Source organism: Perna viridis, chromosome 4, assembly GCF_037379345.1.
Source record: "Perna viridis isolate PV_CMFRI_1.1 ecotype Kerala chromosome 4, ASM3737934v1, whole genome shotgun sequence".
NCBI classification, from domain to species: Eukaryota; Metazoa; Mollusca; class Bivalvia; order Mytilida; family Mytilidae; genus Perna; species Perna viridis.
Window position 1 is genome coordinate 2,174,080 of NC_142448.1, and position 72,089 is coordinate 2,246,168.

The 72,089-nt window shown below is 32.8% G+C and overlaps 3 protein-coding genes across 4 annotated transcripts; 2 read left to right on the plus strand and 1 right to left on the minus strand.

Moving 5' to 3' along the window:
* Positions 1-318: 318 nt before the first annotated feature.
* Positions 319-10,395, plus strand: LOC148618426 (uncharacterized). The gene is made up of 5 exons (XM_088577338.1): positions 319-485; positions 3,231-3,378; positions 5,113-5,209; positions 6,435-6,556; positions 7,147-10,395. The coding sequence occupies exons 2-5, from the start codon at positions 3,259-3,261 to the stop codon at positions 7,222-7,224; spliced, it is 417 nt and encodes a 138-aa protein (XP_088433464.1). The 5' UTR covers positions 319-485; positions 3,231-3,258; the 3' UTR covers positions 7,225-10,395.
* Positions 10,396-11,015: 620 nt separating this feature from the next.
* LOC148618427 (DNA topoisomerase 3-alpha-like) lies at positions 11,016-43,845 on the minus strand. 2 transcript variants are annotated; one of them, XM_088577331.1, is made up of 31 exons: positions 43,629-43,845; positions 37,410-37,546; positions 36,969-37,044; positions 36,710-36,818; positions 35,845-35,896; positions 35,217-35,308; positions 34,789-34,959; positions 34,282-34,327; positions 33,054-33,108; positions 32,476-32,550; positions 31,554-31,734; positions 30,298-30,404; positions 29,723-29,833; positions 26,257-26,331; positions 24,004-24,054; positions 21,978-22,056; positions 21,496-21,609; positions 21,076-21,145; positions 18,689-18,717; positions 18,374-18,432; positions 17,573-17,639; positions 16,594-16,681; positions 16,077-16,176; positions 15,745-15,818; positions 15,171-15,229; positions 14,557-14,934; positions 12,974-13,079; positions 12,599-12,697; positions 12,010-12,116; positions 11,286-11,405; positions 11,016-11,106 (listed from the first exon to the last, which is right to left on the minus strand). In XM_088577331.1, the coding sequence occupies exons 1-31, from the start codon at positions 43,767-43,769 to the stop codon at positions 11,075-11,077; spliced, it is 3,060 nt and encodes a 1,019-aa protein (XP_088433457.1). In that variant the 5' UTR covers positions 43,770-43,845; the 3' UTR covers positions 11,016-11,074. The 2 variants fall into 2 exon arrangements, with proteins under 2 accessions (XP_088433457.1, XP_088433456.1); XM_088577330.1 differs by having other exon boundaries at positions 14,557-14,994.
* A 4,642-nt stretch (positions 43,846-48,487) lies between these two features.
* On the plus strand, positions 48,488-57,485 carry LOC148618428 (uncharacterized). The gene is made up of 2 exons (XM_088577340.1): positions 48,488-48,641; positions 56,456-57,485. The coding sequence occupies exons 1-2, from the start codon at positions 48,583-48,585 to the stop codon at positions 56,862-56,864; spliced, it is 468 nt and encodes a 155-aa protein (XP_088433466.1). The 5' UTR covers positions 48,488-48,582; the 3' UTR covers positions 56,865-57,485.
* The last annotated feature ends 14,604 nt before the right edge of the window (positions 57,486-72,089 follow it).

Consider the following 72,089-nt stretch of genomic DNA (forward strand, 5'->3'; position numbering starts at 1 on the left):
AAGCCCCCGTGCCAAGCCTGAAGGGCCATGTGATGTTTTGCCATCACTTTGCACTCGTCCGCGTCGTCGTTAACATTTTCTTTTTCAAAAAAAAATCTCCTCATCTGACACTATAACGGGTCTATGTTAATCCGTGTTAATTATTTCCATCTTTATAATTTGATAAGTGGTAAATTTACATTTTATAAAATCATTAACAAATAGAGGGTGTACATTGAATTTAAATGGAACTTAAAATTATCATCATATTTTTTCCGTGTTTTTTAATTCCGACACAGACTTTGGCTGTTACTCAAACATTTCTCCTGAAGTCACTTCACTCCGGGAACCAGCTCACAATCAGCTGGTAGGGACCTCCAGCCGAACCCGGCGAAAGAGCTGAAAGTGGGTCAGTTTGAGAGCTAATATTTAAAGAAATGTGTTAAAGTGAAGACACATAGGCTTTTTTGAATCAAGCCTTGTGCGAAGAAGAGTACATCAAGGAGGTAAGGCATCGATTTTGACTCGAAAATTTCTTCTGCGCCGCGAATAAAATTTACCCACAAGAACACTAAATATGTCCACCGTGCAATGCTTTCTATGACGCCTTCTGTTTATCATAAATGTTTGTCATATATATTATTATATATAACTGTTTCTGAATGCTTTCTATAACGCCTTCTGTTTATCATAAATGTTTGTCACTTATATTATTATATATAACTGCATCTGTAAGTTGCATACCGATGTTTTGCCAAGTGGTTTTCTTGTCCATATACAAATTTATGAGTGTTCAATTTTTGCACGGGAGAAAGAACTAAAAACTGTAGTGATGTAGTTGTAATTATATACAGTAATACTTTTCATTCTTTAACACAATGGTGAACATATATTTACTTTAATGTGTGTTTTTTTTCTTTACATGTTTTAAAGTCTTTTAATAACCTAAAACATGGTTAAGAATTGACCTTAAAGTAAAACATGTTAAAACACTTTCATGAAACAGATAAACAAAATACTACGTAAACAAATATTGTGTCAAAACAAGGGGGGATTTTGAAATCTCTAAAACGTGCTACATAATTTGCTGGGCTCAAGCAACTTAAGAAAAACGGAGAAGTGATTTCTATTTCAGAGAGACACCAGGGAGAAGTGAATATGTAGGGGCATCATTCACTAAGGTTTTCTTTTAGTTATGCATTATGTGATGTTATATAGGAGAGTTCACCACTCTCTTTAGTGATGTCATTTTCACTAATTTGCATATCATTAAGTGTCAAATTGGTTGGCAAATAAACAGCTAAATAAACAATTGACAATTTCTTGAATAGAATCCCAATTTTCAAAACTTCATAACTTTTATTTTATATCCAACTTTGGTTCAGTAAAATGTTTCATTTAAGTAAAATAATTCATTATTTATATGGGAATTTATAACTCTTTTACTTGAAAAATAAATTTTAAATGATATTTATATGTAAACTTCTATTTTCATATAAAATAATTTCTAAAATTTTATGCTCGTAAAGTGTAATTACTGAATATTTATTCAAAAATTACATGGATATGAAGAATTCTGTTGGCAGTATAAGGAACCAAAAGAATTTTTTAATTATCTTAAAAAAAAAAAAGTTATGATGATTTAAAGTTGATGCCCCATGCCACTCAATGGATTTTTTGCCAACCAAAACCAAATCACAGGTTAATGATGACATCATGAAGAACTCTCCTATACAAATGTACATGCACACAATCAGTACACATTTTTAAGTTGTAAATATTGTTTGCGACTTCTTGCACTCGTAATTTCAGTACTTTACATTTGCATATGATTTGCATAATTTATACATTTGTATTGCTACTGGCCAGTAACTGCAGATCGTAGCTTCATATGAGATCAAAATGTACGACCCGGTGAAATTATGCAATTTTCTATTGACAGTCTTTAACGACATTTATATTCAAAGTGACGAAATACTTTTTGTATGGAATTTTTTTTGTACACTTTTCAAATTTTAAGTGACGAAAACGATCCAAAAAATTTTCGACATTTTTGAAATCCTTTCGTAAATGATGAAAATGACAAGTGCTAGCTAAATCACTGATGTACCTCTTAAATATCATACACGTGTTCTTCCTTTTGTTTTTTGTTTTGTTTTTTGCTTGGGTGAAAACGGGAAATTTACATTGAGATGAAATGATTGGTTAGCATTGAGCAGTTTCTGATTCCAGCAGAAGTCACCTCTACCCCTTTCCAAATTTATTATAGCAAAATAAATATATGAATAAGCAAAGCAAGGCTTCTCACAAAGCATTTCTGATTCCAGCAGAAGTCACCTCTACCCCTTTCCAAATTTATTATAGCAAAATAAATATATGAATAAGCAAAGCAAGGCTTCTCACAAAGCATTTTGTATGACCTATTGATGTTGCATTTTTAGCAACACTGTGCTAGAAAATTTCAGGCAGAGACAAAATTATTCTGTTGGAATTTTCATTTTGTTCTGTTTTTTTTTTTTAGCTCACCAGGCCAAGCGAAAAACATGGCCACTGTTACTTAAAATAGACCATAGGCTGATGATATAGGTCAAATTGCAGAATTATGCAAATAACTCAAAAACAGTTGGGTCCTAAAATGGATTTTTGTTCAGAATTTTTGTATTTCCAACTTTGAAAATCTTCTCCTAAACTACTGAATGGATTGTAACCAAACTTGGCATGAATGTACCTTATGATATCCTTAACAATCTTTGTGGGGATTTTTGATCTGGCAAAATCATGGCCAATGTTACTAAAAATAGACCATAGGGGTCTAATTCAAGATTTTTGGAAATAACCGGTTAAGCTAAATTCTGACTGGTATAATTGATCTGCATGGTGAGACCAACCTATGCCAAAATTATCATAAAGATCTGTTGATAAATGTCAGAGTTATTGCCCTTGAAAAGTCAAAAATGACTATGAGAGATTTATTTTATAGTATGAAAATGATAATTAAGATGCTCTCTATTGATTAAATGTTTATTGTGACATAGTAAAGTAAGGTCAAGAGTCCAGCTTTAGAAAGTTAAAAAGACTATTTTTGACCAGGTGAGCGATTCAGGCTCTCTAGAGCCTCTAGGTTAACAGGGAATAGTTGACATTACTGAATGGAATCTGCAGACACTATAAAAAGTATTTAACTTAGATTTGTAGTCTTGTATTTTTAACTTTTTTAAATGATTATATTGTACTTTTCTTATTCTCTACAGGTGAGTTCGTGAGAAGCAAGAGACCCGTATGGTTGGTAGAAATATGCCTAGAAAGAAAACATGGAGGAAGTCTTTGGCATGGAAGAACTATCTCAATGGCAACAATTCTATTAACTTTAAAAGAAGTGTTCCAACTGGTAGAATTAAAGTAAGTATTTCTGAGAACATTTACTAAGTTTTTTTCACTGTTACAAAACTTTGATGCAAAAATGTAATAGCAATTAAAAATGGTATTATTCACCCTTTTTTACCTATATATAGTCTATAAAGCACATTCTTTCAAACAAAATCTGATGAATTGATCAACTGCCCTTACTAGATTTATTTGTAAAGGATAGGATTTTCAGATTATTTTCTATTTTTTTTATCTTTGTTTTCACAGTTAGTGATATACGATCACTTATTGCATCCCTACGTAAATACTAAGTAATTTTTTAATATTGTACTATATCAAATCTTGCTTATTAAGTATTTGACCTTACTACTCCAAATCCTGTACACTGGAATTGTAGTGACTTATTTTTTTAATGCTGGTATTTTGATAGTATTGTCATTCTTTGATAAGTCTAGCTTTCAATAACTGGGAGTGGTTTTTTTGCAGATATCTCAATTTATCTATATGGTGTATGTTGAGGTATTCTATGGAGAGACTTAGATGTATTATTGAGTGAAATTTATGGTGTGTGTGTTTGTTGTTTCAATTCATTTTTCTGAAGCAGTCAGTATAGTTTTGCTTTTTAACCTTTGACCTTAAAGACATTCTTCCGTGAAAATGCAAGTCACCTGATCACAATTCTGTTTGGCCAAATACTGATAACTTAGTTGTTTTCAAGAAAATTAAAATTGCATGCTATGTGTTATTTCCTGATTAATGTAAAAAGAACAAATTTTACTGTGTCAGCTGTCTTTATCTTTATTTTTAAAGACAGTACTTGTTTACATTACATTTATGACCTTATCAAATCAGTTGAAGCCCACCACAATGTCCACAGTCAGAAGATAGTGATCATTAACATGTCTTTGTTATTTTACTGTTTAGTTGGATTTTGAAGAATTGTCATCGTTCTGTTACCTTGGATTTTATTATTTTACTTGTCAGGCCTTTTAGAGGTTTCTTAAAGGTGTGCTTATGCTTGTTGAAGAACTTTTGGTGATCTCTGACAGTATTTACTATTTTGTATTCAGGCTACATGCTGGTGAATTTGTTACGTTTCACCATATCTGTCAGGTTACATGCTGGAGAATTTGTTATGTTTCACCATATCTGTCAGGTTACATGCTGGAGAATTTGTTATGTTTCAACATATCTGTCAGGTTACTTGCTGGTGAATTTGTTAAGTTTCACCATATCTGTCAGGTTACATGCTGTACGTTTCACCATATCTGTCAGGTTACATGCTGGTGAATTTGTTACATTTCACCATATCTGTCAGGTTACATGCTGGAGAATTTGTTATCTTTCACCATATCTGTCAGATTACATGCTAGTGAATTTGTTACGTTTCACCATATCTGTCAGGTTACATGCTGGTGAATTTGTTACGTTTCACCATATCTGTCCGGTTACATGCTGGTGAATTAGTTACGTTTCACCATATCTGTCAGGTTACATGCTGGTGAATTTGTTACGTTTCACCATATCTGTTATCTGTAAGAAACTTATATTCCATTGACATTTTATTGAGGGTTTTCCACAAGTTGAATTAAGGTTTTAAGTATATTGGACAATAAAATTTCAGATAGAGTTGTGTGATTTTTTCAAGTTAATATTTTGTACCAGGTATATTATACTAGAGAGGCAAATAGATTCACTGGGTAGATTTTATTCCTCCTTGTACTTGTATCAGTGTTTTTAGTAACACATGGTTTTGTTTTTTCATAGACACCCAATTCCTGCCTGTTTGAAGATCTCCAGAAAACAGAGAAACGCCTGCAGTACATACAAGCTAGAAATGAAAGGCAGCTTTTCTCTGATGATGGTAATAGAATACTTATTCATTGTGATAGAATATATTGTATACATGTTGAAAGTCCATACAAAAACTTTGTCACACTTTCATATTCTCAATTCATTTAAATTTTTGGTATTATGAAACTTTCAAGGAATTATTATTAAGTAATGCCATCTTTTATTTGTAATTGAATATTGGGTTTTCATTGACCTGTATTTAGTGATCATGCTGTCCGTTGTTTTATCCCTCCATCTGTCCATCACACGTTCTTTTGTAACAGTTTTCTCTGCAAAAGTGGGGGTATATATTGATATGGGTTTCCGTCTTTCCTTCCTTCCGATGATAAGGGGCACCCATCTCTTATCCATTACTCCTCCTACACCACTGAATGTAATTCAGTGAAACTTTCACAGAATCTTCATTACATGTTCCTGTTATGCACTGCACCTCCTATTTCAGATTTTGATCAGAATCAATTTGGGGGTTTCACATAGCAAAGAATGGACTTTGTCATTTGTTAATATGGGGACATTGGGGACCCATTTCATATCTGTTACTGCTCCTACACCACTGAATGAAACTATCACAGAGTCTTTATTATGTATACCCATGTGCACCTCATATTCTTGTCAATATGGAGGTCAGAAGGTGCATGTTTATATATTATGTTATCAAACGGGGGAGTGGGGGTTATCAAGTTAGTGAGCTATAGTTTTTCTAGTTTATTTGACCATATGGTTTTGATATAAAAAAAACAGTAACAGTTTTCTTTGCAACTACATGACATTTTCTCACAAGCTTTATACAAGGTGTGGGATTCATTAGCAGACTTGTGCAACAACAAATTCCTGTTTGTGGGCTTGCTTTATATTTATTTTGATCACATGGTTTGAACGTAAAATTTATCTGTTTTCTCTGTAGCTACATGACATTTTTGTATAAGTTTTATATAGATGTGCTATTATGTAGGATTCAATTTTAGACTTGATTGACAACATTTGTCCTACTTTAATTTATAATTTGACCACACACTGAAGTTAGGATGCTAGATTATTACTTAGTTGGCATTGGCACAGAGAATTTTTTGTTTGTAATATTATTATTATTAATTTAGAATTGAATATCAATATAATACAAATATTTATTCCATAGCACATGTGGTAACATCTCTCTATCCGTATGTTGAGTAAGATCTTATTTATTATAGCAATGAGATGTTGACAACTGATATGCTCAATGTATTTCTTTACAGAATCAACAGATAACCATCCAGAAAAATCAAAGATCAAAATTGCAGAATTAAAACAGGAAAAACAACAAATGAAAGAAGAGATTGCTCTTTTAAAGCTGAAAATTGATCTTCTGTTAGGCATGGTGAGTATTTCTTGCACTAATATACTAGTATTGGTGTTTGTAACCTTCTATAAGTCATGGTGAGTATATCTTATAAAAGTATATTGTTGTCAGTAAATGAAAGATATTTATTTTCTTTTAGGCATGCTGAGTGAATCATTTATATGGACATTGGTGTCAATAATTATTCTTGAGTAAGGCATGCTGAGTTTATCTTACACGAGTGTTTTAGTGTCATGTACAGTTTATTTTATAACTAGATAATTTAAAGGACATTAGACTTTTGACATTCCAAATTATATAACCTTTCTATTTCCAAATACTGACTGTACTTCTCATGTGGTCATTGGTTTTCTTTATTCATTTTCTCTCTTGTTTATTGTGGATTCATAAAAAATGAGAAATTGTATTGGTCAATTATCATATATCACTTGAATTAGATGTGCAATATTGTATTAGAATGCTATTTATTTGTCTTGTACAATAATGAAAATTCAAGTTAACAATTTTAAGACTAGCCATAATGAGTGTGGCAAATGTATTAAAGCTTGAAGTGATTTTAGTGTCAAGTTATCTTTCTCTTGGTACGTGTATTAGGTTCTTTTTTTCAGCTAGCTGAGGCTACAGCTGTTACTACTCTTCAGAATGATGAGCTGAAGCAACTGAGGGCACAGATAGCTGACTCGTGAGAGCTGGAAATGATAATTGAAGATCTGATCTTTGGGTTGCTCCCCTTGATGATACAGCTTTTGGTTTCATCATAAATTTGTTGGTTGATGTTTTGTTGATAAGTAATGTGTATAAATACTTATTGTTAAGAACTTGAATGTTACATGTTGAAGAAAGTTGTTATTGGTTTTTTTAATGTATAAACAATATAAAGATGTTTTCAAATTTGTCATTTTTATTTGATTTACTGTAATACGTGCTGGCACACATTCTTTTAATTTTTTTAAAGATAAAGGTAGATATACAATAATTGTGTGACTATTTGTCAGCCTCAAAAACAATTCTTAAATGTAAACTTGTCCAAATGTTAATTTCAACAAATCTGCAATCTTATAGTAGTGAAAAACTGTGTATTATATGTAATTAAGGTTTCTGAAGCTTCTGTTCTTTATCCATGTATTGCCTGTATCATAATGGTAAATGAAAGATTTTACCTTCAAAACAATAACTTCTCATAGGCATTCTCAGCTTTACTTTCACAAAATCTGCCATTATTTTTTTTTCTAAGGCAGCATCATATAATTTGTTGACAGGGATGTAACTTGTACAAGTTTTTCTTCTCTCAGGAAGTAAACTTACAGCTGACTTTTACTTCTTTCCATAAAATAACCACCAACTCATCAACTTAATTTCAAATAAGTAGTTAATCCAATTGATTATAGTGATAATAAGTGTCAGAGTAGAAAATTTTAGTGTACTGAATTACTGATGAGTATCAGTGGCGAACCCAGAGAATCACCGGGGGACCACAAAATAATCCTTGATAAACACATTTTAATGGATGCTTTTACACACAAAAATATGCTATCTCCATAAATTTTGCAAATTGGGCCTGCCCTCCTTGTATCTGCATCTGACTATTTTAAAAATTGATAATCTCTTCTCATGATTCATTTGTAGTAAAGTTCAGCTTTTCAAAAGAGTTTGTTTTAAAGTTGATGAGTTGGGATTGGAAGGTCATAGTAATTTGGCTGTAAAAAGCAGAGAATCTCATACAAAGTGCTCAGTTGAATATGTTTCCCAAAGGAGTTGAGCAATTACCGGTGCTCACATTTTTGTTGTAATTCATTTTATTATCAGAATGTGATTATTGTATATATGAGAAGTGAACATGATAAAACATCAGGATTAAGTTATTTCACATTTCTTTTTAATGTTTGGAAAGGAAAAAAAAGAACAATTATTAGGCTTGGTGCTAGCTTAACAACAAAAAATATCATTATCATAATGGTGTTTAATTAGGGTGAAATATTTTGTTTTCTTTTTGCATTCAATTATTGCATCCAAAATGATCTCATTTGTTGACCACACGTGTATGCTATCTTGTATGGTTCACAGGTAATCAATGTGTTGATAAGAGTAATCAGAGTAGACATTATAGTTGATGTTAATGTCTAATTAATAATTTCTCTGGTTAGGTTGATCTTATTGTATTGTCCATAATTTTGTGATAGAGATGTAGAGAAACTTTTGTCCCTTCAGTTGCGTCATAGTTGAAAATTTACTGTCCCCATCTCAAATACCTTTGAATACATTAGTATGATTCATGTATGTAAATATTGTTGACAATTTTACACCTACATGTAATAAGCTTAAAGGGTTAATTGACAAGTTATATCTCCTGTCAGAAGTATTTATGTCAGTATTAGTTAAAATACGAATCATGCAGAGGTACATTCATCTAATTTCTAGTTTGTAGATTCCTTGGAGTATGAACATTCACTATATTCACTACAATATATGTATTGCTGCCACTGTATGCAAAAACTTTTTTATTTTTTAATCATATGAATATCAGGACAAATATTATTTCCATGAACAGTGAAAGGAGGTTTCTTTATAATTATCATGAATTGTGTTTTTTTTTCATTTTCAGTACTATGTTATTATGATAACCCTATTAATATTCTGCATGGTCCATACATTGACTGATACATGTCAAGCTTTGCATTTTTAACTGAATTATTGATGGATAAGAAGAAAGTAGTATAAATGTTTGAAGCATCAAATTGAAAGAGTTATCTACAGATACATGTATTTGAGGGATTCTGGTATTGTAGCATGTATATCATTCTCAGGTTAATTTATTGCTATTTACACTCAGAATCTTTGTTGATTTGCCCAAGTTAACAGTTGTGTATGCAGATATTTGTTGAAAATACCACTGGACTAGGTAAATAGGGCATTTGTAGGTAATTATTTGTTTTTTTAAACAATCAGTATATTTATATTGTAACTGATTGTATATATTTAAGATTTTTGTTTCAAGTGTCCTCCATGTCATTTCTTAATTGTAATGTATCTTATTCTGTTTTCATTCTGCATTCAAAGCAAAATAAAAGTGTATGCAGATAAATTAGAATTCAGATAAATCACAAAGTGAAAGTAACATATTGATGATAACCTTATTTCACCTTCAAATTTATAAGCATTTCAATGTGTGCATTATATATAATCACAGAATTAGTAATATTGATACAATGAAGTAAATCAGTTATCTTACAAGAACAGAAGAGGTATTGTGGGTGCTATCAATGTCATTTCAAGGAAACCAGTCTAGACCAAACCAACTCTCCAGGATTGAAGGAGTGTTCAGTGTGTTTGCACAGGCTCATAATAAAATTAGGATGGATATGAAAGGACTTCAGATATTGTCCAGTAAGTCCCATTTAGGACTGATGTGAAAGGACTTCAGATATTGTCCAGTTTAGGCTGGTTTCACTTGAATACTTTAAAGAAATGTTTCTAACTTGAATTAATGTTGATTCAAATATTAGTACTAATTCTAATAGACACTTTTTGTATGTACTGGTTACTATTCATCTTTATTTTTTTGTGTGAAATTCTCTTGTAATATCTAGTATTTATTAAATTATCACTTTTTGTAGAGTGTGTACTAAAATGTTGTGTACAAGTAATAAGTACACTACTAAGACGTAAATATACAATTTTGAAATCGGATGAAAATTAATTGAACTATGGCAAAGAGCTAAATATTAACATAGTATTGATTGTTACCAATACTAATTCTTTCAATAAGTTTTGTTTGAATTTTTAGTTATGTAAATTTGTTACTATCTTAAATACAAATATTTGTTGTAATATCCAAAGAAAATAAATAATGAAACTTTTTTTTTATTACCTTTGTACATTCTTTTCTTTGGGCAAAACAAATGTAGACGTATGTCCACCTGCCCCATTTATAATCTGAGACACTGATACCATTAATGGAACTTAACAGAATTGTCTTGAATGGAGATTTCTTACGTAGTTTACGTCAGTCTACCCAAATCAGACAAGTCTGTTAACACCATGAAGACATTCTATGGTTGTGAATTCAACTTGTAGAGTGCTTACCATAAATATTTGAAGAAAAAAAAAACATTTTATAGATCAACTCTCATTAATAATTCTATAAATTTGGACTATATTCCAAATCTAGGGTGCATTTGCTCACAGATTTTCTTGTTTATAACACCAAGTATATGTGCTAAAGATGTGAAATTTGTACTCATTATATGGGACCCTTTAATAACTTTGCAAACAAAATTTCAAGTGGCTGTAATCTGTAGTTCCTTCAAAGTGCAATGAAAATATTTGTTTTGTTGGACAGACAGACAGACAGACAGGAGGCACTAAGAGTATGTAGAGTAAAAAATGAAATCAAACAGCCTGACAGAACTTTACTTTAGTGGACAGGAGACTATTCATTTTAAACAAATCTCATATTGATTAAAAAAAAATGGAGACAAAAAGGTCAATAATTTAATCATAAAGATCGGCAATGTCAAAACAAAATATCACAGCATTTCATTTGTGAGGGCAGGTCTTCTTTGTGTGGCCTGAAATTTAAATGATAGTTTGTTAATATTTACATATAAAGTTACACACAGGATATCAGTTATAAAGATTGAATTTTTGGAAAATTACACTACATAAAATATTACTCTATAGACAAAAGGTGATATAAGATAACATTCTTATCTTCAAAACCAGAACACTTATAAAATGAATACATTACCTTCAACCCCACAAATGCCACATTTTCTTGCTCTCTTAGCACCAGGGTGGGTAGAAGTGCTTGCCTGTTTCTTCCCTCCTACCCCTCCACTGCTTCGTCCTCCCCAACTACCACTTCCACCTAATGATAGTTTTTACTATATAAAACTCCACCCTTACAGATATATAATTATATGAAATAAGTATTATTACATGTAATGATCTCTTAAATACACAATCATTTGATTTTCAGGGGGCCTTGGATTTTTATGTTGGTGAGAATTTTTTTACTCTTATAATTAATACAACAAAAAGAAATTTTATGTGGAAAATGATTTTTGTTGCCAGAAGCAGTTCGTGGGCAAAAATATTATTTCTTGAAAAACAAAATGGTCTGTGCCTAAGCATCACATACATACATTATTTCATAAACTGAAAATGAGTATATAGTTCTCAACTTTTTACAGTAAAATTTTCAAACAAGATTGATAATTTAGGCATATTTGTTACAATATGTCCCGAGTACTCTTCTTATATTTTATAAAATGATTTTCAATCTAAACAGTCAAGTCACAAAATACATATATCTAATGAACACTATACACTTCCTGTCAATCCATATGGATATATACTACTTGCCTATGATTATTACAAGACAATAAGGGTGTATTTGATTATCCTAATTGTAGTTTCCTGTTCAAAATAGTTTACTATTCCATCAAACCAAATTTTAACTTTTTAACAACCTGAATTTTCATCAGCCCACTGGAAGAAATTGCAGCCCTCTCCTCGAGGTTTTGAGCACCCATAGAATTGTCTTCCTTTATTAGTTCCTTCCTTCTGAACTGTCAAACTGTAACCCAATAGTATGAAACGTTAACTTACATGTCAACCCTACATAAATGTTAACACAAAAATACCTATAAAACAGAATTGAACATAGTACATTAAGTAATACAAGGTAAGTGAGTACAGTGTATTAATAGGACTCTTAGTTACATATAAAAAAAAAAAATAGGTTACCTCCCTCGCCAAATTAGTTTTATCCCAGAGACCTTGACTTTTAATCTACTGACAAAAATAACATTCTTCAGAAAAATAAGGTATTAAAAGTGCGACATGTATTGTTTACATACAAGAATACAAACCTTACAAATACAAATGATTTTACAATAATTTCAGAAAAATAATCGCAATGTCAGCATATTATTACCCTGACCTCAAATCTAAGGAAATTGCCAGTAAAGTTACAGACCTCTGATAACTTCCTTTGGCCAGCAATACCACATTAACAAGAAGGAACATCCATGTCATTTCTGTGGCTTTGATACCTACCTCTTGCCTGGAATACCACACTGACAAGAAGGAACATCTCCGTCATTTGTTGGATAGCCTCTCTTTGATTGAGATGATTGGAAACCAGAATCATTCCCTCTGAAATAGAGATGGTAAACTTGAATTGTCTTCCATAACATAAATAAATGATTTCCATAGATACATCACGAGAAAGACAAACCTGTTTGTTTTTACATGTACAATTAGTTACTGAATATCTGGATATAAATTTAGTGAGGTTACACATGCCTTTGGGTTTTACAGTATGAATAATAATGAGATAAAAAATAGATGTAATTATATTGACATATTTTTACCAATCTAAATCATCTCAATACAAAATCTTTTCCATACAAAAATTAAATTGACATATACCTGCTATAATTACTGTTTCTTTCTCCACCATAACTGTTACCACCCACCTCATCAGCCCAGAGAAAAAAATTACACTTCGAGTTGGAACACTTATAAAACTGTCGTCCTGAAAGGAAGTACAAAGAATTCACTGAACATATAAATCTCAAATTTAAAATGTGACCATACACTAAACATATACAAAAATAAAGAAATTGAGAGAGAAACAGGCATACAATAAAACTTTTCTCAAACATGACAACAAACAGACCCTGAAATAAATCTTAACATCAGAGTCCAATAGGTTAGATTGCTATCTATCCTATGAACATAAGCAGCATAGCACATCTTTAGTTAACTTAATTCTTAATGTTAAGGGGAGAATATACCAAGATCAAGGCTCTGGAAATGATAAGGACAGAAAAAAAGTTGAAAATATTTTGTCCTAATTCATTATTGTCCTTTTGGTCAAATAGTATAAATTATTTCTGTCTAAATATCTTGTCTGAAAAATCCAATCATTTATCAGAAGTGCTTGTTTCACAGGAGTTGAACAATATTGGATGTACAGTCACCTGTAACTCCGTAAGTAATCTGTCCATGGGGACATATGACATTTATGCAGATTTTATAAATTTATATTCTTTCACTTGCACTGATTTTATTAATTAACATTAGCACTGATTGACTGATAAACAAGTTATTGCATGTAAATATAACAAAAACCTGAACTAAACAGTTGATTATACACCAAGTATAGGAGAAATGAACTGAGTATGTACAAACATTCCACAAGAACAGATTTGTAACCTGTATTTTGTTTTAATACAATGATTTTAACGGATTTAGGGTCCAGGGGCGGATCCAGGATTTTAGATTAGGGGGGAGGTGCAGTTAAAATTTCACAGAGCAGCGGGAGGCGAAAATGATTTTAAGGTTAAATTTTGAAATATTCTTCTGAAGTGGGTGCTATGTAGATATCTTTTGTGGTAAAATTAGCGAGAAATTAAAGTTGCAACCTAAAACCACCTAAATCTGCCTGTGACAACCAATGCTTTGCAAATTTTAGGGGGCACATGCCCGCCATGACTCCGCCTGAATCTGCCCCTGGGGTCCTCTGATTTTTTATTGCTTTAAAAAAGAAATTTAAGTGTTATGTTCAGAGATTTAGTGGATGTAAATTGAGAGTTTATATAATCAAGCTTATACATGTTTATTTATTCAAGAATGATCAAAAGATTAATGAACAAAACCACTATTTATCAGGTGGCACAGTAAAAACTTTTTTTATTGTTACAATTGATTTTTCTATATGCAAGTAACCAGCTGATTTTTTACATCAGTATGTGTACCTAAACTGCATAAAAATGAAAAATGTGCTTGATCATTTTTTTCCTCTCAAGTTCAATAAAAAGTGTGCACAATCTGCAGGGATAATAAATTATTACCTGTTCAAACCTAAAGATTGACAAATGATAAAAAAATATCTGATAAAATTTATGAAGCCTTGATCTAAACTACAAGCAAGATAATAACAGGAAAGCACATCTAAAGTACCATTATGCTAAACCTGATGATTTTAAATGTTGAAGTTAACAACAAACCTGTGTTGGGACCTTCTTTCCTGACTGTCAATAGCACTCCATCCTCTCCGCAATTACATACAACAGAATCCTCTGATTGTACTCCACCACTGGTACCCCTACTAAATGGTTGAACAGGTAAAAGTGGCACACGAGAGTTACTTTCCATACTACCAGTTCCTCTGCTATATCTCATGTTCTCATTCTGATCAGCTCTATTTAATGTTGATGGACTACCAAATCCTTTAGATTGTCTTGAATTGTTAAGTCTGTTCTGATTATTAGAATATGACTCATTTGTTCTTTGATTAGGGTGAGGCCTTTGAAAAATCTGGGTGTGAAATGTAGAACTCTGAGTTGAGTAGGATCTGGTCTGCCCAGAACTACCATAGCCACTGTCTGATAAAGAGTTATTCAATGATGTGTTTGTATTAGTTCTCTGTGTGGAGCGCCTCTGACCTACAACACAACTAGATATTAAACATTCAACTGAAGATAAAAACACATCAGTTACATCAAGTCTTTAGACAAAAGATCTATCAATGATTAATGTAGAACAAATTAAATGAGAAAACATGGCTATACCTATAAAAAAAGGTAAGTACATGTATAGGTATATGTTAAAATACTGATACCTGATAAGTTGAGTGCTTCATTCAAAGTTTCATCACATCCACCAATACACCCAGTGTACCTTCAAACAAAGAACACAGTTCTGTAGAATGGTACTTCATTTAAAGTCACAACATTTAAATACTGCTCTGTTTCAGTTAGAAATATTCAAAATTACTGCATTGTCACAGTGTCATAAAATTTACCACAGAAAAGACCCAAACATCAATAAAGCATTAAAAGTACAACAATATATGGAACCCATCTAAAAATAGGATAATTAATAGGAAAGAGTGAATAACCAAAATATAATCATGAGTTTTAAAAATTTTCTAGTGTTCTTCATATGAGTTATCATATTTTAGCTATTCACCATTACCAATTAATTGTCTTTGTTATATAGATTTTCTCAATAATTTTTTTACTACTTTCTATATTAAATTGGCAGTTTGATATTCATGTTGTTATGTTTTGGCTGGAGAAAATCTGAGAATGAAATTTATCGAATTTATTTCAAAATATGAATTATCAAAATTCATTACACAGGGAACAATTGATAAACCACTGTTATCCAAATGATGATTGTAATAAACTTACTCAATAGGCACCATTGGGGGGACTGATCCTCTTTTGAATTTGAATTTAATATGTTTAACTTCATCTGGTAAGCACTGGAAAACAGCAGACCATAAGGTGAGTATGTTTCATAATGTTCTGACTTGATTAAAATATTCAATTTTTTTGTGGATTCTCAAATCTAAAACAAAAGAGACCAAAAGCATTACAAGACTTCTGATACAAGAATCTGCACTCTTAAATTCCCATTCAATCTTTATTTTTGTGAAATTAAAAAAAACTAACAAAAGAGTACCTTATTTTTAAAGACCTACTATAACAGTTATTTCTATGTGAACCAACTGACTACATACTGTTTGACAGACAGAATCTTCCACTGTAGCCTCTAAAACATAATCAGGTAACCATATGGCATTCTTACAGGTTGGATAACCCATACATCCTATGTAGTACCTATAATAATTCACACATCTTTAACTATTCCATATCATCTTTATAAATACATAATTATCAACAAAAAAGGACAATGTGGAGAATTAAATATGACATTTTTCACTTCCTGGTCTCACAATAGTAATAAACCACAGTGGTGTTCTCAGATTAATGACTGGGCTACAAAATTGTTTCTTTGTCCAAATCTTGAATTAAAACATTATCAATACAGTTTAAATATAACAGGAAAAAAATCACAAAATTGCAATAACATTTGAAAATTAAAAAAATCACAGCAAGAAATAATTTCTGAATTAACAATAAATTAAGGTTTTTCTAACAAATTTAAAAAAAAATATTTGTTAATTATGATTCCCTTCAGTTTGTAAACTTTAAGAGGGAATCTGCCAGTTGATCAATATTTTAGTTTTACTTAACCCTTTGCCTTCTCTCTTTGACTTCAGTGTCATATCTTGACCACAATTAGGACATTTCTTCACTGGTACAGAAGCCATTACATTCAATACTACAGAATAGAAGATAAAACACTGGAGTGTCGCCATCTCAATAATGTGTCAATACTACAGAATAGAAGATAAAACACTTGAGTGTTGCCATCTCAATAATGTGTCAATACTACAGAATAGAAGATAAAACACTGGAGTGCTGCCATCTCAATAATGTGTCAATACTACAGAATAGAAGATAAAACACTTGAATGTCGCCATCTCAATAATGTGTCAATACTACAGAATAGAAGATAAAACACTGGAGTGTCGCCATCTCAATAATGTGTCAATACTACAGAATAGAAGATAAAACACCGGAGTGTTGCCATCTCAATAATGTGTCAATACTACAGAATAGAAGATAAAACACCGGAGTGTTGCCATCTCAATAATGTGTCAATACTACAGAATAGAAGATAAAACACCGGAGTGTTGCCATCTCAATAACGTGTCAATACTACAGAATAGAAGATAAAACACCGGAGTGTTGCCATCTCAATAACGTGTCAATACTACAGAATAGAAGATAAAACACCGGAGTGTTGCCATCTCAATAATGTGAACCAACTTAATTTTTGTCATCAATTTGATTTTGCTACCTCTTATTTTCATGACTTACAGTCTAAAGTATTCTGGAGGGACAATAATAAGTTGGTCAACAGATAAATTACATAATTAATTCATGACTTACTGTCTAAAGTATTCTGGAGGGACAACAATAAGTTGGTCAAAAGATAAATTACATAATTAATTCATGACTTACAGTCTAAAGTATTCTGGAGGGACAACAATAAGTTGGTCAACAGATAAATTACATAATTAAATGTATTTTAAAGTAAACACATGTAGTGTGTTAACTTATAAAGGAGTCACGATCATGATGACTTAGATGTTTTTAGTAACTTAACCTTCTTCAATAGGAAGATTTTGTGCTTCTCCGAGATACTGTGATAATGCACCATCTAACTTGATTGCCTTGAAATATACAAAAAATACATATATTCTCTATTTGATAGAGTGAAAAAAAACTTTCATTATTTTGACTATCAATACTATGCTATACCTTTAGATTTAGTAATACTATTGACAAATATTTTTAAAATTACTGAAAAATATTTTCTAAATAGTTTGATTATATATGTAGAAAACGTATTGCAACTATTCTATTCCAGAATGAAGAAACACAAATTAATTCCAACTATCAAGTACAAACCTAAGCATTTGTCAAATAGAATGTCTGTATACTGAAAACATTGACAAAAATTTCCCTGTACTACTTTACAGAATAGCCTGTATATCTATACATGCAACAGCATTAATGCAATGCTGTCAATCCTTGTTGTTGACCCTTTAACAGCCTGTATATCTATACACACACCAGTATTAACGAAATGCTCTCAATCCTTGTTGTTGACCCTTTAATAACCGGTACATCTATACATGTACCAGTATTAATGAAATGCTCTCAATCCTTGTTGCTGACCCTTTAATAACCATATATCTATACATGTACCAGTATTAATGAAATGCTCTCAATCCTTGTTGCTGACCCTTTAATATCCTGTATATCTATACACACACCAGTATTAACGAAATGCTCTCAATCCTTGTTGTTGACCCTTTAATAACCGGTACATCTATACATGTACCAGTATTAATGAAATGCTGTCAATCCTTGATGTTGACCATTTAATAGCTTTTTAACTCACCTGTCGACATGCTTCCATAAACACCTCCTTATATTTAGCAACTTGTTGGTGTAACACAGCTAGAAACAAAGAGAATAACAATATTCAGTTGTATACATGTGACTACAAGAAAAGAGCATTCAAGATAATTCAATACGTCATTCAAAGAATGAAATTAAACTGGAAGTTAACAAAGAAAAAGTCTTTACAAAGCAACTTGCATAATATATTGCATTTGTTATTTTGAACTTATAAACCATGAACTTATTATAAATCATTCACTGGTTTTTATATTCGTTAATACCATAAAGGTTCCATCAATTCAATAACATTTACCTTCTTTTTGTTTCTTTCCTTCACATATTCTAAAAAAAAACGAAAACATCTTTATAAAACCCAATAAAACAAGAATCTGTCACGCATCACTGACACCCCCATCCCAATAGTACAGCCAATGTACCCACAAACAAAAATCTGTTGCACATCACTGACACCCCATCCCAATAGTACATCCAATGTAACCACAAACAGAAATCTGTTGCACATCACTGACAACCCACCCAATAGTACATCCAATGTACACACAAACAGTAATCTGTTGCACATCACTGACACATCCATCCCAATAGTACATCCAATGTAACCACAAACAGGAATCTGTCACCCATCACTGACACCCCCATCCCAATAGTATATCCAATGTAACCACAAACAAAAATCTGTTGCCCATCACTGACACATCCATCCCAATAGTACATCCAATGTAACCACAAACAGGAATCTGTCACCCATCACTGACACCCCAATCCCAATAGTACATCCAATGTAAACACTAACAGAAATCTGTTGCCCATCACTGACACCCCCATCCCAATAGTACATCCAATGTAACCACAAACAGAAATCTGGTGCCCATCACTGACACATCCATCCCAATAGTACATCCAATGTAACCACAAACAGGAATCTGTTGCCCATCACTGACACCCCCATCCCAATAGTACATCCAATGTAACCACAAACAGGAATCTGTTGCCCATCACTGACACCCCCATCCCAATAGTACATCCAATGTAACCACAAACAAAAATCTGTTGCCCATCACTGACACATCCATCCCAATAGTACATCCAATGTAACCACAAACAGGAATCTGTCACCCATCACTGACACCCCAATCCCAATAGTACATCCAATGTAAACACTAACAGAAATCTGTTGCCCATCACTGACACCCCCATCCCAATAGTACATCCAATGTAACCACAAACAGAAATCTGGTGCCCATCACTGACACATCCATCCCAATAGTACATCCAATGTAACCACAAACAGGAATCTGTTGCCCATCACTGACACCCCCATCCCAATAGTACATCCAATGTAACCACAAACAGGAATCTGTTGCCCATCACTGACACCCCCATCCCAATAGTACATCCAATGTAACCACAAACAAAAATCTGTTGCCCATCACTGACACATCCATCCCAATAGTACATCCAATGTAACCACAAACAGGAATCTGTCACCCATCACTGACACCCCAATCCCAATAGTACATCCAATGTAAACACTAACAGAAATCTGTTGCCCATCACTGACACCCCCATCCCAATAGTACATCCAATGTAACCACAAACAGAAATCTGGTGCCCATCACTGACACATCCATCCCAATAGTACATCCAATGTAACCACAAACAGGAATCTGTTGCCCATCACTGACACCCCCATCCCAATAGTACATCCAATGTAACCACAAACAGGAATCTGTTGCCCATCACTGACACCCCATCCCAATAGTACATCCAATGTAACCACAAACAAAAATCTGTTGCCCATCACTGACACATCCATCCCAATATTACATCCAATGTAACCACAAACAAAAATCTGTTGCCCATCACTGACACCTCCATCCCAATAGTACATCCAATGTACACACAAACAGAAATCTGTTGCACATTACTGACACCCCCATCCCAATTGCACATCCAATGTAACCACAAACAGAAAAATATAAGTACAGTCGTACCTCATTAAGTTGCAGATATGTTAGAGTTATCCGAGGTTCAAGTAATCCGAGGTCAACGATAATCCAGAAATACTAGTAGTTTGGTCAGTGATTTACATCAATAATTGTTCTTGTACATGCGCTTTTCACTACACGTGCAATTTTAAATTCATCAAATACACAAATCAAGCCATAAAGAGTGTCATCAAATAAATTTTAAAAGCCATGCTAATCGTTGTTAAAACATACCTCGATCATGGTTTGTAATAAAGCAATCAGTTTTCCGACTAATTAGTTGACTTCAAGACATCAGGGTTAATTAACCTCAAAGTCCTATCCAGGGGACTGATTGATTACCTCAAGTTTTCCAAGGTTTCAATTCATCCGAGTTCCAGTCATCCGAGGTAAACTTGCATTGGAGTAAGGAGAGTTTTGCTGTGACTTCGTAATTAGTTTGAGTTATCTGAGATTTCGATAATCCGAGTTCGACACATCAAGGTTCAACTGTATATTCACCTCTACTTCTGCCCTCATATAAAAAATCTATGTTTTTAGGTCAGCCTCTAGTACTGTCCTCATATTTAAAATTCTATTTTTTTTCCTATATATGTCCCAATATAAAGGTTCCTTTTTAGGTCAGCTTCTAGTAATGTCCTTATATTTAAAATTCTATTTTTTTGCTATATATGTCCCAATATAAAGGTACCTTTTTAGGTCTGCCTCTAATTCAGCCCTCAGGTTAGGTTTTGACATTTGGTAGCCCATAGAATCATACCCTGAAAACAAAGGAGATCAAATCTGTGTTGATTTATAAATCTACCTAAACAGCTGTTTGGAATGTATTATTTCCTGAATAATATTTCCACACTTACACAGACTAAACACAAGTCTGCTTACCACTCATATGTCACATTACCATACAACATGCTTAATAGCTTTCACACTGATTTCAGAGGTTTTTAATACAGCTTCCATTCTCTACATTTTATAACAAGATTTATCAGTTAATATGATTGAATTAATTAACAAGAACTGTAAAAAATTCAATATACTATGTACAAATGTATTTAATTACAATAGGAACTTTAAAGTATTTTAAAATTCAAATAGTTTAAGCAGATCTTACCCTCTACCAATCCCATGCCAAGTTCTCCAGGAACAAATTTACCATCAGGTTTTACACCAACATACATTCTGCTCTTAATAGTTTCTATATGATCTGCATGAGTTGCATCAGTTCCTTTAAATATAAATCATTTTACTTGAATTAATGATACAATGTCAATTTAATATAATATCATTAAAGTGATTCTAATACAAGCATTGAAATGTATTATGAAAGTCTCAGTTTACAATGAATGCTTAGAAATTCTTTGCCTTTTTCAACTTTTGATAAGAAAAAAGTCAATGTCATATTTATCTCACTTAATTTCGGTGTTCTTGCATTTAAAAAAATTCTGCTTTTCATGGATAGGTTTAGCATCAATAATAACTTTCCAACAACAGATGACAAATGTAACTTTATCTGGACTGTTTTCACTTAGGTTACAGGTAATGGTAATATTTTACTGCCCTGAATCTGTAATGTAAATCAAATGACCACATTACCAATTCCATGTTTATCCATTAAGGCTATTAAATCTGCTTCTGTCAACAATGAAGGAGGACTGGTCTCACTGGCTATCATCTACAAAACATTAAAGGAGTGGCTCAGTAACTATTAAAACAAGTTGTTGGCATTTCCATAGAGATAAAGGCCCTTTTGACAGGATATTTAAAGAAACAATATAAGGACATCGTACACTTAGGGGAGTTTTGGTCCCTACTAGTCTTATTTATTTAGTCAAATGTAGTTAAAAACTTAAGTTTTAGTTAAAATTACTAATTTTGGATAAAAGAAAATTGATCATTCTTCAAACTCCCTATGCCTGTACCAAAATCGACCAACCAAATCTTCATTAATAATATGATCAAATAAACAAAAGTGTTTTAAAATATCAAAATCTTCCTCAACCTTTCTATTACATACAATGCACTAATATGATCTATTGAAAACTGTACTGATATGACCTGTGGAAGCCTGTATTGATATGATCTATTGAAACCTGTACTGATATGATCTATTGAAATCTATACTGATATGACCTGTGGAAGCCTGTATTGATATGATCTATAGAAACCTGTATTGATATGATCTATTGAAACCTGTACTGATATGATCTATTGAAATCTATACTGATATGACCTGTGGAAGCCTGTATTGATATGATCTATAGAAACCTGTATTGATATGATCTATTGAAACCTGTACTGATATGATCTATTGAAATCTGTACTGATATGACCTGTGGAAGCCTATATTGATATGATCTATTGAAACCTGTACTGATATGATCTATGAAAGCGCAAAACCTACACTGAAAATGCACAGTAAAGCTCTACCTCTTTTTCAATGCCACAAGAACAATCCTTCAAAAATAAAGCTGAACTAATAGAAATTTCAATTGCTGTAATACATTTGACCATACAGTCAAGTTACTGTGTATATTGATATGATGTATTTAATGTCCATATAAAAATGGCAATGAAAAATAAGTCGGACATGGATTTACAAAGCCAATAAACAAAAAGGAAATTGAAAGTAAACACATGGTAAAAAAAGCTGAAAAAAAATCATATTTGAAAAGCAATCACTTTTTTTCCAATCAAACTGATCAAGATGTACACATTTTGAAAAAAAAAAAATGCAAAATACCAACTCTATTTAACTTTGTGGAAGATTAATCAAGGGAACCAAGGTTATAGTGGTAAACAAAAGAATGCAATCAAGGGACAAAGACCAGACATGGAAAACAGACATACACAACAAATAAGCAACTCGGACTCCACTAAAAACTGGGAGCATGGACCAGGTGCACCGGTAGGGTAAGCGTCCTATGCTTCTCTAGAAACACCCGCTGAGTTGCTCATAAAAAGTCAAGTCCAGGGTAGACAAACGAGGAAAGGAAAACAATGACCCATTGAATAAATCAGTTTTCATGGTGCAGATGGATACACCATAACGATCCACGAGTTTATGATGACGACCATAAAACTTCTGTAGTGATGACTTTAATCTTGTAGCAACATAACCCTGTTCCAGCAGGCTATTTGTTCTAGCGCGATACAAAGAGTCTGCATAGTTTCGACAAGCACTGGCATAACGTACGAGTTGTGATATGAGCACTCCATATGCAGGTGCTGAAGGGATGTTGCCACAGATGATTTACACAAAGAATGTGCCATTTGATTGAAAATTGGTCAAAATAAATTACTGCACTTTTCTATTATTTCAGCTGACATTTTGAGAAGAAGTTGTCATCAAAACAGTACTTGACAACAAAGTACTTTAATCAATAAATGGCAACAAATGCTCGGTAACAACAAAATATACTTTATTCAAAAGTTCTAGAATGAAGATACACACTTCGTGGAATTTACCAGCACTTTTCATCTCCAAGATGTATTCTATAATGAATTTTTCTTGCAGTCCAATGTGCAGTTTGCACCTAACTGTTTTCCCAAATCTCCCTAGCCAAGAAAGTGATGTCCAGTTGTGCAGAATACATAAGAATAAATTAGATATAAAAGTTACCTCAATACTGTTTGGCTGAAATGTATCTCCTTTATTATACACTGGTATAATCTAAAAATAGAATAACATCACAGAAATACATCTAGCCAAATAATTCAAAAGATAAGGCAAAATGAGATTTCAACTGTTGATACCCACACTCCACTTTCTAGTAAATATAGAGGAATCCCCAAAAGTCATTCAGATGGAACTAGAGATTGCCCTTTAAGGGCCTAAAACACCCCACAACCTGTTGAACCCTGTACATTTGAGGACCAATGTTGGACATATTATTCATATTGGACACAATTTTTATAGGGAATAAACAAAGTACTTTTGACACACGATTTTGCAGCCATTTCTTAAACACCCAACTCCAAACTGCAATCATTACTATTATTTTTTTTGACAACACAATGACAAAATATGACTGCAAATTTGCTTTTTCTAACATCAATTTCTGACAATATGCACATCCCAATATGTTTCAAAACAATCCTGCAAGTTGTTGAGGAAGAGTTGCAGACAATTCATGAGACCAAGTTTTGCTGAAAAAGTAGCTGTCACCTCTGCAATTTTTGCCAAAACATAAATTTTTGATAATATTGCAAATCCCAATACGGTAATAACATTCCAATTGAGTTTCATTACAAGCCTTCAAGTCGTTAAGGAGTTGTGGACAATGCATCAGACCAAGTTTTGCTGAAAAATGCCTGTCACTTCTACAATTTTTGCCCAAACATAAATTCCTGACAGTATGCACATCTCCAGGTGATTATATTAAATCCTAAAAAATTTCATAACAATGCTGCAAGCTGCTTTGAAAATATTTCGGACAGACAGACGGGCTAACAGATGGACAGAGTGAAACCTATATACCCCCAAAACTTTGTTTGCAGGGGGTATAAAAACAAAATAGGAGGTACACAATGGCATCATGTGATAAAGAATGTGTGCAAGTATAAATTTCAGCAGTTATACAGGAGATTAGAAAAAGGTCCTATCTTGGTCCATCGATGTCAAAGTCAATGTTTTGTAACAGTTGGAAAAACAAAATAGGAGATAAACAATGGGATCAAGAATGTCGGGAAGTTTCATCAAAATAGGAGATACACAATGGGATCAAGAATGTTGGGAAGTTTCATCAAAATAGGAGATACACAATAGGATCAAGAATGTTGGGAAGTTTCATCAAATTTCAATCAAGTTTAAGAGGATTAGATAAGTATAAGGAGAACCAGACAACATGAACAACAAAAGGGTGCTTCTTTACATTTAAATCTCTCAAAGTGTTTTTTAAAGTTATCATATGAGATATGGATAGATCATGGTTTATCAGAATATATCAGTCATAAGCAAGATGTATTAATATTTATATCAATAACTTTTTATAAAATAATCAACATATACAATGTAGATGTCATTTATAACTTTTTATGATTAAAAGGAAAAAAGTTGAAAAATGTTACTAACAAAAAATCACTTATCATATATGTTATTTTCTAGCTTTATATATTTACAACAGCCATTCAGTATCACAAGTTATACGTAATTTACCATTGATGTTCACTGGAAGCACAGTCTCAAGATTGCGGGAAACAAGATGACTATTTTTTCTATACAAGACATTATAACCTTACATGTTTTCTAACTATGTCTGTGTTAATAACTTACACTTTCTGCATTAGCCATACATCTTTATAAGTAATATAAGCGCTTTCTACCTCATTTTGTTTAGTTTCATTTCATATGATTACTGACCTTGAACTACAGAAACTATTTGAATGTGCAAGCTTCTGGTACCAATATATAAATAGAATACTGAAAATTTGGTTACTTTTATAATCTGGACCAGCTAAATATAGCCATAGGTAAAGTCAGCTCTACATATTTACATTCTACACTAATTTCATGAAACTTGAACAACAAATACTATATGTTCCTTTGCTGTAGTTATTTGAGTATTGAATATTCAGATCATTTAATATAGTTATTGAACTTTTGTATTGAGTTAATTCTTTGTTATCCATCATGCTACCATGCACAAAAAGTACACATATTTTGGGTTATAAGTGCCATATTTGCAAAAATATTTAATTGATTATTAAATAAATTCAATTGCAACACAAATTAATACCCCAAAAACATAATTATTTGACAGAAATAAATAGTTTGTGAAGGACATAGACGAATGGCCTCAGTCACCTCAAATAGATCACAAAAATACAAAATGGCTGACAAGTCCTGGCCACTTTGAGGTGGTATTATAAATACCTTAGCATTCCATCTTTCATATGTGTATACTTCCAGGTAGTTTTTGGCTGTAATCATCAGACCTGATGCTGAAAACTAAACAAAATATGTTTAAAAAACAATGTCAAGATTATAAGTCCCACAACTAATAATCAATCAATAAAAAGGTCAATAAAACAAGATGACAGTAGTTGAACAGTTGGGGCCTGGTGTGGACACAATATTAGTTTTTGACATACCTTAGTATAGGGACTTACAGTTCATTATGGACACAACTGGTTTGGACACAATAAAGCACAAAATTAAAAATTTCAAACTCGGACCAAAAATAAAAAAGTCCATTTTTTAGACTCTAGCCTAAGTTTGTACCTTTTTAACTACAAAACAGTTAAAGATAAACCTACCCTGTAAAATTTTTTAAAACAAAATTTCAAAAGGAACAGATTGACATCCAATCATTAAGATCAGATCAACAATAAGATTTTTACATCAAGTCTAATGATAACACCTAATTTTCCAAAAACTATAGGGCCCTCCACCATGTCGCTAATAGTAATGTGTTAAAATTTCAAAAAGACTGGTTAAGCTTTACTTATGTTTTCATTAATAAACTAAAGTTAAAGGAAGCCACAGACAATGACAGGGTGATACAATTATACGACTGAAAAATGTTTTTGCAGTCGCATAAAAAGCTGTGGAGTTACGAAGAGGACTTTTTTTTCAACAATTTGATGTAGGGTAGATTGCCTATGGAAAATATATTGTGCAGGTATGAAATGAACATGATTTTCTCCAGACCTGTCTTACAGATTTTGGCATTAATGGGAACACAACACAATTGATAGTTAACAATCACACAATGTATCATTTCTCTACCATGGCTGGTTATAACACATTAGTGTTTCAACCAAAACCAAAGTCAAAGTTAATCTGTAACTTCTCATTGTAAGACTACATACAAAATATAAAATCAATTGGTAAAAGCATTACAAAAAAAGAGTGGAAAACTGTTAATTCAAAGAAATTTCTTAAGTCCAGGGGCCATAACTTCTGTAAAAATCATTCAACTGTAACCAGTCAAACTTAATCTGTAACTTCTCATAGTAAGACTATATACAAAAGATAAAATCAATTTGTAAAAGCATTACAAAAAAGTGTGGAAAACTGTAAATTCACTGAAATTTTCTAAGTCCAAGGGCCGTAACATTTGTAAAAATCAATGAACCGAAACCAAAGTCAAAATTAATCTGTACATTCTCATAGTAAGACTACATACAAAAGATAAAATCAATTTGTAAAAGCATTACAAAAAAGTGCAGAAAACTGTAAATTCACTGAAATTTTGAAAAAAGTCCCAGGGCCATAACTTTCGTAAAAATCAACCGTACCCAAAGTCAAACTTAATCTGTAACTCTTCATAGTAAGGCCAAATACCAAAAACAAACTTATTTGGTAAAAGCATTACAAAACAAGAGGGTCCCAGCAGGCTGAATCGCCCACCTGGTTGAAATTTGCCTTTCAAAGGCAATATATTTAACAAGAAGTTGCCCAACAATTTTGACTCAAGAAGTCTTTGGTAGGGCTTATCATAAGGATCATTTCAACAATTGAAAGTTTCTTTTAATCTATCACTGTTTCCAAGATATTGACTGAAAAAAGTCATTCTTCCCCTTTCAAGGGCAATAACTCTTACAAGGAGTAAGGTCTCACTAACCACTTCCGGGTGAAATGGCCACCCCCTATGTAGTACCATAAACACACTGAACCTAGAAATATGGATTGTAAATGCATTATTTGTGTGTATTTGATCAAAAGTAGTTAAAATAAAGCTGAGAATGTGTACTTTAAAATCATTTTTGTAACTTACTACAAAAGTGTATGAATATTGTTTACATGTGTGAGTGATTTGCCTCCATGCTGCCAGTTAGCAGAAAAGGTAAAAATGTTGATTTTCAGTATTTTTCATTCCAGTAAATTTTGTGAAGAATTTCTATGGTCATTGTACCATTAGAATAATGATTTTGAAAGCCTTCTTTTCCAAGCTTTGCAATGGTATGCAACTTCCAGGTGTCATTTGTCCTGGGAATTCACAGTGAAACATTGAAAATTACTTGTTTAACATGTAAAGTAATAGAAACTTTAGAAGTGGTTAGTGAGACCTCATCTGACAACTTCTATCCCTGAAGACTTTTATAGTCCTAATAATAAGGATCATTTCAGCTATTGAAAGAATTTGGCTAAACCTAACGGCTTTAGAGATATATGCGAAAACTACTGTCTGACCCCTACACTGTATGTTCTATTCTTAGTAATGGCTGCCATGTTTTTTGACTGATCAAAAATCCCCACATCAGTTCTATGCAGTACACACTAAGTTTGGTTCCAACTGATCAAATACTGTCAGAGGAGATGATTTTTGAAAGAAATAACATTAAAAATAGCAAAAATCATTGAAAAAGGGCAAAAACTCCAACATGGCTCAACAGATTAAAACCAAAATTTGACAACAGACAGATCTTATCATGCTGAACACTTTTACCCATGTCAGAATTTAGTTAAACCTAACAGTTTTGGACATATATGTGAAAAACTACTGTCTGACCCCTATGTTCTATTTTTAGTAATGGCAGCCATGTTTTTCGACGAATCAAAAATCCCCACAACAGTTCTATACAAGATACCCAAAGAAATATTCATACAAAGTTTGGTTTCAATTGGTCCAGTAGTGTCAGAGAAGAAGATTTTTGAAAGAAATAACATTAAAAATAGCAAAAATCGTTGAAATAACTCCAACATGGCTGAACAGATTAAAATGAAAATTTGACCACAGAATGACCTCTTCATGCTGAACATGTTTACCCCAGTCAGAATTTGGCTAAACGAAACGGTTTTGGAGATATATGTGAAAAACTACTGTCTGACCCCTATGTTCTATTTTTAGTAATGGCGGCAATGTTTTTCAACAAATCAAAAATCCCCACATCTGTTCTATGCAGGATACCCCAAGGAACATTTATACCAAGTTTGGTTCTAATCAGTAAAGTAGTTTCAGAGAAAAAGAGTTTTGTATAATTGTTAACGATGACAACGATGGAGACGACGATGGACGCCAAATGATGGCAATAGCTCACATGGCCTTTGGCCTGGTGAGCTAAAAAGTGTGGAAAACTCAGAAAACTTGTTGCGGGGAACAAAAAGTGATCATCATTCTACAGGGTCATTGTGATGATCTAGGTATAGGTACACATCAAAGCTAGTTTCATGTAACAGTTGCAACAAAAAACTTAACAACCTGATAGAAGTGTTATTGAATTTTTATGCAAGTAAGAGTTAAGTATAATCTTTTATGATATGACTGAATTCTACATTGTGTAACTGTCCACATAAAGGCTATGAAATTAACTTAACCTAAAGCATATCCAGCTATGGTATGTTTTAAATCCTCTATTTTGCTATGAAAACCTATTCTGGATTTTATTCAACAAACCTTTTCTTCAGCAACTTCTATATCCACAGTGGTCTCAAATCCCTGAGCATCTTTAGAGACACAGGCTAAGAAATGACGAACAATAAACTCATACACCCTTTGTTCATTTCCCTAAAGAAGAACATGTATTTTCCTTTTGACATGTTTGTTATATATTTTATAAACATTTCAATATAACACATCCAAAGTCAAATGACAAAAATATTAGGACATAGAGAAATTTCCAGCAAAATGTATTACATTCTTAATTGGAATATTTTAGTGTCAAGAATTATTGGCAATTAAAGAGCATCTTTTATAGGTGTTTTCCAACAGCCCAATTAAATTTGGGTGACCACACATATTCCATAAAATGAGATTTTAAAATATCCTCTCTAAATTTTCATATTTGATTTCATGTTTGTTTTCATACTATTACTGACATGAACTTGAGAATGAGTCAGAATTTATAAAGCATATCTGACAAACCACTTGATGAGAAGATCTACTTTTCTCAATATAACTTCTGGTTGTAAATGATTTGTTTTGGTAAATCAACGGAAAATATCTGCAATCATTGAAGCCCTGTTTGGTACCTGTAAGTTGTCAGTATATTTTGTAGGATGAATGGGAGGATGAGCCTGGTCAGTTTTGTTTCCATTTCTGGGATTAGGTCCTTCCTCAAGAACTCTTCGAGCAAATCCTAAAACAACCATATAAAGACATAATATTAAGAAAAACATCATTAAAATATATTGCTTTTGAACAGCAAAAACCAAAATTGTTGTAAACTAATATGTCAAAAAGGAAAATGATGTTGTAACCTAGAAGAAAGGAAAGAACTTTAAAAAAATTTGTTAGTACAAATTGTCCCAGTCTGCCCCTACCCCTAAACATTCTTTGTCCTATATTTCATGCAAATTTGAACATCTGCAATTTGTCAAATAAATAAACTTACAATTTTTTTTGTTTTGTAAATACTTATGCCTCAAAAAAAAAGCTCTACAATAAATAATAATTAAACTCCACAAACTTCTGGAATCTTGATGTGTAATACATGATTGAGTACCAACCTCCCCAGTTATTATCTCTAGTTTATAGTACAAGAGATGGTCAAAAGTCCAGGGAGAAATATATGATTGAGTATCAACTTCCCCATTTACTGTCCCTAGTTCATAGAATGGGAGATGGTCAAAAGACCAGGAAGTAATATATGATAGAGTAACAACCACCCCAGTTATTGTCCCTAGTTTACAGTATAAGAGGTGGTCAACAGATCAGGAAGTAATATATGACTGAGTACCAAATTTCCCAGTTATTGTCCCTAGTTTACAGTATAAGAGATGGTCAATGGTCCAGGAACTAATATATGACTGAGTACCAACCTCTCCAGTTATTGTCCCTAGTTTACAGTATAAGAGGTGGTCAATAGATCAGGAAGTAATATATGACTGAGTACCAAATTTCCCAATTATTGTCCCTAGTTTACGGTATAAGAGATGGTCAATGGTCCAGGAACTAATATATGACTGAGTACCAACCTCTCCAGTTTTTGTCCCTAGTTTACAGTATAAGAGGTGGTCAATAGATCAGGAAGTAATATATGACTGAGTACCAAATTTCCCAGTTATTGTCCCTAGTTTACAGTATAAGAGATGGTCAATGGTCCAGGAAGTAATATATGACTGAGTACCAACCTCCCCAGTTATTGTCCCTAGTTTATAGTATAAGAGGTGGCCAATAGATCAGAAGTAATATATTATTGAGTACCAAGCTTCCCAGTTATTGTCCCTAGTTTTCAGTATAAGAGGTGGTCAACAGATAAGAAAGTAATATATCATTGAGTACTAACCTCCCCAATTACTGTCCCTAGTTTGTTCTTCCACCAATCCTACTATATTTAACTCTTTAGGGAATATATTAGTCTCAGTCCTAGGGTAACTGATGTATCCTTGAGTATACAACTTTTCTGCTATTTTCATGGTTTCTTTGGCATTAATTCTAAGCTTTCTTGATGCCAATTTTTCTAATTCCTGAAATATAATGTACAAGTAAATCAGATTACATGATGTATATATCTAATAGTACACATGTACTGTATTTCACTGTCAATGATGTTCAGGACTATTATTTCAACCCATTTATGAAGTAAGACATTTAAATATCTTTAACAAATGCTTTCCAATAATATAAATCCTAAATAAAACTTTAGAATCTGTGATTACCTTATTGAAAATTAAATATTTTATTTTTTTATTTTTTTTTAAAGAAAAAAATCAAATACTGAAAAGGTTAATAATAACATATTACACATAGTATGGGGAGGGTTATGATCATGCCAAAATACTTTAACCAAGCCATATTTCTTGCACCTGTCCCAAGTCAGGAATTTCTGGCCTCTGTATGTCTTGTTTCATTTTCACCTTTGTTTTATTTTTATGTTACTTGAGTATATAGGGACAACTCTTTCACTGTACCTGTGTACAATGCTGTTTTGAGGCCAGCTGCAGCCTGCCCTGCGGTGTGAGGGTTTCCTTGCCGTTCATTGAAGACCAATGAGTGGCCTTGGGCTCACATTTTCATCCAGGTAGGGTTGTTGTATCTTTGTCATATTCACCATGTTTATTCTCGTTATATATGATATCAGTGCCTTAAACTTATTGAGAGCAATGCAACCAAAGTTGCTCTTGGATGAACAATTAGAGAAGATAAGCCCCTTTTAGATTGATATAACAGAAAATTATAAAATATCATAAGCATAACAGTGTACCTACCACAGTATCTAAAGCTACAGGTCTCCATTTACTCTTGGTTTTAGACTTGACATCAGTGACTGTAGCTATTGGTGTCTAATATATATAGAGACATGAAGAATTAACCATGTTACAGCTATCATTAAGTGTCACTGCCATCACCAGTAATAATTTGTTTTCTTATTTTTTAAAAAAATAAGATATGTCACTGTATGAGAAACAGTTTTCACATAAACAGTTTTTATACCCTTTAGTAAAGAGCAATAAAACTAAATTAGTTCAGCGCATAAATAATTCCACTTTCAACAGTAATACAATTAAATTGTTTCTTTAACTACATCAAAATCACATTAACTTTTAGCTGTTGCAATATCAGAATGACTTATAAAATGTTTTGAATTCATTTTATTAGTTTTAATGCATCTATAAAAAGACAATATCTTCATTAAAACATCAAAAAAAATCTTTAAAATCATAAGTAACTTTACTTTTTGGTAGTGTTCATACAGCACTAAATGTGTTACAGATAATATTTCTGTAAGGCAGATGACCATTTAGAAAACTTTAAATACTTGTCATGTTCATTTTAAATTGATTACCTCTATGCAGTGCTCATACAACACTAAACATGTCAAATGGTCGAAGAGACGATTTCTGAAAAAAATGGTAATGAAATGGCCAATATGTATCATTAATAATAATAAGATAATTAAATGGAAAAAATGAATAATCCAAAATAAGATCAAGAGTGCCAAACTGCACAGATTAACAAGTGCACAGAAATTTTTCCATGCAAGATTTAATCTTCAAGAATTTTTGGCAAAAGTAATTATATTTTGGTTATTCACGATAACCAATTGATTATCCAATTTATTATATAGAATTTCTTGATAATTCATTGCTATTTTCTACATAATATTATTATTTGAAACGCAAACAGTTCATTTATTCAAAGAAATTTCTCTTTGTTCTTTGGTCTACTTCTCTTGATTCTCTCAGTTCATTATTTTGATGTGACTTATAGGTCCAATAGGCCGGGTGTTTCATCTCCTGATTAATTCTTACTTTTTTATTTAATGTGTAACACATGTCACTATAATAAACAAATGACTTACTAACATACGTATTGACATTGGGGGACTGATATAAGTGTGGTGTTGTGGCATGAGAAAGTCTGAGAGTAAAATTACAGAATTTATTTCACATGTGAATTATCAATTTTTTTACAGAAGGAACATTCCATAAAATCACTCCTATCTATTTAGTAATGAAAATTTTTTTTTTTTCAAATGGCAATATTTTACCTGATTTACAGGATAGGGTCAATTTACCATTCTAATGCAACATTTGTTCTAAAGTGGAACTACATGATTAACTTTCACACACAGACAGAGTTATTTTTGTAATTGTTATTTTCAATGATATATTTGACAAATGCATCAGAATGGAGATAATTATTGAAGATCTTAATTTGAAGGAAGCAAATATCTGTTTATTGACAGCCCTTGAACATCACCACAGTAAACCCAATTTACAACCATCCAATGTACAATTTACAACCATCCAATGTACAATTTACACCTCCATATCTTCATAATTCAATACAGTTATCTCCAGGTTAATGATGGATGAAGCTTTGCTATAAAATCCTAACTTTCTCAGATGTTTGTAATAGAATATTACTGCATTGTACACAACATGAACATGACATGAGTTACAATGTAGTGTCATTAAATAGTATCTTTTATATGATATTATTTCACTTAACATATAAATATCATGAAATTTGTTTTAAAATATTGAAATATCTTGATATCAGAAACAAACCTTTTCCAGGTAAAGTCAACATTCCCATCTTCATGTGTATGTGACACTACAATGGATAGAAATCGTACTGTACTAAGAAAATCAACTTACATAAGTTACAAAACTAGGTATCACAGAGATGGAATCCATATCTGTTGGCCCCACTGTGGTAAGTTCAAGGTCATATGTTACCAACAATGGAATTCATACTTTGTCTTGAGCTGATCTACCCTAAAGCCCGATATCAAATGCTACAGACTGGGCACAACTTGCTATGGACAGACACACATATGGACAGATGGACAGACTGACCACAAAGGGACATCTGCCACTTTTTCATAGAGGGTTATCAGCAAATCTGACATTAGATTTACTATTGTATGGATTCTATGAAAATTATTTATTCAAAATATGAATACTGAATGCTTCATTATATTAAAATAAAGAACACCTTTGTAGACATTCCTATGATTTGAAACTGAAGTATTGATTTGACTATAACTATTTAAAACACTACTATCCACTTACCTTTCAACTTCCAAAATGGTTCCGGTATGAAAGCTTGAACCTGCTTGTATCTCTCTACAACAAAGCCCATAGTTGGAAACTGACAACTACCATAACTTATCAACTGATCAGCTAATACATTAGGAAAAATCTTTTGTAATCTCAGAGTCTGAAATCTTGTAAATGCTGCACCTATAAAAATAAAATTGTTTGTATGATTACTTACTATAAGTACAACAGGTCCTAGCAAAAACAAGAATCAATAAACTGTTAACCAAAAAAATGCATAGTATTGGCCTTTTTACTTACAGTAGGTAAAAATGTTAAGGCAGTTGCCACTTTTTTACAAAATGAACAAAAATGTTAACAAAAAGAAAAAAGTACAATTAAACAACACATCTCCTTACTTTGAAGGGTAGACACAAGAAATCAATAATAAGACAACATGCCTATCCTCAAATCTAGTTCTTGTCTGACATCAACTGCATCACTAACATTTTTATCAGGGGGTATTAGATTCTGACACGCTCTCTGTATAGCTCTGTAAGATAATATATCAACTATGACAACCAGATGTAAACATGGACATAAGAACTTGATTCAATGAACAGTTGTGTAAGGTTTTATACTGTATTAATTCCCCTACTATGATATATAAGACTGCCAAAAATATGTTATAGACCTTGGGTCTGCCTATTTTTTTTTTTATATCTATAGCCAGATATTAATCTACAGGGCACCTTGCATAAAGTCTATAATACCAGTTTTCAACAACTATAATCTGCATGAAATACAACTACAGTAATAGCCAACTTGTATCACACGTCCACTTTACTAATATGTCTCCAATAAGTACTCATTTTAGTTTTTAAGTACAAAATGTGTTACAAAAAAAACCACTAAAATTGTGATTTTAGGGCTTTCAAGGGCAATAACCCTAATAAGGAGTAGTCACTCAATTTGGAATTTGGAAACTTTTATACATTATGTCATTAGACATGTAATTGAATAAAGGTCTACGATTATATGCAATTTAGCTTTATTGTCACCTCTACAGATATTTCAATTGATACATACGGAGGAGTAATCTCTGAAAACCTGGCTCTGTGAATCTGAATATTTGGTTTAACTGCAAAAAAATCAAAGCACACAAAAATTATAATTAAGGAATGTATCTTATTTTTAACATGTAGTACAAAACAACCTGGTTTGTGGCAGTTACAGATTTTAAACTGTGTGGTTTATTAAAAGTGTAAACTGACCCTAACCAGGTTATTGAGTATAACCTGTTCAGAAATTTGAAACATTCCTAATAATTTAATTTCCAACGTATGATGATCCAAAAATATTAATTAATCCCTCATAATTAAAACGTTATTTTGTTTGGAAATATTTGAATAGTGGAGTGTGGACCAATCAACATTTATGATGTCATAGTACCAAGCCAGATATTCAAAATAACCTGGTTTGCTCAAAGCGAACCAACCAATCAGAAAGCTTGTTACAATTCAAATAAAGTTAGATAATACCATTGCCTGTACAGTTAGTCAATGTACTACTAGTGTGCACCATGGGCATTGAGTTTATTTCAAATAGACAGAAAAAATATAACAGTCATTCCTTATAATTTAATCTTGGTATCAAACAAATTTGAGAAATAAATCAGCAAATAAGGTTGATGACATAACAGTCACATGACAAAATTTGGTCTATGAGATGATGGACAAAATGTGTTGTCCAATCAGAAAGCGTGTTACATCTGAAATTAAATTACAGTTAAATATCAGACACTTTAATTATATGTCCATTCAAATTTATCAAGGCTATATCTTTTTCTTACAAAGCTAAAATATTCTAATTAAAAAGAGTTCTATTTATACAGACTTAATCACTTTATGCCTGTTGAAATCATTCTTCTGATAAAGTAACCAATCCATTGTACCTGCTTTACAAACTTGAATGACTTCGTATCCTATATTTTCTCCTTCTCTATCACAATCAGTCCATATAATTAAATGTTGACAGCCCCGAACTTCACGCTCAAGTGTCCTCTGTAATCATATAATATCTGGTAGGAAAATCATGGGATAAAAAAATTGATAAGAATTCATCAAGTAAAATATGAGAACCTAAAAAACTTTTTTTTTATTCCTTATAAACATCAAAGCAAACAGTGTGAAAGGAAATACAGGTCAACTTACTTTAATATCAGTCATATTTTCAGGGCAGTATTTTTCTACAGGAACATCAAACAATGCAGCAGGACTACAACTATACCTTCAAATGAAATACTGTTTTAATCAACATTTTAAAAACAAAATTTGAAAAAAAAACTTTTATTGATGCAGCCTCTAAATTAATTATACATAATTTACTCTTCTTATATCAAGAACCAATTAATTCCGAAATTTAGATAAACAGCAACATTAATTGCAACACTACTTCAATACTAGTACGTGTAGATGTAATGCAATTGAAAAAAAAAACATTTGGGAAATTGAAGTATGGTGTAGTAAATTACATTTATCAAATACAATATACCGGTAATATATTTTTTGTACATGTATTACTAAATGTATATCTTTTAAAATGTTCTAAAGGTAATACTTTTCTAAGAATATTAAATTCTCTAGTGGCCTTACCATTTTCGATACTGTCCAATAAAATCCATTCCAAGAAGATGGCCTGATACACTTGTCATTGTCATAGTACAGTTGTTCATATTTAAGATATTGAAATCAAACTCATAAATTTTGTTGAATCTGGAAAAACCTTCACGCTGCAAAGTAAAAAGAGCCTAATAGCGAAATGCAAAGTCAAAGGAACCTGAATAACCTATAGCAGTGTCAAGGCAGCCTGAAAAATCTAAAGCAAGACCCTGAATAACCTACATACAAAGTAAACAGTCTGAAAAACTTATTCCAAAGTAAAAGAAGCCTGAATAACCTACATACAAAGTAAACAGTCTGAAAAACTTATTCCAAAGTAAAAGAAGCCTGAATAACCTACAAACAAAGTAAACAGTCTGAAAAACTTATTCCAAAGTAAAAGAAGCCTGAATAACCTACATACAAAGTAAACAGTCTGAAAAACTTATTCCAAAGTAAAAGAAGCCTGAATAACCTACAAACAAAGTAAACAGTCTGAAAAACTTATTCAAAGTAAAAGAAGCCTGAATAACCTACATACAAAGTAAACAGTCTGAAAAACTTATTCCAAAGTAAAAAAAAGCCTGAATAACCTACAAACAAAGTAAACAGTCTGAAAAACTTATTCCAAAGTAAAAGAAGCCTGAATAACCTAATGCAAAGTTCATGTGTTTCCATTTACATTAAAGCAAAATTTTCAGAATGGGAAGTTATTAATTATGTTATTGTGGTTTAATATATGACAGATACACGATTACAAAATGATCTCAATAGAGTACAAGACCTGGCCCGCATGTAGGCAAAAACAATTCCCAACTTGGGTATAATCCCACCACCCATATTTTCCTGAAACAGTCTCACTGGGGCATGTCATTATTTACCCGGTTTTCTATCAAGAGCTGTGTGACATACATGAACAAGTTCATATAAGTAGAGCAGCTCCTTGTTAGAAAACACAGCCAATAGTGACAGGTCTAGAGTCCTGTGCAAGCCGCAGACAACACATTCTCCTATGTTTAAATGTACTCCCTTTTAATTTGTCTTTATACAGCTGTTTTTTCATAAATAACATGTGTTTGCAAGGTGTTACTGTAGATTCAATTTATATAAATGGTCTCAGGACCAAGTACATTGTATTAAACAGGTAATGCAAGGTTTGAATTAACAGTAAAAGGAATAAGGGTCCTTTTGATTAACAGTTTCGCTATGGAAACAATGCTTTATCAACAGCAAAGATCCCATGACTGATAAAACATGATTTTAAAGATGTTTTAATATGATACACATGTATTTGTCATCAATCTTATCCAAATTCCTGGATTGCCCTCATTGGTGAATGTTTCTATCTATGTGAGGAAACACTATCAAAAAAGGGTCGAATATCCATGGCCATTGACAGTTGCCCCATTTTGATTGTTTCATCACATAGATAGAAACAAGTGCCTGTGATGTGTACAGTGATTTCTGCTTCATACACAACAATTTTAAGGCTTTTTTAGGTTCTCAGATCATTGTCCAGATTTTTTAGCACTTCACCTGTCATTTCTTTTAGGTTTACACTGTGCTTGATTCTTTTGTATTGTCCACCTTCACAATAATTATCATGCAAGCAGATGCCATTCTACGAAATTGTTTGTCACACCTGCGATGAATGGCGAATTTCATTTTGAACCAAGAACCAAATGGTTTCGCCATAAAGTGTTCCTTAAATACTTTGATGGTAACATAGATCGACAGGTCAGTGAGGATTTTTAAAGTAAAATTTAATGTTATTTTCATTTTCGGCAAATAGGGTCTGCAGATTCTTAAACCCAGTAATAAACAGGTACTATCTATAAAAAAAAAGATAGCCGACGCATTAAAATTTTACTTCTAAGTTTCTACATTTCTTCAGGAAGTTATAGAAAATATTTATAAATCCTTAATTTCTTTCAAGAAAATAACACATGGCACACAATTTCAAATTTTCAATATAGTTTTTTCAAACACAATTTCAAATTTTCTATACAGTTTTTATGAACTCCACTAAGTTATCAGTATTTAGCCAACCGGGAAAAAGAATTGCTATCAGGTGACTTGCATTTCCACAAAAGAGCGTCCTTAAGGTCAAAGGGTAAAAAGCAAATCTAACTATACCAACTGCATCAGGAAAATGTTAGCCTACAGGCAGTCAAAAAAGAAAATTCCATTGTTTTTCCAGTGCATAGGTAAAGTTCTTTGTCAAGCATGCATTTGATTGTCATCTGATTTTGTGAGGAATGCCACCTAGCAGACCATTAATTGTCATCTGATTTTGTGAGGAATGCCACGTAGCAGACCATTAATTGTCATCTGATTTTGTGAGGAATGCCACCTAGCAGACCATTAATTGTCATCTGATTTTGTGAGGAATGCCACCTAGCAGACCATTAATTGTCATCTGATTTTGTGAGGAATGCCACGTAGCAGACCATTAATTGTCATCTGATTTTGTGAGGAATGCCACCTAGCAGACCATTAATTGTCATCTGATTTTGTGAGGAATGCCACCTAGCAGACCATTAATTGTCATCTGATTTTTAAGGAATGCCACCTAGCAGACCATTAATTGTCATCTGATTTTGTGAGGAAGGTCACCTAGCAGACCATTAATTGTCATCTGATTTTGTGAGGAATGCCACCTAGCAGACCATTAATTGTCATCTGATTTTGTGAGGAATGCCACCTAGCAGATCATTAATTGTCATCTGATTTTGTGAGGAATGCCACCTAGCAGACCATTAATTGTCATCTGATTTGTGAGGAATGCCACCTAGCAGACCATTAATTGTCATCTGATTTTGTGAGGAAGGTCACCCAGCAGACCATTAATTGTCATCTGATTTTGTGAGGAATGCCACCTAGCAGACCATCAATTGTCATCTGATTTTGTGAGGAATGCCACCTAGCAGACCATTAATTGTCATCTGATTTTGTGAGGAATGCCACGTAGCAGACCATTAATTGTCATCTGATTTTGTGAGGAATGCCACGTAGCAGACTATTTAATTGTCATCTGATTTTGTGAGGAATGCCATCTAGCAGACTATGAATTGTCATCTGATTTTGTGAGGAAGGTCACCTAGCAGACCATTAATTGTCATCTGATTTTGTGAGGAATGCCACCCAGCAGACCATTAATTAGTTCTGTTTGTTTTATTGTAGGTTGAAAATCATTATTAAAATATGAATCTAATTTTGAATGCATAACAGGATTTTTAGGGAATACAGTAAATCACAATGGCAAACTTATAAAAAGAAATAGAATTTGAGCTGATTAGATAATGTTAGTAAACACCTCTTGACCTGACCTTGATGACTTATGATCCACTTGTGCAAGCCCCAGTTCTTCTTACAGAAATGTCCATATTTGTAAATTAATTGCACTAAAAATTGGTTGCACCAGAAACAGGTTAAACCACTATGTTATTTACTGAGCTCTTATCCAATATAATTATTTGAAAATAAACATTTTCAAAAGTAAGGTATCGACAATAATGTGTGGCTGAAGACTGAATTCTACAGAACTGTGACAGAAATACAAATCTTACATGTATGTTGAAGGGGAAGGGATAGCTCTGGGACACCGAATCATGGAACTAACACATTTATTCTTCCAATGCCACCCTTTCAGTGCTGCCATGCGATTCTTGGATGCCTCATTATCTGAAATGCCACATCAATCGCTTGTTACGTGCAACCATTTTTGTGTGTTACTTTTAACGCCATTTTTATTTGTTTTGATTTAACTGGTTGCTTATTGAAATGCTCTTACGATGTTCTAACATTGCCAAATCGGAAACTAGTCCCTGTTTAAAGTCTAAATTCATACTTCTTATCCTGAACCCATTCATGCCATAATTTCATACGATTTTGTGTATGAATAATTTCAAAAACATCCAATCTTGACTTGCACATTGCCTTGAATCAAATTCCCAGACGGCCCGGGTTCGATTCCCGGCATCAGAGCTTCAATTTGCCCTGTGCAGGCCTGGGTGTTAAAAGAATAGGCCTGCAGCAGCGCTAAGCTTGTCGTATAAGGCGACTAAATAGTGCTCAGAAACCTAGCCAGGGGTTAGGCGCTCTGCCCACAGAGCAACTGGGATGTGTGCCCCAGGTGGTGGAATGGGGTACCCCTGGCGTGTTACATGCTGGGGTTGTCAGGCTATAATACGGAAAACCTGACCGCAAACCATAGTGGTGCACAGTGTTGGGAAAGATGCCACTTTCCTCGCACGTTAAAGAACCCTGCTGTGGTATTCTCCAGGAGTAGGAACCTTTGCGCTCCGCCACAGGAGGCTAAATTGCCCGACCTTACCCATCCCCCCTTTTTCCAGTGGCAATCAAAATTTGTCGACCCTATTATCCTTGTGACCCATCCTTTTTTCTCATTTCATGTTCATTGTTTGAATATAGCTGAAATATTGCTGCTCGGACGTTAAACTCCAACAAACAAACATGAATCAAATTCAATATCTATTTATAACTAAGAGTAATGTAAATGGGAATAACTTTTGGATTAAACAAAGATTACTGAAATTCTGTGTTTGTCATGTCCAAAAAATCATGCTTCCGTTTCTAAACAAAAGGCTCCCAGGAGCCTGAATCGCTCACCTTGTTGAATTTTGCCTTTCAAAGGCAATAAATTAAACAAGAAGTTGTCCAACAATTTTGACTCAAGAAGTCTTTGGTAGGACTATCACAAGTTCTTTCCAACAACTGAAAGTTTCTTTTAATCTATCATAGTTTTCAAGATATTGACTGAAAACTATTAAAGAAAAAAAGTCATTTTTCCCCTTTCAAGGACAATAACTCTTACAAGGAGTCTGAAGACTTTTGGTAGTCCTAATAATATGGATCATTTCAGCTATTGAAAGAATTTGGATAAACCTGACCGTTTTGGAGATATATGTGAAAAACTACTGTCTGACCCCTACGTTCTATTTTCAGTAATGGCGGCCACGTTTTTCAACAAATAAAAAATCCCCACATCAGTTCTGTGCAGTATACCCAAAGGAACATTCATACCAGTTTGGTTTTAATTGGTCAAGTAGTGTCAGAGAAGAAGATTTTTTAAAGAAATAACATTAAAAATAGCAAAAATCGTTGAAAAAGGGCAATAACTCCAACATGGCTTAACAGATTAAAACCAAAATTTGACCAGAGATAGATCTCATCATGCTGAACACTTTTACTTGTGTCAGAATTCAGCTAAACCTAATGGTTTAGGAGATATATGTGAAAAACTACTGTCTAACCACTATGTTTTATTTTTAGTAATGGTGGCCATGTTTTTTCGACGAATCAAAAATCCCCACATCAGTTCTATGCAGTATACCCAAAAAACATTCATACTAAGTTTGGTTTCAATATGTCAAGTAGTGTCAGAGGAAAAGATTTTTGAAAGAAACAACATTAAAAATAGCAAAAATCCTTGAAAAAGGGCAATAACTCCAACATGGCTTAACTGATTAAAACCAAAATTTTACCAGAGATAGATCTCATCATGCTGAATACTTTTACCCCAGTCATAATTCAGTTAAACCTAACGGTTTAGGAGATATATGTGAAAAACTACTGTCTGACTCCTATGTTCTATTTTTAGTAATGGCAGCCATATTTTTAGACAAATCAAAAATCCCCACAACAGTTCTATGCAGGATACCCCATGGAACATTCATACCAAGTTTGGTTCTAATTAGTCAAGTAGTTTCAGAGGAGAAGAGTCTTGTATAATTGTTAATGACGATGACGGACGAAGATAACAGACAATGATGACGGACGACGACAACAGACGCCAAGTGATGGCAATAGCTCACCTGGCCTTTGGCAAGGTGAGCTAAAAAAAAACATGCCTCCAAAAAAAAAGGGTTGAGTGGAGGAACTTGAATCACAACAGAAAATAACTTTCTTTGTTCCCAATCAAGATAATGTACAATCAAATTCAAACAAAGGGAATACAACTGAGTATGACGAACCATCAAAAAGGGAGAGTAACAAGACAAGAGTAACGATCATGTCATTCATAATCCTGGTCACGATATACAACCGAACAAAATCTAAAAAATACACTGAAAACCTACCATTGACCAGACTATGACCCAGAATCATATATGACACTTTATAACATGCAAATAAGTGAATATGACATCAGTTATGAGATTGGCGAACTCTTCTAATTATAGTTTATACTACCTTTCTACTACTTCCTCTTGACATGACATTAGCAATAGATTTAGCAGCATCGTTTTTTTCAGCAACGTTTAGAATTCGGACCATTTTCGTGCACTTAGTTCTAGAGCTGTAACAACGTTTGAAAAGTCTTAAACGATTCATTCATATTACAGATATCATGATATGTCGGTAAAGTTAAAGTAACCGCTTCAAGTTTCTGGTTCCTAAGAAAAAAATATCAAAGGAATATACGACAAATACTTTCCGGGAACCAGTCAAATGGATACTTACAAACTGCCAAACGAGATCTATGTAAAAAATGAAACGAAGACAAACTACAAAAAAGACAGTGTTATTTACTTGAATTTTTAATGTCAAATATGGTTCCAATTTTTGCCCGTTGTGTATATAAAATGTTTTATAGACGAAAACATGCATTCATTTAGTATAATGTTTTTAAAAGAGTATATATAGATTGACAGAAATCACAAAGTTTAGATAAGTCTCATGTTCCCTGATTTAAAAGAGTAATCAAGGGAACCAAGCTTATAGCGGTAATCAAAAGAATGTAATCAAGGGACAAAGACCAGACATGGAAAACAGACATACACAACAAAGAACATAAAGTAACTAAAATCATACATACAAAGTAACAAAAGCAAATGAGCAACTTTGACTCCACTAAAAACTGGGAGCATGGACCAGGTGCACCGGTAGGGTAAGCGTCCTCTGCTTTTCTAGAAACACCCGCTGAGTTGCTCATAAAAAGTCAAGTCCGGGGTAGACAAACGAGGAAAGGAAAACTATGACCCGTTGAATAAATCAGTTTTCATGGTGCAGATGGATACACCATAACGATCCACGAGTTCATGATGACGACCATAAAACTTCTGTAGTGATGACTTCTTGTAGCAACATAACCCTGTTCCAGAAGCCTATTTGTTAGAGTTCTAGCGCGATACAAAAAGTCTGCGTAATTTCGGCAAGCTCTGGCATAATGTATGAGTTGTGATATGAACACTCCATACGCAGGTGCTGAAGGGATGTTGCCACAGATGAAAGGAAAGTTGACAATTCTGCATGAAAAGTCATCACGTTTGTTGTCAAGTTTGGTCAATAGTTTTCTTTTACCATCGATTACTAAGTGTAGATTTAAAAGTGTTATAATATAAAGTATTTGTCGATACAAGTCGTTTCGGTCATACTACCATCTCGGCCATAGTCACTTCGTCCGTAGTTATCTCGGCCACAGTATATTTCGTCCACACATTAAAATATTGTCGTCTGCTTTAAATATTACACCAATTTGTATTAAAAAAAACTCCTTAAAGTAAAATAAATATGGGTATAAAATAAAAATTGTTGATAGTAGCACAATCACTTTTGACAATATTCAAATGAAATGTACATCGAAAGTTCATATCCACTTCATTCATATATATGGCAACACCGCCTGCACTAAGCCCTTTTGAATTTGTTTGCTTAAATAACTAATTTAAATATGTAATGAATTGAGACGGTCTGTTACGTTTGACAATTATTAAAATATGAATTGATAAAAGATATTTGTTTTTGTTATCTTGCTTTTTGTGGTTTGGTTTATTGGTAGTGTGTCATAAGCTGTTGTCGCTGGGCATCTTTTACAATAACTATGTTCTTTTATTGATGTGTAATATGTAATGTAAATCAGAACTTCAACTATGATGATGACTTGTGTCAAAATTCTTTCAGGGAGCAGGGACATGGAAACGTTTTATTAAAATATTGTCCAATAAATAAATGATATTTTAACAAGAAGAGTTATTTTCATGTAGTTCGAATAATAAAAAATGGGTGTGTCATTTTTTCCAGAAGGGCTGGAGAGGGATACTTTCTTTTCTTTATCAGCTTTAGAGGGGGCACATTTTTTTTCTAGGAGACCCCCTTCCTTGTGTCTTATGATAATATAAATCACTAAGACATGCACTTTTATGGATCACAGATTTACTTACAAAAAAGGAACAAGTAAATTAAGGTAAAAATACTTGGATAGATTCTGCTGCATTTCGGTATTTTTTTAAGTAATTCAGCATGAGCTGTACATGCATGGTTTTTTTTATCCATGATCGATTTAACATGCCGGTCGAAAACATGTGCAAAGACCGTAATTTAGTCCCTGCAATAAAAAGTGGCGGACTCTCTATAGTGATCAGTCGGTCCGTCAGTATGTCCGTAACAAATTGTGTCGTGGCTGTTACTTTTTTGTCGTTTGGCGTAAGCTTTTGATATTTGGCATGAGGGTATATCATTTCAAGACGATGTGTCCTTTATCATGGTTGTTGTCATATGACCTTGAACTTTGACCTCAAGGTAAATTTTATGCTTTTTGCATGACAGACTCATGGCCTGACTAACTTTTATGGAGGTATATCAGTTCAGGAAAATATCTTACGTACCATTTTGGTAACCTTTCATCTTTGATCTTGAGCTTTGACGTCAGGGTCAAATTAATTATTTTTGCATAACTGATTTGTGTCTGGACTGTATTGAGTTTTGAGTGACAAATCTAATGTGTTGTGCATGCCTGATGTACCAGAGATGGATTCCATCTCAATGATATCTAGTAACAGGTGTATGGTATTGTGAGTATTGGTAGTCATAAATGAGAATCAACATATTTATCCTGCGATTATTGTCTTCATGAACAAATATAAGGCGTCGAAATACAACTGTGCTGTATTTTGTACATGTACACTTTAACCTGTATATTTAGTCCAGACCCAATGTTATCTAAGATTACTTTGAAGCTGTGTTCTTCAAGAAACGTGAATTTTCAATTTATTATCTTGAATTTTCAACATTTTATCTTAAATTTTCAAGAAATTATCTTGAATTTTCAACTAATTATCTTGAATTTTCAAGTTATTATCTTGAATTTTCAATTCATTATCTTGAAATTTTAACTTATTGTCTTGAATTTTCAAGAAAAATCCCGAAAACATAAAAAAAAAATGGGTGCCGTCCTCGACTTTCGTATGAAATGCTTTGGTAGGAAATAAATTATAGAGGACGAAGTCCTCAAAATTACACCATATATAAAAATTCTGTTTTCTGAACGGTTGATAACAAGACTTAGTGTATCTTACACATATTTTTAAAATATATAAGTACTAAGTTTAAGAATCAGGCAAACTGTGTATAAGGTTGGGCACACGGGAATAACACGCAGGAGATTTTATTGCATTACCTAAGTATTTATATACCTTCCAGAAAAAAACATCAAAGTAGTTGTATGTAAACTTTGCCTTTTAAGATATATATTTAGTTGAAATACACTATGGAAAAATGGTTGGAAAAATTTCCCACACTTTTCCACTATATAAACAGTCAATATATATATATATATATATATATAGCTGATATATATATGTGTGTGTGTGTGTGTGTGTGTGTGTGTGTGTGTGTGTGTGTGTGTGTGTGTGTGTGTGTGTGTGTGTGTGTGTGTGTGTGTGTGTGTGTGTGTGACATATGCTTCAGGGCGAATTTAAATAACTTTTTGGTTGTTTTCAAGATGTGTTGAATACAATTTAATCGTAACAGACCAATTTAAGATCAATGATGTGCCATCCATTGCCTGATTCCTATACAGAATGGTACTTAATTTATTAAAGGAGAGTCAATATTAGAGCCAGTAGAAATATAATTCAAAGATTTAACTATGATACGATGACGATAATCTTTACGGATAAGTTTATTCAAATATTTTTCCAGACTACAAGGATTCTGTTTAAACTTTCGAGCTTTATTTATTACATTACCGAAAAACTAGGATGTGAAATCCCATTTTGATTAAGTTACGTCAAGTACAACCTAACGTCAGCATTAAATCTTTATATATTCATGGAAGAATTTAGTAAAACGCCGAACTAATTTATGGTAACGAAAGCCTTGACTGAACAACTTAACGGTAATACAGAAATTTCGTTCATTTTACGTCTAAGTATGAAGGGGCCAATGGAACGCCCTTCGTCAAGGAAGGGAAAATTAATAATTGGAAACGAAAAATCGTACCATTTGTCGTAAATTTAAGTTATGAGTTCACCTTGTGAAATGGAAACCTCCAAATCTAATATTGGACTTGTCATTTTTTAGAAATATATGTATGTAGGCAAGTAAATAAAAAATATTGAAGTCATGTGCACTAATATTTGTTGTTGTTAAAACTTTCTTTGACAGCTTTATTTAAAGTTACTTCTTTAGGGTAAATTCCAGCAGTGATATTTAAATCAGCGTAAACATATATCATCAAGGTAGCGGTTAGTATTATGAAATTTGTCTATTAAATCAGTTTTGGAAGGATGTCATTTGAAATATATCAATATAACTCCAACGTCGAATCATCCTCCAACAGATTACACCTGCATGTTTTTAATAACACAAAGTGTACCGGTTACATGTATATTTAAAATAATTTGATTGCTTTTTCACGCCAATGTGAAAACAATTATAAAAATACAGACTGTATATCTACTCAGGTGGGACTCGTAAAATGCTCTATAAAGACTCGCAATTCGTCGTATCCTTTAGCCCATACAGGTTGTCATAAACATACAATATTAATGTAAATACGATGAAACCTGTGCAAATCTAACCCTTCTAATAAAAATATACTGGTTTATGCAGGTGTTCGGTTTACCAAGGTTAACAATACATTTTATAAAAACTGATGTCAGGGGACTTTTTAAAAAAATACCTGGTTTTGACAGGCTTTCGGATTTTCGGGGTTTGGTTTCGTTAGGTTTCAATGTATATTGGTTTCGTTTTACTTAACAAAAAAAATCTTGACTCCGTTTTATAGTTTGCAAGTACTGATTCTAGTGTAATCCGCGTCAAGTAAACGTTTAAAAGATCGAATGTCATCATATACAAGAAAAATAGAAAAAGTACTTGACGGTTACGAAACACTTAAAAAAAGGGGGAAGAGGTTATACAAACGATGTCTGGAATCATCAAACTCACAGTTAAAAGTCCTGTTAGATTTTTTCTACTTCAGAGGTTATTTTAATTTTTTTTTAAAGAAGACATATATTTTTATTTGTTCTAATTTAAAAAAATCCTTGAGGCTCAAGTTGAGCGAACCGATGCGCTTTTCAGATTTCAGTCTGGAAATATTTTGTATAGGGTTTCTTGGGTGTACTGCCCCTCATATGCTTTTTTTACCCACAAAAAGTTTTGGTAATATGAAATACAGTTTCTTTTACAAGGTGGTTGAGGGACAATCACGATATCATTTTATTGCTAGAACAAGAACACAGAAGAAAGCATATTTTTGTACAACCACAAAAAATTTGCAGTTGTATAATGGCATCAAGCTATCATTGTTGGCGTCCTTAGGCACTTCCATGTCCATACAATAACTTGAGTATATATAGGGTATAGGATTCCCATTACCCGTTACCTGTGGTAAGTGAGTTTTCAGGTCTGGAAATTCCTTTGGCAGCCTTTGGTTTCCCATGGGGAAATCAGTTTTAAAGTTTGGGTATGTTGAAAACAAGTCCTTACTTTCCTGACCTGTGGCAATTAATCTGAATTTATTTCAGCAGAATTTAAATTTTATTCTTTAAAAAACGTGATTGTTTTGTTTTGCTTTTTTACTCATAATGATCCTATCGGCACTTGTAATTTTATCTCTTTTCTTCTATTGAAGTCAAACACAATCGTAATGCGAAAACAATAATTTTTTTATCCGGAAACAGAAAAATTAGAAAATGCGGATTTCGAAATTCATAATTTTGAACAGAATGATAGTTTCTTTCATCATTATATATTTGTTTGCAAATAAATATGAAATGTATTGATGGGAGAGGGGGCCCCTGAGTCAGAGAAAGGTGACTAAAGGGTAAAAAGCCATAAAAATCTAAAAGCTCCCATACAAGTTTTTATCCAAGTTATGCCCAGCAATGTTTTTTAATACAATACTAAATGGTTGAATAGTGGGAAATTCAAAATAAAAATGGATCTCCATAGTTTTGGGTTCACATCCTCAAAAGAGGTAGAGCCCCCTCTAAGAAACCAAAACCTGATAAAAAGGAAAGTGATAAAATCTATGATGAAGAAAAGAAAAAATACATCGCATTCTCTGCTTTTTAGAAATGATTGCACTTGTTACCAAATCATATGACACATTTTGTCTTTGAAATGTTACCGTCAATGTGGGTAAGTTCATTTAAAGTCTGGGTAAGTAATTTTTTTTAAGGCCACTTACCCATGGTAAGTCAAGTTGACCAAAAAATCCTAGAACACTGGTCCTATAGGTCTGTATGAAATTATACCACAAGGTGCCATACTACAAAAGGAAGTTTGGGATTGATTTGATGTGATGTGACTTGAATCATTTAGGAATAAGGGGACAAAAAGGTGCCAGAAACAGGCATTTACATTTCAGACAATAACTTACATAAATGTGAATAGAAATCTTTTCAAGAATTGTACTAGGTGTCATAGCACAAAAAATAAATGTTGGGATTGATCCTTAGGGTTATGACTTGAACCATTTAGGAATTAGGGGCCAAAAAGGGCCAAAGAACAATCATTTTCCTGATATTTGGGCAATAAGTTCAAGTGACTGGATCTCTTTGATATTGTACCACTGGCAGTGAAAGAAATTAGCAGTAGACCTACGGACCCAGTCTATGTAAAATCAAGCAGGTCAATGATGAAATTGGCTCCAGTTGCTTTAAAATGTACAGTGGTGTCTATGTAAAATTATGATGGGTCTATGTTGACAAAAATTCAGTTTCCAACACTGTATCACAAAATGCCATACCACCAAAGAAAGGCTTAGATATTTTTGGTTGTGACATGAACAGTTTTGAAATGAGGTGCTAAGAAGGGCCAGGAAAGAGTCTTTTTTTTAATATTGTGACAGTTTACTTGAATAAATGTGAATGGATCTGTTTTAAAGTTGTGACTTGAATTGTTAAAGAATGGGGTGGGGGGGCTAAATGGGACCAAAAACCAAGTATTATTAAGACTGGACAATAAACTTTAAGTAAAACATAAATTGTACCATAAGGTGCGACATCACCAAAGGAAGGCAGGAATTATTTTTGGGGGTTGTGACCTGTTCATGAATGATGGGCTTAAAAAGGGGTCAGAAGCAAGAAGCACTTTCCTGATGTTGGGACAATAATTTGAGATCTCCTTGAAATCTCCAAATTCCATACAATAAAAGGACAACAGCGATTGGTTTTGGGGTATGTGACTTGTACTGATTACTGATTACAGATCACCTAAGGGTCTCCCTTTCCCAGGTTGAGTGAGGGTACGAAGTAGCATGCAACCTCAAGTTTGATTTTTTTACAACCCTAAGCAAGTTTTTTGGTCGTAAAATTGTCTTATCCTGTAGGTGGTGGTCCCATTTCGAAAATTTTGTGCTATAATGCATTCAAACCAGTTTTTGTGTCTTTAATGAAATATAAGTGTCAAAAACTAAAATTGTGTCCACATCTGCCCCAACTATTCAGGGTTCAATCACTGCACTCATATCATGCAGTACTTAACAAAATATCATGCTGTACTCAACAAAGCTCTTTATTAGTATTTGTTGTATATGAACTAGGAACCAAGCGTAAACTTTGAAGCCATGTATTTATCCAGGTTTCTTAAAGATAGAAAAACTAGGGACAAACTTGAATTTTTTACGTGATTTTCAGCCATTTTCATATTTTGTTATGGTTTTGTTCGGAAAATTGCAGTCAAGTAGAATGAAGTTGAAATAAAAAAAATATATCATGATATTGAAAAGTTGTTTAAGTGTCCCTACAAATTGCCAAATTGCAATATTTTTTAAAGAAATAATTTTAGATAATTTTCTTTTCTGTACTGGTCAGAGTATAGATCCTGCTGTTTTCAAGACAGAAGCAATTCTTGCCAATCTGCTCACCAATATTTAATTCCTCAATGAAAGTCATTGTATGATAGCTCATTTTTGAAAGCAAAATATCGGCAATCTGTGAGACATTTTTTCTTAAATTTTGGGCAAGAAACTTGTTTCACAGGAGAGGACAGAAATTTGGTCAGCAAGAATTATTTGGACGGGAACCTATTCCTTGACCATTATCAGAAAAATGAGTTTATTGCAAAAAAGATTAAAATGTTGTCGTAATGACTTAAGGCAAAGTAAAAATCCACTTACCAGAGGTCTGTAAGTCCAGATCGTGAAAAAGTGAGACCTCAGTATGATTGGTTACATTCAATTTTAGTTGTACCTCAGTCATGTTTTGCAATAGTACTAAACTGAATTATTCTGTATTCGGAAACCAGGAAAGCTTATTTAACATCCTGTATTCAGAAAACAGGAAAGGTTATTTAACATCCTGTAGTCAGAAACCAGGAAAGCCTTTTTCAGTTTTTGATCCTTCAGGATCAAAATACCTTGTGTCACCAGTCTATGCCTGGTACTTCCATACTATTTCTAAACTCTACACAAAAATATAGTCCAAATCGGAGACTTTATATTACAGGGACTGGTCACTCCTAACTAAGTCCATATCATGTATAAAAATAACTGTGCCTCTCCAGTATTTTTACTGGTTAAATTTAAAGCCTGTAAGATATACATTGGAATATATTTCTGGCAATTATTCATCTTGATAATATTCTATTACTTCTGAAAAATAAAATAAAGATCTATTCTTCAAATTAACTGAAGATTTTAGGGACTTCTTTTTGGTTTTGAAAGATATTTAGTAATGAAATTCATTTAGGGAATTTTGTTTTTGCAGTAACAGTAATGTGTCAAGAAACATTAAATGTGTTACATTTAACACACAGTCAAAATCTTCATCCAATTATTAGTACTTTATGATTGAAGGAAAGTGAAAAGTGATTTTAACCAAGTAAAATATACAGGAAAATTCAAATTGATGAAAAGTGTCTTGTTTTGGGAAATCTTATGTTCATTACAGAAATTATTTTCTCAAGGTGAAATTGTTTTTGTTTTTTTTTTGTATAATTACGTTGTAGGATAAATACTCAGTTTAATTTAAATGCACATTAACATTTGGTCACGTTTAACAATTTTGGATAAAGGTGAAATGGAACAAAACTTGTAAATGTGTGTGAAGTTGAATACTGTTTAACTATTGATTACAGTGTATATTTCAGAAATCAGAAGTAAAGATTGACATTTAGTTTCTATATATTAAAAAAAACATTTCTAAATACATGTAATATGGAAAACACAAATGTTTGATTTCAGCTTTATTTTACATCTTGTAATCTTTGAAAGTTTGTTTATTCTTCAATTTTCTTTAGAATCAAAAACCTCCAGTGCTTGCAGTACTTTGATGAATATTCTGTAGTCAGAAACCAGAAAAGTCAAATTTAACATTTTGTAGTCAGAAACCAGGAAAGCCTATTTAACATTCTGTATTCATCTTTTGCTGATCTAATATAATTTTTATATATTTATATAGAAGGGTCTAAAACATTCCCAACGATGTTAGAACTGTCAAATTTGCGAAGCAAATTTTTGGTCGTTCCCTCCGCGGGACTCGAACTCATACTGCTGTGTCATCTATGGCAACACCGCCTGCACTAAGTCCAGTGCCCTCGACTACTCGGCCAGCTAGGATATATATATACATACAAAGAAAATATAAGCTTTTGCACATTTACAATAAATGGTTACATGTATTTCATGAATACAATGCTAAAGAACAGTAGAGTAAATAACAAACTAAATTTATGACCATGATGTGATAGTGATATTTATATATGATAGAAATAGACAATAAAAAAATTCTGTATTTTCACTTTCAAATAGATCTGAGATTCCAGCATTCGTTCAGGAGAAAGATGAATATAGATTAATAAATAGGCTTTCTGATGACAGAATATTTCAGTCTATAACTCTATGATTTGGTGGCATTTCCCTTTAATCTATTGATCTTTCAAACTTTTGTCAAATCTCACACATTTGAAAGCTTGGCAGCCTGGTTTTGCCGTAGTCAGGATATCCTTTATGAAGTTAATCTTCCCGGACCATTCATCTTCATTTGTGTTAGAAAATTGTGTAAATATAACTAAGGACCTGTAAAGTCGAAACTACCCTCATGGTTTCTAATACAAAATAGGTGGTGACTTGGATTTTTCATGAAATACATGTTTAAGTAATAATATAGACCTGTAATTACAGGTCTGTGGTAATAACAAGGGAAAGTTATGGTAACTTGAAAACTTATCAAGCAATTTTTATTTCCCTTGGAAAACACAGAGTAACAATAAAACAAATTAAGAGTCAGTTTCTTCTTATTTTTCTTATGTAGAAAGTTTTGTGCTATAAATAAAAAAAGAAATGATCATTGCTGTTAAGTTATAGTTAATTTCTTTTGAAGATACAATGTGAATACATTTGTATGTAAATAATATACCCACAGGATGGTAATGCATGCAAAATTCTGTCATCAATGGTTCTTATATTTTTGCCAATGGGATTGAGTAAAGTTCACTTCCATAAACTATGTCATTCAAGGAATTTGAAGAAAACATTGAGCTATTTTAGGTATATTTTGCTTGAGAAGGAATCTAGCAATAGGGTGATTAGTGAATTCTTCAAACTAAACAAAATGTTCAGGAAAAACATAGTATCAATAACTTTGGAGTTACATTTTTAGCTCACCTGGCCAAAGCTCATGTGAGCTATTGCCATCACTTGGATTTCTTCGTCATCTGTTAAGTTTAGCCAAATTCTGAAAAAGGGTAAAAGGGTGTTCAGCATGATGTGATCAATCTGTGGTCAAATTTTGATTTTAATCCAATTGTGCCATATTGGAGTAATTTCCCCTTTTCAATGTTTTTTTGCTATTTTTAATGTTATTTCTTTCAAAAATCTCCTCTGACACTACTGATCAATGGGAACCAAACTTGGTATGGATGTTCCTTGGGGAATCCTGCATAGAACTGATGTGGGGATTTTTTTATCCGTGAAGAACATGACAGTAGTTTTTTTGCATATTATATCTCCAAATAGCCAAATTCTTTCAATTGCTGAAATGATTCTTATTATTAGACCAACAAAAGTTTCCAGGGATCAAAGTTGTCAGACGACTCTTTGTAAGAATTATTGTCCTTGAAAGATGAAAAGTGATTTTTTTTTTACAGTTTTCAGCCAACATCTTGAAAACTATAATAGATCGAAAGAAACCTTCAGTGCTGAAATGATCCTTATGATAAGTCATACCAAAGTCTTTTCGAGTCCAAATTGTTGGATAATTCCTGATTAAATTGATTGTCCTTGAAAGCCAAAATTTAACCAGGAGAGGGATTCAAGCTCCTGGGAGCCTCTTGTCTTATTGCTACTCAATATTTTCCAGATTTAATAGGGTCATTACTGGAGTTAGACGCTGCATGTTAGTGTTCCAAGTAACTTTAATTTAGAATCATTTTTTTTATTGTTACTTCTATGAGTAACCTCACAACAGACTAAATAGAAAGAGAAAATAATGGACTTATGCAGCAATGAAAAGGGAAATAACATTTATTTTGTGGACATTTTCACACATCTGTTATGTAATCAAAAATAGATGGAGCTAATTGTCATTACATTGGATTCCACTTAATTGCGTATAGAAACTAAAAAAAAACAAGCATTTCCTATCTTATCCATCTTAAAATTTTCCCTTACTTGCATTATATAAGACCAAAAATTAAAAAGTTCCTCTTAAGTAATTGCATTAATATTTATTCAAATTTACTCAAAAGAACTTTACATTTCTGGGATTTTAAATTCTAAAGGTTATATTACAAAAAAATTATGTTTAAAAGTTACAAGAAATGCCTCCTCAGTTTTCCAGTTGTCTGTTACCCACTGCTGGTGGAAGGAGGTCTAGAATTTACCTTGAATTTGATGATTTAATAAATTTACTTATACATTAAAAAGCATATGTTAAAATAAGCACTAATGAGTTACTGTCATAAACTGTTCCATAATATGTCCTGGTGAAGTTATAATGTAATGGACAGTTGTGGTATTATTTTTTACAAGTTTGTTGTATTGGTTGACAATGTTTTTTCCTTTTCATGTTTCTATACTGGTGCTTTTTCTGAAATGTTCTCCTTATTTTATTGTAAGACTGTCTGATATATAGGTTCCATGCAAATATTTATATGCAAGGAATGTACAGCTGCAGTCTGCCCATTGGTGTTAGGGTTTACTTGTTCATTGAAGACCCATGGATGGCCTTAACCTGACATTTTTCTTCCAGTGGTATCGTTTTCTCTTTGACCTGCTCACCATATCCATTCTTCTTGGACATATACAGTGCATAAGTAATATAGGTGGTTTTGCAAAAGTAAGACACCAATTCCTGGAATGGTAGTACACATACATGTATTTATCAATTTCGGTAACATAAACTTTGAAATGCATAGAAACGTAACGTGCCCACTCAAATGTACCTAAATGTGTAAAACAACAGCACATCATTTGTGAAGTCCTTCAGTCTTAAGAAATTTGTTTTTATAACAATATTTTCTCTTTTCTTTGTAAAATTATACATCATGGCAGGAATAAGACAAGAGAAAAGAATATATTGCACTTAAACATTGAAACAATTTTCCCTTAAAACCAGAATTTCTGTTGATTTAAATTTTTTTTCTGACAAAAATGCTGTGCAATTAACAGGAATCCTCTGTACTTTGTATCAGATTTTGTCAAAAACAAATGTTTTTATTCCCAGAGATCTTAAAAAGGTTAAGTCAATAATTTCTCCCAAAACATTTTATTTAAGATTTGTACCCTTCTATCCTTACTTATTTCTAGATCACTGTAAAATTATGTTCAACATATTTTATTGTTATTATAGGTTACTTTGCAGACACAAAAAATGTATCCACAGTTCTTCCATAAAGAAACAAGACAGAAATGATGAACCAATAAAATTTTCCACAAGCAGAGCTGCTTCAAGAGGAGCAGTTTTAGATTTTACAACTCAGTATATAGAAGCTCCATGGTATCAACCATACTGTATTGGTTTGAGTTTTCTGGCTGTTATGTTGTATTTCATATTTTTTTCTGAAGATATGGGTAATGAAGATATAGATGAAAGACTTTATGGAGTGTCTCAAGCAATGCAAGAAAAACAGTTGAAAACGTACATTAAATACTGTATAGCAAATGGTTTACCAACAGAGGAGTCAGAAAAAAAACTTGTTCAGATTTTAAAGGAAAAAGAAATCAAAAGCAAAAAAAGCACAAAGGAAGCTTCAGTATGATGTGTGTGTGACATGTGAAGAACATTTACTTTCACTTTGATTAAACCTTTACATTACTTACCTAGAAAAACTAATGTGAAAGTTCTTAAAGCAAAATCAAGAGTTCATTGAATGTAAGCAAGTAAGGAAATACGAAAATTCCTAATAGATATGAAGGGGATGAATTATGTGTCAATTAATTTTCAAAACATTATTACATGCATGAAACTGCTCAAAAATTAATTTTGAAGTACATGTAACTATTAATTGTGTATAGTCCTCTGCTTTGTTTTTTAGTCTGCATCCAATTATATAATGACTTTCTGTACATAAAAAAAATAAATAAGAGGTAAGTTATAGTACAGAAACAAAAACTGTACATATACTTTGTTTATTTATATACATGTACCTCTAATGGGTATTTTTTTGTAAATATGCAAAATATTGAAATATTGAAATCAAGGTTTGTGATTAAAAAATGCAAATGGGTATTTATTTATTTCAAAAAAGGATATCTGCTACCCTGCAGGTCTCACTGCTTCAGGGTCAAATGACCACTGCTCTTTTTGTAGTACCAAAACATTTGTAAGTGTGCATTGATCAAAAGTTGTCAAAATAAAGCTGAGAATGTGAACTTTAAAATCATTCTTGTAATTTACTACGGAAGTGCAATATGAATATTGTTTACATTTGTGAGTAATGCAACTTAAAGGTGTCATTTGTCCTGGGAATTCTCAGTGAAACTTTGAAAAATACTTTCTAGACAACTGCAAAAATATTGTGATGAGATATTGGTATGGTGCTGTCATCGTCCTTGTCGATGTCATCTGTAGACACTTGGTTTTAGTGTGATAACTTCGGCGTTAAGTAGTTGATCTTTATAAAATTTTATATCAAGGTTACAAACTACAAACGGAAGATTGGTATTGATTTTTAGGTGATGGGCCCTAATTCTAAAATGGTTAGGTTTAGCTGAATTCTGACATCGAGTAAAAGTGTTCAGCATGATGAGATCTATCTCTGGTCAAATTTTAGTTTTAATTGTTTAGCCATGTGTGGGTTATTGCCCTTTTTCAACGATTTTTGCTTTTTTAATGTTATTTCTTTCAAAAATCTCCTCCTCTGACACTATGTAACCAATTTTAACCAAACTTAGTGTGAATGTTCCTTGGGGTATCTGGTGTAGAACTGATCTCGGGATTTTTGATCTGTTGAAAATCATGGCTGTCGTTACTAAAAATAGAACATAAGGGTCAGATAGTGGTTTATGATATATAACTCCAAAACGGTTAGGTTTAGTCAATTCTGACATGGGGAAAATGTTCAGCATGATGAGATCTATATGTGGTTAAATTTTCATTTTAATTTGTGGAGCATTGTGGAGTAATTGCCCTTTTTTGGTGTTTTTTTTTTTTTTTTTTAATTGTTGTTATTAATGTTATTTCTTTTGAGAATCTTCTCCTCTGACACTACTTGACCGATTGCAACCAAACTTTGTATGAATGTTCCTTGGGTATCCTGCATAGAACTGATATGGAGGTTTTTGATTTGTCGAAAAACATGGCCGATGTTACTAAAAATAGAACATAGCGTCAGACAGTTGTTTTTCGCATATATCTCCAATATTGTTAGGTTAAGCCAGATTCTAGAAAAGTCTCCCAGTGATCAAAGTTGTCATGCAACTGCTTGTAAGAGTTATTGCTCTCGAAAGAAATAACATTTTTTTTTACAGTTTTCAGCCAATATCTTGAGAACTATAATTAATAGAAAAAAACATTTCATTTGCTGAAATGATCTTATGATAATTTCTATCGAAGTCTTCTTGAGTCGAAATTGTTGGACATCTTGTTAATTTAATTGTCCCCCGTAACGCGTGACGAAGGGACATGGAAATGCTGGGCGTCCGTCTGCCGTCTGTGGTGCCGTCCATCCATCCACTTTTTCCACACTTTTTTTTGTAATGCTCCTTCTGAATAAGTTTGTTTTTGATATGTAGCCTTATTATGAAGCGATACAGATTGATTTCGATTTAGTTTACAGTTGAATGTTTTTGAAAAAAGTTATAACCCTTGAAATTTCGGTGAATTTACAGTTTTCTGCACTTTTTTTGTAATGCTTTTACCAATTGATTTTATATTTTCTATCTAGTTTTACTGTAAGTTACAGATTAAGTTCGAATTTGGTTACGGTTGAATGATTTTTATGGAATTTACAGCCCTTGGACTTAGAAAATTTCAGTGAATTTAAAGTTTTCCGCACTTTTTTCTCCGACAAACTTTAATCAGTTGAGCGTTTCAGGCTTCTGGGAGCCTCTTGTTTATTTTGGTCTGATTTTGAAAATTTGTTTTTATTCTTTATGAAATTCCCAGCCTGCATTTCTCAATGAAATTATTCATTTCTTTAAGGTTTTGGAAAGAGGCCACATCTCAAAAAAGCAACTTTCTATTTTTTGGTTAGATTTTGAAAATTTTTACTTTAATTTTTTAATAGTTTTGTATTATTGTTGTGTCCGTATGCTTAAGTGTGTCAAAAACTAATATTGTTTCTTCACTGCGGTTGTATCATGCTTTGCTTTGTGAAGCTTTTTATTTAGTTGTCAGTGAGACCTGTCTGCATGGCCTGATTTCCAGTTTGAAAGTATGTGGTATATAGTGACCCTGCTGTCTGTCAGTCCCCAGATTTAATCAATAATTCTTCCAATACTGCTTAACAGAAAATGAAACTTGCGCACATATAGTATTGGGTCATGATTATGCTGTGATGCTGTCGTCATTGTTGTCGTCTTCAGTTTCGTTAACTTTTTTGTTCCATATGATAACTTAAGTTCTAGTGGACCAAATCTCATGAAATTTTGATATACTGTTACTTGTGGCTAGAGGAAGATAGCTATTTAAATGGGGTCACTTTCCCCCTACCATTTTGCAAAAAAAGGGAAAAGTGGTAAAATAGGTGTTTTTAGAAGGTTTATTTCTCTTTTTGTTTTGACAATTCTTTTTTTTAATTTCTTTCTTATAAAAATGTATGTGTTGAAAATATTTAAAAGATTGAAAATATTGTTAAGCATTTTCAGTCTATAGAAGGCCAAACCCTACATATCAACTTCTTGATTTTGTGTCCGATTTTGAAAATTTGTTTTTAATGAATTCCCTATGAAAATTGCTGCCTGCATTTTTCAATCCGATTTCAAACATATCTTATGGTTTTTGAGTTATAAGGGGTCAAAAAATCCTTCCTTTTTTTCAATTTCTTATCCAATTTTGAAAAATGTTTTGGGGTTTTTAATTTTAAAAAATACCTTATATTGCTGGTTCATGCCTAGATTTTCCCCTACTGTTTTTTTTTTTAAGTTTTACTGAGTTTGAAGCGATTTTTCTTTCTTTTAATATGTCAAAATTGGTCTGTTGAAAATGCACTAGGAAATTATTTGGTCTTGTACCTAATAGCGACAACACATTTTTTTAAAACATGCTATTTTTATATGTTTTGGGGGTTTACTTCTCAGAATTCATGGAGTAAACATGAAATGAGGCAATAAAACCTATTTCCTTACTAATTTTTTTGCATTTTTGTTCAAAAAGGGATTTCTATGGGATTTTCAATGTAAAACTCATAATTGCTTATGGCATCAGGGTAAAATTGGGCAAATAAGCTAGTTATTGTCTCTTCATGAGTTTTTTGCACACACAGTGTCATAATAACAGCTAATAAACACCATTCATAATTAGTGGACATAGTATAGGTAAAAATTTTAACATTTAAAAACTGTTTTAACCTGCAGCAAAGGTCATTTGGCAAAATTACAGTTTTTGTCGATTGTCTCATTCTCATGTAATATTCCTGTGTACTACATTTGTATGAAATTCTGAATTATGAGAGAGAAATATATTGAAACATGATTTCCCATTCTTTGGCATATATTTTAAACAAAACCCCTACTGAGTTGACGAAAAAGTTATTTTGGAGCTTGTCATACACTAAAGAGCCACAAAACAGAAAAAAAACCTGACCTGAAATGAAATGAACAAGAAACACCCAGTTGAGTTCATATGTACCACATAAGCATCAAAACACGCATTTTAAAATATCTTTTCACTATTTTGTGACTGTAGGGGTGAAATCTTAGCGTAAATGGCATATTTACCAAACCCGCAGTCTGACAACCTTGGGCTTGGCTGATATTTTACTGAATAGACAGCCTCTGGTTGTTTTTAAAATGCATTAAATGTGTCACTTTGGATGGGTCAGGCTTTGATTGATACTGCTAAAAACACCTTCAGAGTTTCAAGGAATAGAGATAATGAAAATAAACCTTGGTTCGATGAATTCGATCCGCAGTGGTAAGTTTAAGGCCACATAAAGCTGAAATGAATGTGAAAATAATAATTATGCAATATATTGTGATAAATGTGCTGATTAGTTGTTCTAATTCAAAACATGACTATGGAGTCATTCTGGAAGATTTTTTTATAAATATTCGCAGGGAGACGAAGAACCGCCCGAATTAGATATGGAAACCTTTTACAAATATTTTAAGAACTTGAAGAGTCGGCTGAAATAGATGTAGATGTAAACGGTGTGTGCGATAACCTATAAGTTTTGATGAATTGTTAAATGGTAATATAACTGAGATAGAGGTGCAAGAAACAATACAAAGGTTAAAAAATAGAAATGCGCCTGGGACAGATATGGTTATTAATGAATATTTAAAATTCTCATCACCTCAACTTATATATATACATGTATTGTGATTTATTCAATTTAGTTCTATACACTATAATGGTATAGTTCCTGAGAGCTGGGCATGCGGAATTATAAGGTGTGTTTCTCCAACATTTAATTATTAGACTAAAACAGCATCAACTAAGTTTAGGGATTATGGGGTCCTCAAAAGGGTTTGATAGTTTAAATTTACTTGTATTTTACTTTTTCCTATAAAAAATGTTGGATGATATTTCAAATGATTTCATTGACTAGAGACACAATAATATAATTCATTTATTTTTTTTTTTGCAAAAATAATGTAGTATATTAAAACGATAGATATTGTTTCAATTGTCATGATCTCATCGGGAGTTTTAAAATATTCTTCAAAACTAAGTGTTTCTTGCAGTTTTCGCACCAACTGTGATACTTTCGTGCCAAGACTGTACCTATCAGTAAGACAGCTTTACCTTGCATTTGAACTATTCAATCTTCAAAACATTTTGCGTTAACCAAATATTTGATAGCCCACACTCATCTAAAGTTTTTTAATACTCTATAACAACTTAGAGTTTACATTTTTCCTCATATTCAGCATCAGTTTATCAGCGATACATGAGATTGTCTTGTCCCTCTATCCAATGTCCGGTTACATCGTCAATATATAAAAGAAGGGAAGTCAGAAACAAAACAAAAAATAAAAACAATACTGTGATCAAATAAACACAAAAACCGATAAAGTATTTTACTTAGTTAAAAAAAGGTAAAATACTCGTAGATTTAAACTATCAAACCCTTTTGAGGACCCCATAATCCTTAAACTTAGTTGATGTTGTTTTAGTCTAATAATTGAATGTTGGAGAAACGTGAACACACCTTATAATTCCACATCTCTGAATGTGAGTCAAGATATGAGGTTGACCTCACAGTGTCTGTAGTATCCTTTATCTCAAGTTCTTTTGGGTAGATTCGATGTATCAAATCCCCGAAACTAGTATTGTTTAACGATAACACGTCATCTACATATAGCGGGAACTGTGATTTAAGATCTAGCTAAACAACGTTCTTTCTTTCGGATCAAATCAGCTGTAAAGTCAGCCTCATAATAGTGAAGGAATAGGTCAGCAAGCAGATTAGCACAATGTGTTCCCGCTTTTTGAAAGCATCTTCTTCGGTATATTTGGAAGATGATTTGGAATTGCTTTTTACAAAGTATGAGGAATCTATACCAAGAACTAAGAATTAAGTGATTGAGTCAATAAAAATCAGTCAAAATTAGAAAAATAATCAATCATGCTCAGAAAAAATAATTTGAATTGACAATGTGGGTACATAGTCTATGGTCTATTGCAGACAAAGTGACAGCCGGTTCATCTTAGAAATTTACAATATTATAGGGGAAAAGTGAATTATATCCCATTGATGATAAAATTGTAATGCATTTCACAATTTATATCCTGAATTTCTGACACTGAAATAAATTAATGCAATTTCCGCATTTCAGATATTGTTTTGAATATGAATTCAATGAAAGATTTGTTTTTTATGCCTCCGCGACAAACTGTCGGGGGCATATTAATTTACCCATGTCCGTCCGTCCGGATCACACATGATCACAACATGTCTCCTCGTACAGTTTTTGAACTACATCTAAAATATTTTACACATGATGGAGGCGTACAGAGCCAAAGGATTTTGATTTTCGTGAAATATCACTGAAATTGGTGATAGTTACACTTAGTCACTTTACTCAGAAATAGGGCTATTTGGCTTGTTCGGCTATCCACTCCAGTAGTTTTTGAACTGTATCTAAAATATTTTTTGTATGATGTTTCTACACATAATGATGGTGTGGAAGGTCATAGGATCTTGATTTTCATGAAATATTGAAATATTACGGAACTGGGTGATAGCTGGACTTTGGAATATTACGGAACTGGTTGATAGTTAGACTTGGTAATTTTTGTCAGAAATATATCCCAAGCAACAAAGTTAGGGGTTTATTATTGGGGTATTAACATTTTTATGTGTCCGTCAGTCCGTCCATAGGTCTTCTTTTTTCTGATCACAACTAGTCTGACACTACCAAACAGAAGTTCATGACACTATGTGGCCAGGATACAATATGTAGATATGCATATATTTAGGAATTTCTTATCCCCAAATTGATCCCCAGACCATGAGTATCACAAGTCTTGGAAGGATTTCTGAATCTGCAAACCATGTCTTCATACAAAAATAAACATGTTCCTAATTTGGCAAATCTAGCGAGCGAAGGCATCATTAGTGTCTTACAGACACATTTGATTTACTAAAAAAAATCAGTACCAACAAAGGACGCTGTGGGTTTTTGTGATAAACAGGTCTTCTAGTTTTTCACCATGATCACCCACTGCCTGATTAATTTCTGAGAATAGCACTTGAATATTAATTCGGATAATAGTTTGACCAGAATCGAATTGAAGTGGCTTCATATGTCTCAACAGTTCCCGTCAAAACTTCAAAAATAAATCTCAGTCTTCCTATGGGATATGGTGCCTTGTGGTACCATTTCACTACCGGTATTATTCAAGTTATCGTCCAGACTTTGTGAATCAGGTCAACTTACAACCACTAAATCAATCCCAAGGATCCGTTTGTGGTATGGTGCCTTGTATGGTAATTTATATATATGTTTATTACCAAAGTCATATACAACTATAGGTACAATAGCAGAAGGTTGTGTTGACATAAATAAAGAGCTTCTTACATCACAATAAATCAGATCTTAGCTTCATAGCTCTGAATATAAATTTACCAAGATTACACAGATCTTTGATATTATTTGAACTTAATAGTTGTATAAATTTATACATAGATGGACGTTTCCAATAATAAGGTTTAATGAGACATTTTCTAAAACCATGATATACAGAACATTTAAGAATAAAATGCATCTCATCTTCTATATCATTTCTACAAAGAGGACATAATCTATTTTCTCTTGAAATACCATTAAATCTACCACTCTCAATTGCGAGATTATGACAACTAAGGCGTATTTTTGTAATAGAAGTTTTATAAACCTCAGGAATACATTTACTTAAATAAAATTGCATACAAAAATTATCAACCATATACTGATAGTTGAAACATTTTACAGAATTTTTTAGTTGACTGTCCAAGTCCTGTTTACAATTATCAAATAATCGTTGCTTAATAACTTCAAAATACATATCACAAAAATCACCATTTACAAAAAATGCTTGATTGTACCATATATCACCTAAACCAATATGCAACAATTCATTTTTAATAAAATACAGCCAGTTGTTACTGTTACTTGCGCAACGTTCCAATTCATCATATAACATTTGATAACACTTTTTCAAAATACAATTAGAGGTAGAAAGTAACTTAAACCAGTACTTAAACATTCTACATTTCCTAAAATAAATCAAAGGTGTTCGTCCTAATTCATAATACACCATTACATTATTAGTAGAAGATTTAACTTTAAGTATATTTTTACAATATTCTAAATGTACCCTTTCAATAGCTGGTGCTTTATGTGCACCCCCATATCTCACATCCATAACTTAAAATACTATTAATATAGGTATCAAAAAGTGACAATAATGTAAAATGATTTAAATATAACAGTTTTATATTTCTTCTAAGTGCAAAAACAGCCTTTCTACCTTGTTCAGACAGCTTCTTCTGTAGAACATTATATTTACCATTATAATTATATATTACACCAAGATATGTAAAACTATTTATTATCTCTATTTCATGTCCATTATAAAACCATTTTTCATCCTCATTTATTCTACCACCATTTCTAAATACAACAATCTTAGTTTTTGTAGTATTTACACTTAACGCCCATCTATTTGTATAATCATATAAAGTATCTAACATATTTTGTAGGCCTTGTATAGATTCAAAAAATAATACCATATCATCAGCATACATTAATAAAAATAAATTTAATTCTTTGACTTCTATCGGTACTGAGTTGCTATTTATGAAAGCCATTTCACAATCATTGACATAAAGAGAAAATAAAATAGGAGACAAAACCTCTCCTTGCATGAGACCTAATTCATTTGTGAAAAAATCAGAATTGAATCCATTAACTTGTACACATGTTGTTACATTAGAATACATTGATTTTAAAGTTTGCAATAATTTACCACATATACCCATATTTTCAAGTTTATGCCATAGCATTACTCTTTGAACAGTGTCAAAAGCTTTAGTATAATCAACAAAACAACAGTACAATAGTTTTTTGGATGAAAGTGATTTAAAAATAATAGAGGACAACGAAAACATAGCATCAACTGTACCATACCCAGGCCGGAAACCAAACTGTGCATCGGTTATCACATCAAACGTATTAGACCATGCCATCAATCGTTGATTTAAAATTGAGGTAAATAATTTACCAAAGTTACTAACAAGACTAATCCCTCTGTAATTGTTTGGGTCATTCGTATTTCCACGTTTAAAAATAGGCACAAGTATCGCAATAGTCCATGATGTAGGGAAAATGCCAGACGTTAGAATTCCATTAAACACTTTTATAAGAGTAGGCAAAAATATGTGTTTAAATTCAATAAAGTACTCATTCAACATTCCGTCAATACCGTGACTTTCGTTCCGTTTCAAGTTAGTTATAGCAGTCAAGATTTCTTTTTCTGTTATTGGCTTATCTAACTCCTCAAAGGCACAGTCTTCCACAATATCCTGCCTAAAATCTGAGTCAATTTCAATATCCGTATCGGGATTTGCAACACCTTGAAAATGTTCGAAGAATCTTGTCAATGATATATCATTTTTAAAAGAATTCGTTTTCCGAAACTTCGAATAAAACAGTTTAGGGTTATTTATCCTCAAATAGTCCATCATATTACCCTCGGTACGCATAAAATCACGTTTCAATCGCCTTTCAAGCGTTTTATACTTCTTTTTGGCATCTTTCAACTTGGAATGATTTCCTGGATTTTTGGCACGATTAAATATGTTCAAACAGTTTATATACTTTGCATACAATTATTTACATTGTCGGTTAAACCATGGTTTGTCTATCTGTTTGTTGTCAAAATTAACGTTAGTATTTTGACACTTTTTGAAAAATGGAGACATTATTTCCTCAAAATGTCTGATAAAACTAGTCAGAGAACAGTCCAAAGATTCCTGATCTTCAAAGCTAATAACGTTACTCAGTTGGTTAAATTTGTCCATATTTACGCGAATACACTCTGCACATTGGTCCTTTAACTCATTATTCCAACGATATTTAACAGATTTGTCACCAATATTTTCTCTATTCACAGATTGTTCCGGACATTCACGTTCTATATGTAGCTTTAATTCTAAATGTAAAAAGGCGTGGTCGGAAAAACTGGTAAAGTTCGAAACAATAAACTGGTCAACAATAGAGAACAATGTATACGGAATAAGTACATAGTCAATGACGCTCAAACCTTGTGCTCCACAATAAGTAAAGTCATTAGAATAACCATTCTGGTGTCGGCCATTCATTATCCTGAGGCCAGAGTCCTTGCACATCGACAATAACTTGGGACCAAATTCATTCGTATTAGCGTCGGGATTAATTCTTGCTGGAATATTGATATCATTATTATACTCAAACACATTCTCAATATTGTTTCTAATTGTTCTATGAATAATATCACCTCGTATGTAATCGTCCATAGTTGCTGTCCGACTGTTCGTATCACCAATCACCATTACATGACCTAGTGCAGAATACAGCTCGATGCTATTTTCAAGTTCAGTAAATAAATCACAATCATAATTCTTCTAATATTTAGACCTAGCAGGGGGTATATAAATACAAGCAACATATAAACTCTTATCAATTGTAACAATACCTTTGTCAATAATCAACCAAATAATAGTATCAAGTATACATGTCTCTATCTTAATAAACTTTTCAAAAGTTTTTTTAATCATTATAATAATACCACCACCTTGCTTAGACTTTGATTTTACCCTAGGGTATACAAAACAATTATAATTTGGTAAACAAAGACTGAAATTTTTATCAAACCAACATTCAGTGAGAAATATTAAATCATAAGTACATAAGAAATTTAAAAACGATTTATTTTCTAGTCTTGTCTCTACACCACCATTAACATTCCAAGATACCATTTTCAGCTTTCCGAGTACTGTCTGTCGATATGCCACACCACCTTCATCGCTGTCCTATTTTGCATCTGTATCTGGGACTTTCGGTACCAGTATCGTATTGCATATCCCTGAGCAGGTGTACGTCAAAACATGGATGCCATAAAAATATAGTGCATTTTCTTTTTGCCTCTCTACAAACTAATATTTTGTCAAAAGATATGAACAATGACTTATAAAATAGAGCAAACATCACACTGTAAGATGAAGAACTTTTTTAAAAGAAAATCTAACATAATATCATAAAAATGTTCCACTGAAAAGGTTGGTTTGGTGAGTGCAAAACGAAAGTGAAAGTAGGGAAAATGGCTATTTATAGTTCGAGACTACTTTTCTGTCCGATCTTCGTGGACTCACCCTATTTTCTTTGCGGGAAATTATTTTTTCACATGTCCTTAGAAATGCTACATAAGTGAAAGTTTTATTGAATCAATTTACATATTTTTTTAAAAATCCTAAAAATATGCACTTCACTATAGAAGTCTATGGGAAAATTAATACGATACTGAGACCTTTCGGAATCGTCTGACTTGTATCTACCTTCCTACTGTCGTCACGTTGATCTCCGCCACCATCGTCCTGTAGATTCCTAGCCACCATCGGTTCGGCGTTATGCATCGCTTCCTGTTCCAGTTTCCAATGAACTTCATGTTTTGTAGGATCAAATAGCTCGTTTTCGATGTAAAGTTTATCCTTGATAAGAACAGCCTTTAATCTTTGTCGTTTCGCCTGTCTTAAAATGGGAACCAATCGTTTTCTCGCCCTTTGAACGTTAGGGGGATACTGTTCGCTAACACCAAGTGAGCTGCCTTTTAATCTATGGGCTGACGATCTCACTAGTTCTCGATCTGTAAAGTCATCGAAAGTTGCAATAATTGGTCTCGGCTTATGTTTACTATTCATTCGATGCACCCGTCGAAATGCTATCTTTTTCCGCACCTTCCATTCGTCGCGCACAAAACCATTTAACAAATCTTTGACGTTTTCATCCGGTGAGTCAAAAGTGCCGTAGAAAATCAGATTGTTTTTATTTGGTTCATATTGGAGATCTGAAATCAGTACATATTTATTAAAAGGCTTCGTCAGGCGAGCATGTAGTACACATGGGGAACTGAGTGTGAGCACAGTATTATTTTTGACACACGTAAACATAAGGACATAAGCATTATCTACAGGATATTAAGGCGCAGTATCAGGTCAAAAATATGTATTTATGCATATGCTTAAATAATTATACATATACTAAATTCGATTTATGCATATGCTAAAATCTAAATCTGTATATACTTAATTATTTCAGCAAATGCTTTATTCGAATTAAGGATAAACTTAGTATTTTAGCAAAGACAAATTTTTAATTATGCCTATGCTTAAATATTTATATATCTATTTAAATTATAACGTTCTCAAATGTAAGAATTCCAGATAGAACGTTTACTCTCAACGATATTGACATTCCCATTACCAACTGCCATAAGCACTTCGGAGTAACATTTAGTGACGACGCAAAATGGAGCCTCCATATTGAAAATATTGTAACAAAGTGAAAGAAGCATCTAAATGTTTTGAGAGATTGAAATACCAGTTATGTAGAACTAACTTGGAAAAATTATATCTAGTGTATATAAGGCCATTGTTTGAATATGCTTCTGAAGTCTGGGATAACAGTGGTTCTAGAAACGCTTCTAAACTATAACAACTCCTGTTGGAAGCAGCAAGAATTGTTACAGGGTTACCAGTATTTCCTAAATTAGAAACTTCGTATTCCGAAATTGGGTGGGAATCTTTGGCTGATAGACGCATGAATGGAAGGTTACACATGTTTTATGAAATACAAAATCAAGATACATGTGAATATTTATGACTCACTCCTGCTAAGGTCCAAAGTTAAAGCGCTTATCCATTACGTAATGGAGATTGTTTGGTTGTTTGTTGGGGTTTAACGTCCGAGCAGCAATATTTCAGCTATATTCAGACAATGAACATGAAATGGATGATAAAATGAACATGAAATGATAAAAAAAAGGATGGGTCACAAGGACAACAGGGTCGACAAATTTTGATTGCCACTAGAAAAAGGGGGGATGGGTAAGGTCGGGCAATTTAGCCTCCTGTGGCGGAGCGCAAAGGTTCCTACTCCTATCGAATACCACAGCAGGGTTCTTTAACGTGCGAGGAACGTGGCATCTTTCCCAACACGGTGCACTACTATGGTTTGCGGTCAGGTTTTCCGTATTATAGCCTGACGACCCCAGCATGTAACATGCCAGGGGTACCCCATTCCACCACCTGGGGCACACATCCCAGTTGCTCTGTGGGCAGAGCGCCTAACCCCCGGTTAGGTTTCTGAGCACTATTTAGTCGCCTTTTACGACAAGCTTAGCGCTGCTGCAGGCCTATTCTTTTAAACACCCGGACCTGCACGGGGATCGTAATGGAGATGACATTATTCTACCTTATTGTCGACTCTCTATTACAAATAATTCTTTCATTCCAGCAACAATTAGGCAATGGAATAGTCTTGATCCAAATATACGAAATTCTAATTCAATTGGTGTCTTCGAACATGCAATAAGAGGTACAGGGCGGTACGACCGTGTAGTGCCAAGACATTATTCTTATGGCCCAAGGAAATTGAATATAATCTTAATTCAACTGAGATGTTCGGCATCATTTCTTAACTTTAACCTGTACAAAGCCAAACTTATTTCGGACCCTGCCTGTAGATGTGGTTCATGAAATGAAGATGTAAAACGTCTTTTTCTTTGAATATAGAAAATATAATGATTGTAGAATAGAACTTTTTGACAATCTGCACTGGCTACCTATTGAGATGACCAAAGATATACACATGCTTACCTGTGGTAATTCTGAACTTTCATATGATCAAAATGCAAGAATATATACATAAATCGAATTTTGCATATGCTAAAATATAAAGCATATCCTTAATTCGAATAAAGCATATCCTTAAATAAAAGATTTATGCACATGCAAAATAATAGTTAAGCATAGACAAAATTCGAATTCTGCCTATGCATAAATAATTTATAATAGAAATTTTTTTTACATATGCATAAATAATTTAGCATACGCAGAATTCGAATTTGCATATGCATAAATAATTAACCATATGCATAATTCGATTTTTTTAGCTGATACTGCGTCATACAATATAGCCCAAAATTTTAAATTTTAAGTTGAAAGAAGTTCTGCTTTCAAGGTGCTCATCGCCTTAAATCTTAATATCTTCAAATGATATCTGAAATCTGACTGATCTAACACCAGCAGGTATTTTCATTGGGAATTTAATTTAAAAAGGGCAAAAACCGACCATTAATTTAACTAGAAAAACTGGGAGCAAAGCTCACTTGTTGGTACCAAAACAACCGCGCCTCCTCCCTATGAAACTCCAGAAGTCATTCATGTGAAAAAATAAAATAGCAGGTGGCGTAATGACTGAATATCAGAAAAATGCCTGTTTCTGACCTCTTATATTTGAACAGTTCAAGTGTTTACCCCAAAAATCAATCGATCCAAGTCTGACCTTTATGGTATAGAAAATTGTGGAACAAATTCATCATAGATACTCATGCTTTTACTGGAGTTAATTTGAATTATATGAAATGCTTATTTAATGCCACCTTTTGGTCCCTACTTCTAATACGGTCGGGGCCATATCACGCAAAATCAATACCAAGCTCCATTTTGTGGTTTGGAACTTTCTTATAAAATTTGATAAAGATCGAACAATTAATACAAAAATTATCGCACAAACCCAATTGTCTATGGACGACGAAAGCGCCATTTTTGCGATCGTATAAAAAATCAAAATCGGATAACAAAATATTTTTGGCGTAGCCCCTTAAAACTCGAACCCATAAGAGAAATGTAAAATGAAAAAGTTCAGCTTTGATGGTGCTTGTCAAAGACATTTGCCTACGATTCCAGTAACTCACAAAACGCAAACGATGTAAATCTCATAATGCAGGCTGTAATTTTTGTAAAAAGTTTTAAAATAAAAAAAATACCATCAAAATCTTTGGTTCATGGTGTAGCACCTTGTGGTACAGTTTCTGGGAGGTTCATTCATATCTACTCGACAGTCTCCCAAATAATATACTTCGCAAGGTGCTGATTGATACGACCGCAAAGGTCAACCAATGAATAGATGACAACCCATCGCTTTGAATTTTGATGCAATTAAATATTTGACTCCGGAAAAGAATTTGACCAGAATTAAAGTGTTCCCTTATTCCCTTAGTAGGCACATTCCCCAAATCAATCCTAGCAATATCCTTTTGTGGTATGGCACCTTGTAGAACAATTCTACATGGGTTT

Excerpts from the sequence above, each read along its gene's own strand:
- LOC148618426 (XM_088577338.1), top strand. The coding sequence starts at position 3,259 with ATGGTTGGTAGAAATATGCCTAGAAAGAAAACATGGAGGAAGTCTTTG. Across the intron at positions 5,210-6,434 it reads GCAGCTTTTCTCTGATGATG|AATCAACAGATAACCATCCA; the intron begins GTAATAGAATAC and ends ATTTCTTTACAG. Across the intron at positions 6,557-7,146 it reads TTGATCTTCTGTTAGGCATG|CTAGCTGAGGCTACAGCTGT; the intron begins GTGAGTATTTCT and ends TCTTTTTTTCAG.
- LOC148618427 (XM_088577330.1), bottom strand. The coding sequence starts at position 43,769 with ATGAATCGTTTAAGACTTTTCAAACGTTGTTACAGCTCTAGAACTAAG. Across the intron at positions 15,230-15,744 it reads CCCCCAATGGTGCCTATTGA|GTACACTGGGTGTATTGGTG; the intron begins GTAAGTTTATTA and ends CTTTGTTTGAAG. Across the intron at positions 13,080-14,556 it reads GAAAGAAGGTCCCAACACAG|GACGACAGTTTTATAAGTGT; the intron begins GTTTGTTGTTAA and ends ACTTCCTTTCAG.
- LOC148618428 (XM_088577340.1), top strand. The coding sequence starts at position 48,583 with ATGTCTGGAATCATCAAACTCACAGTTAAAAGTCCTGTTAGATTTTTT. Across the intron at positions 48,642-56,455 it reads AGATTTTTTCTACTTCAGAG|GTTACTTTGCAGACACAAAA; the intron begins GTTATTTTAATT and ends TTGTTATTATAG.